The sequence below is a fragment of the Vigna unguiculata genome, chromosome 8, assembly GCF_037176805.1.
Source record: "Vigna unguiculata cultivar grain cowpea cultivar isolate G323 ecotype 2 chromosome 8, ASM3717680v1, whole genome shotgun sequence".
Classification (NCBI taxonomy): domain Eukaryota; kingdom Viridiplantae; phylum Streptophyta; class Magnoliopsida; order Fabales; family Fabaceae; genus Vigna; species Vigna unguiculata.
The window spans coordinates 8,714,063-8,771,935 of NC_140799.1; the positions used below are offsets into that span (position 1 = coordinate 8,714,063).

Genomic DNA, 57,873 nt, shown 5'->3' on the forward strand with positions numbered 1-57,873 from the left:
TTAGTATTACTCAAGATGAGATGTTCTTGAGTTACTTTGTTGGCCATGAGCTCATTTATCTTGACTAGTCACTACAAAATTAATCAATATCTTTATAAAGTATGATAAAATTCAGTTTTATGGATTTAGGAGAATTTTCATTTCATTTCATTTTATTATGATATGTTGTATTTTTTTGTGATATTTGTCTCACTTCCCCATTTTTTATTGTGTGTGAAAAACAAAATTTTATAACCTTATCATAGATGGTTGCTCCCAACATGCCTGATCCCTTCTTCATTGACGTTATGGCTGTTTTCCCGAGAAATGCATGACAAACCAACGCAGTAAATAATTTTGTAACATTTCAGGGAACAAGAAACTGTACCATTACTTTTCTCTCTACTCCAAACGCGTCGATTGTCATCGAAGGACAAATCGGAATTACCTTTTATTTACCTCCAACAGTCCAAGTGAATCCTATCCATAACCTCTTCCCTCCACCTGTTTGATAAACCGTATATGAGGGGGAAACTGTAAATAAATAACACTTCTTCCTCTTCTAGTGTAGGAAATATAAAATGTACTAAACAATGTAGATATAGGATGCATACAGTATTGTAAATACACACACACACACATGTATATATATATATATATATATATATATATATATATATATATATATATATATATGAGAATACTTTAAGTATGATTTTGCCTTTAAATTTTATAAGTGTATTGTAAGAAATAATAATAATAATTAAATAAATAGAAAATTTAATTTTTTTAACGTCACATTAGATGGTATCAGAGCGACGTTTCATGCAAGATCTGTGAAATTCTCTAACTCATACAATTCCAGATGGCAAACATTAGGAGGAACAATGAATTAACTGAAGCAATGCAAGCTATCCGAGACATGGCTGCTACTCTAATGAGGAATCAAAGACCTGAAGGAAACCCTGAATCACAAGGTTTTGCTGAATTTAGGAGAAACAAACCCCCACCATTTTTTGGAGGATATGATCTAGAAAAAGCTGAGTTATGGATTAAGGAGATAGAAAAAATATTTCGAGTTATGAACTGTGCTGACAACCAAAAGGTGAATTGTGTTGTATTTATGTTAATAGGAGAAGCTGAATATTGGTGGGATGGTACTAGGAGATTACTTAAAGGAGGAAGAATAGTTATTACCCGGGATATATTTAGAACAAAGCTTTTAGAAAAATATTTCCCTAATGATGTGAGGAGAGCAAAAGAAATAAAATTTATGCAGTTGAAGCAAGGAAGTATGACAGTAGGGGAATATGCTTCCAAGTTTGAAGAGTTAGGAAAATACTCTACTTTCTTTTATCACCCAGAGGAAAGGATGAAGTGTATAAAATTTGAAAATGGACTTAGAGATGAATTGAGAAAAGCAGTAGGAATACTAGAAATTGCTGATTTTCCTACGCTTATTCACAAGTGTAGATTTTTGGAAGATTTTGAGAACAACCAAAATATCAAACCAAAGTATTTTGGACCCCAAACAAATAAAAATAAACGCAATGAGGGAAAACCTTACAATCGCCCACAATGGAGGACCCAATCCAACCAATCTTCATCAGGAAATTCTAATAGACCTGTATATGATCATATTAGATGCTTTAAATGCGGACAAGGTCATCATGCTAAAGATTGTTACCTTAAGGGACCAATCTGTTTCAAGTGTGGGAAACCTGGTCACCTATTCTCTGAGTGTGGATAACAAAAGTCACATTTCAATCCAAGTGCAACCAAGACAAGACCTACCACAACAGGAAGAGTATACACCATGACAAGAGCTGAAGCTGCTGAAAACCATGATCTAATTCAAGGTATGTGTTTTATTAAAGGAAAAACTTTAAATGTATTGTATGACTCAGGTGCAACTCACTCATTCATTTCCAATTATTGTGTTCAACATCTTATTATGTCGACCTCCTTTCTAAAAACTAGTTTAGTCATTTCAACTCCCACAAATGACTCGGTAATTACCAATAAAGTTTGTTTAGATTGTCCACTGTTCATTGAGGATAGAAAATTCCTTGTAAATTTAATATTTCTACCTTTATCTCAATTAGATGTAATCTTAGGTATGGAATGGTTATCTTCCAATCAAGTCCTTTTGAATTGTGCTAAGAAATCAGTGATATTTCCAAACTCTGAGAATCTTCTAAAATCACCTACCAATTCAAAAAGTGAGCCTTTAAGAAATGAAATTCAAAGGTACTTGTTATTATCTTCTATGGAAATAAAAGAGGAAGTTGAGTTGAAAAATATAGCAGTTGTTCAAAATTTTCCTGAAGTCTTTCCCAATGATATTCCTGGTTTACCACCTAACAGAGAAATTGAATTTTCCATAGATCTGATGCCTGGAGTTGGACCAATCTCTATGGCACTATATAGGATGTCACCCTTTGAATTAGCATAATTGAAGAAATAATTAGAAGAGTTACTTGAAAAACAGTTCATTCATCCTAGTGTGTCACCTTGGGGAGCTCCGATTTTGTTAGTTAAAAAGAAATATGGAAGTTTTAGGTTGTGCGTAGATTACCGTCAATTAAATAAATTCACCATAGAGAATAAATATCCTCTTCCTAGAATATATGACTTGATGGACCAATTGAGAGGAGCCTCTGTATTTTCTATGATAGATTTAAGGTCAGGATATCATTAAATTAGAGTAAAAGTAGAAGACATACAAAAAACTACTTTCAGAACTAGGTATAAATATCAAGTGATGCCTTTTGGTGTGACCAATGCTCTTGCAATATTTATGGATTATATGAATAGGATTTTTCATCCCTTTTTAGATCAATTTGTGGTTGTTTTTATAGATAACATTCTTATTTATTCTAAGACTCTTGAGGAACATGAGGAACACCTTCGGATTGTCTTGCAAATCTTGAGAGAAAAGGAATTGTATGCTAAATTGTCTAAGTGTGAATTCTGGTTAGAGAAAGTAAAATTCTTAGGACATGTGATTTCCAACAAGGGAGTGTTAGTGGATCCGACCAAAGTAGAAGTAATTTTACAATGGGAACCACCAAAAACAATGACCGAGATTCGCAGTTTTCTCGGTTTAGCAGGATATTATAGAAGATTCATTGAGGGATTTTCTAAAATAGCTACGCCTTTAACCCAACTCACCAAAAAAGGCCAAGCTTTTGTGTGGACAGAAAAATGTGAAAATAGTTTTCAAGAACTCAAGAAAAGATTAACCACTTCTCCTGTTTTAGCATTACCTGATCCTACTGGACACTTTGTTATATTTTGTGATGCTTCCAAAATGGGATTAGGTTGTGTTCTTATGCAAGATAGAAGGGTAGTGGCATATAGTTTTAGGCAACTAAGAACACATGAGAAAAATTACCCAACCCATGATCTAGAACTAGCTGCCATTGTTTTTGCACTTAAGATATGGGGACATTATGTTTATGGTGGTAAGTTTGAAATTTTTAGTGATCATAAGAGTCTCAAATACTTGTTTGACCAAAAGGAATTAAATATGAGACAAAGGAGATGGATGGAATTTCTAAAAGACTATGATTTTGAATTACATTACCATCCAGGAAAGGCAAATGTAGTGGCAGATGCTTTAAGCAGAAAATCTTTACATGTCTCTTCACTAATGATTCATGAAATGAATTTGTTAGAAAAATTTAGAGACATGAATTTTTCGGTCACCCTAAGCCATGATAAAATGCAATTAAACTCCATTTAGATCACTAACAATTTACAAAAGCAAATCCACGAGGCACAAGAAAGAGATGAGTTCATTAATAAGAAAAAGAAATTGATAGGTCAAAGGGGTGGGGAGAATTTTGGCATAGATAAAACCGGAATTTTGAGATTTAAGGACAGGATGTGTGTACCCAATAATGAGGAAATTAAGGAAATGATTCTAGAAGAAGCACATAAAAACAAATTAAGCATACATCTGAACACAACAAAAATGTATCAAGATCTCAAGAAAATGTTTTGGTGGCCCAAAATGAAAAAGGAAGTGGCACAATATGTAGCAAAATGTCTAGTTTGTCAAAAAGCTAAAATAGAACACCAAAAGCCAGCAGGAATGTTACAATCCTTAGATATACCTGAATGGAAATAGGATAGTATAGCAATTGATTTTGTAGTTGGCCTCCCACGAACCATTCAAAAATTTGATTTCATATGGGTTATCGTGGATAGGTTAACAAAGTCTGCTCATTTCTTACCCATTAACATTAGGTATTCATTGGAAAAATTGACTGAATTGTACATAAAAGAAATTGTCAAGTTACATGGATTGCCAACAAGTATTGTGTCTGATAGGGATCCCAGATTTACTTCTAAGTTTTGGGGAAGCATACATCAGGCCTTGGGGACTAAACTCCATTTTAGCTCAGCATATCATCCCCAAACTGATGGACAATCAGAAAGGACAATCTAATCTTTGGAAGATTTATTGAGAGCTTGTGTATTAGAAGATTCTGGTAGTTGGGATCGATGTCTGCCTTTGATTGAGTTCACTTATAACAATAGCTTCCATTCTAGCATAGGTATGTCACCCTATGAGGCATTATATGGAAGGAAATGTAGAACACCTTTGTGTTGGTTTGAGACCGGTGAGAATTCAATATTAGGTCCTGACATGATTCAACATACAACCGAGAAAATCAAAATGATTAGGGAAAAATTGAGAACAACTCAGAGTAGACAAAAAAGTTATGTTGACAAGAAAAGACGACCTCTTGAATTTCAAGAAGGTGATCATGTATTCTTGAAAGTAACACCAATCACTGGAATTGGAAGAGTGATGAAATCAAAGAAACTCACTCCCCGGTTTATTGGCCCTTACCAAATTCTTAGAAAAATAGGTCATGTTGCTTATCAAATTTGCTTACCTTCGTTCCTTTCCAACCTTCATAATGTCTTTCATGTGTCTCAATTAAGAAAATATATTTCTGATCCAACTCATGTGATAAGACCTGATACAGTACAATTAAAGAATAACCTTACATTTGACGCAATGCCTATACAGATTTTGGATAAGAAGGTTAAGGAACTCAGAGGCAGACAAATTCCTCTAGTATAAGTCATTTGGAATCAAACTACTGGAGATACCACATGGGAATTGGAAGAAAAAATAAGAGAAATTTATCCTTATTTGTTTTAGTAAATAAAAAGCTAAATTTCAAGGACGAAATTTATGTATCTGGGAAGAAAATGTAACATCTCAAGATTTATACCACAATGTTTTTAGTATGAAAAAAAATGGTTAAATAGTTATAATAATTTTTCAGTCATAAATATATATATATATATATATATATATATATATATATATATATATATATATATATATATATATATCAATCAGATAAACATTATAATAGAATTATGTTTACAAGTATAATACAAGTTTATCTTGGAATAAATGGTGCAAGTACATTGTTCAGAAAGAGATAGAGTTTCAATTAATGATATTTCATTCTTGTAGTGCAAATCTCTACAAAGATTAGATGAATTTAATGTTCAAGCCTCTATATATATAGAGTTGGTTCGCTGAAAGCCATATGAAGCAAAGGAAGGAGAAAAAAAAAAGAGATCTGAGAGTTAGAGAGGCAAATCAGAAAAAGGGAAACGAAACAGTGAGACTCCAAGGAGAAATAAGAGTTGAATCGTGCATTTATTCAGAATTTTTTCAATCTCTAAGGTAAGGAAATGAGACATTTATCATTCTAACCTTTGACTTTTAATTTTTCTTATCTCCTCATAATTTTATTTTATTTCTACCTTTAAGTGAGGTGCTCCTAACCTCATTCTAATTTATATTTAGTTCTCGTTCCTATTTATTTATTTAATTATATTCATCTTCAGTTATACACTAGTCCTATTTATTCAATTTATATTTATTCTCATTTACTTATTTATATTTATCTCCAGTTCTGTACTGGTCCTTTCTATTTATTTATATTTATTTTAACTCTTCATTGATTCTATCTATTTATTTATATAATTATATGGTTTAATATTCAAATAAAATTTATGATAAATAAAGATTTGACTATTGTAGTTGGAGGTATGACCTTGGGGATTTAAACGAGTTAATATTACTCAAGATGAGATGTTCTTGAGTTACTTTGTTGGCCATGAGCTCATTTATCCTGACTAGTCACTACAAAATTAATCAATATCTTTATAAAGTATGATAAAATTCAATTTTTGTGGATTTGGGAGAATTTTCATTTCATTTTATTTTATTATGATATGTTGTATTTTTTATGTGATAGTTGTCTCACTTCCCCATTTTTTATTGTGTGTGAAAAACAAAATTTTATAACCTTATCATAGATGGCTGCTCCCAACATGCCTGATCCCTTCTTCGTTGACATTGTGGTTGTTTTCTCGGGAAATGCATGGCAAACCAACACAGTAAATAATTCTGTAACATTTCAGGGAACGGGAAACTCTACCATTACTTTTCTCTCTGCTCCAAATGCACCGATTGTCATCGAAGGACAAATCGGAGTTACCTTTTATTTACCCCCAACAGTCCAAGTGAATCCTATCCATAACCTTTTCCCTCCACCTGTTCGATAAACCATATATGAGGGGGGAAACTGTAAATAAATAACACTTCTTCCTCTTTTAGTGTAGGAAATATAAAATGTACTAAACAATGTAGATATAGGATGTATACAGTATTGTAACTATATATATATATATATATATATATATATGAGAATATTTTAAGTATGATTTTGCCTTTAAATTTTATAAATATATTGTAAGAAATAATAATAATAATTAAATAAATAGAAAATTTAATTTTTTTTAACGTCACAAAAAGTGTTAGCAAAAGAAGAAAAAGTTATAAAACTAAAGTCTAAGAGAATAATATATACATATACACACACATATATATATATATATATATACATTTATATTCATACATATAAAGTTACCTAATAAATTGTGGGTACTTTAGTAAGTTAAACAAGGACATGGTTAGCTATTAGGACATATATAGGGTCATGGATTGAGTGGATATATAGATATCCATCCTTGTCCTCACACCCTATTGAAAAAATCAAGTATTGCCCATATTCATACTCGTATCGAGTCAATGCGGAGATTATCTATTAAAATGGGAACAAATTTGAACAATACTCATGACAACAAATTTATTTGTCATCCCTAGTTCTTGGTAAGCTTTGAGAGGTGAAAATTCAAAAGATGGCATCAAGAACATAAAATATATTCAAGAAATGGAATGTAAATTGACAATAGATGATAATGAACATGAGAAAAGTAAATGAAAAATGGGTAAGATAGTGTCTTGAGTATCTTACCAAATGTATACAATCTAAAAGGTTGAAAAGACCTTGAAGTCTCTTGACGCACTCTCTTAGATGACCAAGAAACATAAAGAGAATGAGACACTTAGGAAAACTTGAACTACACAAGTAAACTCTCACACAAAGAACATACAAAAGGTTTTTCAAGCTCTTAAATGTATATTTAGCTCTTAGGTGATTTCACAAGACATGGATAATCTTCTTTTGTAGCAAAAGAAGGCATATTCTATCTACTCTAAATTAGAGTCGTCAAAGTGGGTCAGAACCCGTGGGCCAACCTGGCTCACCATGGGTTGGGGTTGGGTTGGGTTGAATTTTTTTTACAAATGTCAATACGAGTCAATTTTTGATTCGGCCCACCAAGAACTCTGCTCACCCGGGTTGAACCCGTGATGAGCCGGGTTAGCCCACCAACCCGTATGGTCACACACATTATGTTGAGCTTTGCAATGTTGGCTGTTTTTTTAACCAAACACATTAGTGGGTTGAAAAATGGAAACCTAACTTCAACTCCAAATAGATGGGGATAAAGAATATGCTTCAAGAGATTAAAATATTGTGGATTTATCCATTCAAGATTCTAATATTATAGATGGATAAGTGACAAGAATGTTTTGATCTTAAATAGTATTTTTTTTTTTAAATTTTGGTTTGTATTGGAGTTTAACATCATTTTGGATTGTATTTAGATTGTATTGAAGTTTATTTAAACTTTAATCCGAATTATAATTTATGACTTAAAAAAAATTATATTTTATTTTAATTAAGTGGGTTAGTGAGCCAACCTGTTTAACCCACCAATCCGTGGTGGGCCGAGTCGGGTTTGAAGTTTTTAGATTCGCTTATAAGTGACCCGGGTTGGGTTGGTCCACCAAGTGGCCAACCCGTGGTGGATCGGGTCGGGCTGGGCGGCCCATTTTGACAGCTCTACTCTAAATGGAGGTATGAGACTTTATTTTGTAGATATTCATCTAGGGTTATCTATTCTAATTTGGGTTAGCATTATTCAAACATTCAAATAAGTTGTTCTAACATGTCTTTTCCAAGCTATTTTTGTTTTCATATGAAAGACTTTGTTATATAGTTTTTTACATTTTTATATTATTTGACTTGTCTTCTTAGAAAACCTTTTAAAACCATTTTTTTTATTATTTTAAAAGTCTATTCTTAGGATCATGTCAAATACAAGAAGGAAAAATCATTCAACTTTAAAGGTTAAAATGAGGTAGCTAGAATGTGGAGACATACTATAAGAATAGTAAGATCTCCTTACAAAATGTGAAGTTGAAGGTGTAGAACTCACTACAAAAATAATCATGAATGGCTTGAATCAAGACAATGGAATTTCATAACTATAGAAATTTAGAGTAACTTGCCCACGAAGTTACTAATATAAAACCACAACTTAAAGAGGAGAAGTTCCTACATTAAATTAATATCTCATTAGTGTCGCATGAAAAAAGAGGCAACCTCTTACTAAAGAATGATAAACATTCTTTCAAGATTTCTGGTTAATATCCTTCTTTTAAACCTTTCAATACCCATAACTCAACATCTTCTTCAACAAACTCCAAATCTCAAGAAAAGATAAGTGAGATAAAAAAAAAAAGTTAAATATTTAGATTCTAAAGACATCCTTTTCACTTTTCCAGACAAAAAAAAAAAAAACTATGTTAATGATGTTGAAAATTTCTCTTTATCTTCATCATCTTAAATTATTAGTAATATTGAGTTTGAATTAACTCTTATGAAAAATATTTTTTCATAGTGAGGTGTATGTTTGAGCTAATACAAATTTATTTGATGAAACTAAAAAGGAAAACATATTTGATATAAATACTAATTATTTATCATATATAATTTTATTAATTATTTCATCATTATATTAATGTTAAGGATAATTTAACCGTTGTTACAATTCCAAATATTAAACTAATGATTGAGAGTGAACTATGGTTAAATTATTTCTTAAATTTAATAAAATAACATACTATTTTGGCTTTTAAAATTATGTTGATAGGTTACGGCTTTTAAATTTATATTTTGTGGGACAAGTTAAAACAACATGTTTGAGGAATAATTTCAATAATTTGACTGTGACTGCAATCATGGCGAGGCCAATGTTACTAAATTATTGGATATTCATTGGATAAGAGTTAAAACAATGAAATAACTTGTCTTTTAAAAAATCTAAAAACATTGAAATTTCATTTATAACTGTCTTGATAGGTGTCCTGAATCATTAATTCTCTATCCTATTTTTCTTTATGAAAAAAAAAAAAACTTGTATTGTATGAGTATGACATTAGATGGAATTAACAAAAGGGTTCAGGGAATAATTTCTTTTCATCCGTACTCTTTGAATACTTTTATTATTAGTATGTGTTAGTGAGATATTTGAACTCAAAATTTATCTTTTTTTTTTTTAATTTACCAAACAAATTTTATATTTTTAAATTGTTATTCACTAAGATAAACTCATAATCTCTCATATTTTATTTTAATTTACTACAAGTGTGACAGTATTCTTTATTTTTAAGATACTAAGTACATCTATCTTTAATTCAATATTTTCTATATAAAATGGTTGAAAATTTTGTTACAGAAATATAACATTATTAATCTATTTAATTGTGCATTTGGAACATCATAAAGAAAAGGGAAAATGAACAAAAATTGAATTTTGAACTGGAAGAAAATAGAAAAATGTAAATAGTTTAATTTTAGAATTTAAAATTTCAGTATTTCCTTTTTCATTTTATACAATAATATATATATATATATATATATATATATATATATATATATATATATATATATATATATATATTTATCTATGTTTTCGTGCTTATGTTTATTATCTTTTGACATACAAAAGTATTGAGTTTACGACTTTAGACAAAGAAAAAAAACTAAAATGCCTAGAAAATTCTTATATAGGTTTTATCCGAAACTATTTAAAAATTAATGAAATAAAATATAATATAATTTTATTAAAAATAAGATCTAGAAAATTGCTCAAGAGTAAAAGTGGTATAATTGAGATAATAAATATTTTATTATTCTCCATCCAAAAAGAATATCATCTTTCTTAAGATTTTCACCTTCATTCATTTCTCTCTAAATTTATGAAGAATTTATTCATCCTTTCTTAAATCTAAAGTTTATGGTGAATAACATAAGTTTACCTTTTCAAAATTTATTTTGAAGTAAGTTCATTTTGACTCCTTTTTTTTAAATTGATTTTTGGTTTTTTGCTACATGTATAGTATTAGTGTTTGCATATAAAGTCTTTCGAGCAAAAATGAATATTTGTTAGTTTAAGATCGTTTAAGATCATAAGAGTATATTCAGATCATTGATCAGAATCATTTATGTACATGTTTAGCTTTCCTATGAGAATAACGAACTTAATAGTTTAAGTTGAGTTTGAGCAAAATCCAGCCTTAACAAGTAAGGAAAGCTATCTTTCGGATGTATAAAGATATGAGATTTTTATAGTATGATATAATTAATTGTTATATTGTAAAGGTTGTTAAAAGTGTTGAGTTAGGGATTGTTTGAAGCTTAAATAGTTATGAAGATTGTTGATCTAAGTTGATTGTTTAAGTTTGGCTTTGAGTTTGAAATTTTATTTGAAAGTTTTAGATATACACATTGACTTATGAATTCAATGAGAATGTATATTATTCTTTTAGTAATTTAGAACTATGTTGATGTTTTGAGTTGTTTTAAAGTGGAAAAACTTTGACACATTGATTTGGATAAAAACTTGAAAGTTAGTTAGGTCTTATAAGTGAGATTGATTTATGATAATTTTGCATAAGAGAAAATAGAACCACAATCGAGCCTTGTCTTTATTTTATTTTCACTCAATTGAAGGAATTTTCACTGAAGAGAAAACACTAATGTAGCTAAGTTTTTTGTTTCTACTAAATTTTCACTCAAATGGGGAATATTCCTCTCAAGCGTGGTAGTTTTAGCTCAAGCTGAAATAATTTATAAAAACAAAAACAAAATTTTTTTTTCTTCTTTTTTCTTTTTTTGTTATTTGTTTGTTGTTGGTTGTTTTAATTGATTTAAATATAAATTTTAACCATGCATACAAATGTTGATTTTAGGTATCTATGTGATAAGTCTCAAATGATGAATTGTAAACTTAGTTATTTTTAAGGAGAAAATATTACGTTGAGATGTTTAGGTTGTGTATTGAATTAGGGATTCGTAAGAAATATTTTGACTCTACTTTTATTGAAATCGCATACAAACAAAAATAGCATACAATGAGTTGAAAAAGGTTTCTATGACCTATTTTTTGTATAAAAAATAATTATGTTTGGTAGGTGATAAGGATTTAATTTATCACATGAGTGGAAAGATGTTCCAATTATGTAGCTTTGTTGTGATGATAATTAATGAAGATAGTATGACATGAGCATATCTTTGAGTCTAATTCAACGCACGTGTCTTCCGAAAATGTAGCCAAGTGTTTATGGTGGTTGATATCAGTAGTATTCCAACATGAGATGTATCTCGTAGGAAAATAGTTAGACACTTGATTTTGATGTTGATTAAATGAATGAATTGAAATCGAATCCATTTGAGTGTATAAATGAGATGTAAATAGAATATGTGCGTATGATTTAATTTGTAGACATGTATGAAAGTTCTTTTTCTTCTAAACTTTAACTTGTCTTATTTTTGTATGATTGTGTTGTTTATCAACTATAATGATTGTGTTTACAAGAAATCAAACGATGTTATAAGAAAACAGTCTTAGCATAAATAAGTTAAATATATATATATATATATATATATATATATATATATATATATATATATATATATTGATTTATTGTGTATGAGGGGTTTATTTTGTGAAAAACTTTAAAAGAAATAATATAAATATTATCTACTTGTTACTCAATAATAATATAATTGTTAGTGAGATGTTACAACTTCAAATAGAATTGATTGGTATTAATATATGTACTACACATGTTCGAGTACATCTTAGTCACGTGGATTGAAAGGTATTTGACCCAAGTGTACATGAATATAGCGACATTGTATTAACCTCTTCTTTAATATTGACAAAAATGAGATTAAGTTGAGGAAAATGCTAAAACATATTAGGAGAGTGTTAGACAAAGTTAATCAAAATAATTAAGCCATGTGGATTAAACTCATCCTCGTAAAAACCCATAAACATGAAATAAATAATCATGGTACACAAAGTAAATTAATTATGTTTTATTACTATTACATTTAATATTGTCTAACATAGGCTGACTTGGACGTCAAAGTGTTTTTAGCATGCACACCCATTTCTACTTTAGAGAATCAAGTACCTAGAAAAATGTGAAGTGGTAAATTGGAGTGTTTGCGAAGAGTTCAAGGATATCTTTCTGAAATATATTCGATTTTATAAGTAAAATATAAATAATTTTTTTATCTTTAGGATTTTTTTTGTCTATCATTTTTATATATAAAAAAACTAATTATTTATCTCTTAAAGTTGAGTAAATTATAAATTAAGCTAGTGTATATTACTTTTAAAAGTGTATATTTTTATTACTTTTAAATTTAGGAAAAATAAATCTAACTGTAAAGCCCACTTATTTTTACTCTACCCTAATTCTAAAGGGGTTGCCCCATATTTGTTGGGCCTAGGGTTGGCCCATAAGGAACCAAAGACCCTAATCCCAGCTAACACTCTCATTTTCTGCCACTCTACAAAAACACAGTTGCCTTGCTCTCCTAATTCCTTCGACAGTGCTCTACTAGGGTTTTGAGACCCATTCGATCCCAAGAGAGTTTGACTCTTTCCCTCATCCACCTCCTCGGATTTGTTCTCAAACTGTGGTACTCGTAGCTTAGGTGTCGAGGTTTTCCGCTAGCTCTTTCCAGGTAAGAGAAGCTAGGACTTTGTTGTTTCAAGTTTTATATGCCTGTTTGGTTGATTTTACGTACTGGGTGGTTGATATATATTATTGGTTGTGTGAAAATGTGTGGATTGTACTACTATGAAGATGCGAATCTGTTTCTACACGCGAGAGAGTAGTGAGCTCTGTTGAACTCGCCCAGGCGAGCGGGTTGGTCGCTCAAAACGAAAGCTCTCGCTTAAGCGAAGAGCTCTCACCTGAGCGAGTACAGCAGCAGCTCACCCCCCTCTCTGTTTCAAGGACTCGCCTAAGCGAAGGCCACTCGGCTGAGCGAGAGTAGTCTCGCCTGAGCGAGTTGGGCTAGCTTGAGCGAGACCTCGACGTGCTTCCTATTGCAGTCTCGCCCAGGCGAGAGCAGGTAGCTTGAGCGAGGGGTTCCTCTCGCCTGAGGGCTCTCTAGCTTGAGCAAGATTGGGCAAAGTTAAGTGTATAAATGTATGCTTCACATGATTGGTTGATGCGCACTTTAAACACTTCAAGTCATGATGCTATATGTACTCTATACGTTATATTGAGGCTGGAAGTTGATGTGTTTGGCATGAGCTTGGGGTGATATATGCTTGGTTAGTTGGGTATATATATACATATTGGCATGAGATTTATGTGTATGAGAACTCTATGAGTGGTTGGTAAAACATGGATAAGGTATGGGTAGGACGTAATCCCATGATCTTCATAGTGAGTATTCATGGTGGTGCCTCAGCGTAAGGACGTAATTCCACGAGGGTATCGTGGTGGTGCCTCAAGGCCAGGATGTAATTCTACGGAGGCCTCGTAGTGGTGCCTCATGTACGAACGTAATTCCACGAAGGCCTCGTGGTGGTGCCTCACTACTAGGACATAATTTCACGGACTCGTGGTGGTGCCTCGTTGTACGTATTCAGATGGTCAATTCTAAGAGTCTTAATTGTTTTGGTAACTCATGTGTGGATGTCTGTTGTTTATGCTTGATTGTGAAAGGTACATGTTGAGTGTCATGATATAAGAATCTCTTTCATTAGCTTACCCTTTACTTGTTTGATTGTTATGTGTGTGGTCTTTCTCCTTTGCGATGATCATCAATCTTTATTGATGTGAGCAGATGTGAGAATCCCTAGAAGTGGTAATAATAATAGGAATGCTACAACGGATGGAGTTTTATTAGATTAAGATTCTCTTGTTTTGGATTAGACTTTGTGCTACTTTTAACTATTGTACTTCGTTTAGGCCGTGTGTGACCTCTTTTCTTTTGGTATGGGTAGACATGGTGTGCTATATGCCTCCATATTCCAAACTTTGTATACTCTGAATATTTTAAGTATGCGACATTTTGTTAAATTGGATTTATCTTTCAGTGGAACGTTACACTATCAGGTGACACTAAAAGTTCTAATTATGCTAAGATTATTTTTAAAACTACAGCTTTTTAAATTTTTAAAATTTGAAGAATAAAATTACAATAGCAGTTATCACTATGAATAAATAAAAAAATGTCTAGTTTTTGCAACTCCAGTAGTATTAGTGCCAATTGGATAAAAATAACATTTTTAAATCAATTTTAGAAACTAAGAAATGAAATCTTAATTACAAAAAAAAATCAATCTCTTAAATAAATAAAAAAACTAAATCAATAATTTAACCTTTACAATATACTATAATCTAATTACAATATACTATAATCTAAGAAGATTAATAATCATAATATTATTGACCAACTCCAAAAGCAGTTTTGAAATAATCCAACAAATAGCCAAAATTAGATGCCGTTGTGTCAGAAGCACGGAAAGTTAGGGCGCGTGTAGCAGGTCAAAGGTTGGAAAAGTATATATGTAAATATTTTTATATTATATTTATTATTAGTAAAGCAATTTTATATTGACTAAAATAATTTTACATAATGCAAACTTTTAGTTCCTGCACAAAATAAATAACATTTGTGTTTTTTCAAAATGGATTTTCAAACAGACTATAAATTTTTTCACAGATACCGTGAAATTTAATGATTAAAAAATATTGATATAATGTAATAAATATTTTTGATAGTTTCAATGTAATAAAAGTATTTGTGACTTCAATTTTCATTTATATTTCTGAAAATTCAGTTCACCCAATTTATTTCTTTTAGATTTTTTTATTCATAATTTATTGTCAACATCAAATTGACTTCAAATATTGCTAAAATTTAATTTAAAAAAATAAAATAGAAGCTGACTACTGTTTTGTTTACTTGTTTGAGTTTTAATTAAATATTTTTAATGCTAAAACCGAAATAGTAGAAAAAAACTAAAATTTTTAAATTTATTTGAAATTAATTAACTTACTAAAAACCAATACATTCAAAAAATTAAACTAGTACGTAAAATTAATTTAATCGACATAAATAATTTAATGATTATAATATATTATATGTTTAAAATTTATTCATTTTGTCAAGTTTTATTTTGTAAAAGGACGTTACTTATTTTCGTTATTCAATGACAAACGGTCATGATAGGTTTATTAATTTTTTACAATTCAACTTTTTAAGTTTTAAGGTAAAGTTTTCTAATTCATTAAAATTAAAATAGGAACACACATTCACCATTTATGATATTTGAATTCTCAAGAACTTGTATAACGTTAACAAATATTTTTATTTTCATTAAAATTTTAATAGAAGTAGCTTAAGATAGAAAAATCACCAAACTCAAGCAACACCTAAAAAAACCTAACATTAACATTATATCAAAGAAAATAGTAGAATTAGATAAGATACAATGAGCCAATAAAAAAATTTATATAAAAAAAATTAAAACATCAACTATAATTTTAAAGTAAACATTTTTTTCTTATATTTTTTTTCTTTTTTATCTATTTCTACTTAATATAAAACTTCAAAAAAAAAAAAATACAAGATGATTCACCACCATCTTTTATATTGGGTATCAATTTTACAACTTTATAGATTAAATTCTGATTCTAATCCGTATCACAACATTCTCATAAAACATTTTTTCACATTCCCTTCTCAAGCATCTCATATTTCATTCCTATTTAACCACTGTTAGAACAATTAATCAAAAAAAAAAAATTTCTTTACTCAGAACAATGAATCTAAAAATCATCTGAATAATATATATAATGCTAAATATTTATGTAAACAGTACATTTTTTTTTTTCTAAACTTAAAATTTTTTTTTGAATAATTAAATTCTCTGTGATTAAAAAAAAAGAATTTAACTTATAGAAAACGAAATTTTGAACTAGAATTAACATAACACGATTTAAAATTCGATCTAAAAATCAAATTTTAACCTAAAAGAAGCTCTCTATTATCTATATAATTAATAAAATTTAGCAAAAACATGTTATATAAATCCGGAACATGATACTTTTGACAAATTATTTTTGATAATTTTGACAAAGTTTTCTTTTTAAATTAAACAAAACCTTTTTTTTTTTCCTTTTTCAAGTCGCACTGAATATTTCATTCATTGAGGTGTTGCCTCTTCAACGTTGTTAAAATTTTGTCAAAATATAAATTCTAAATACAAAGTATATCATTTGGATTTGAAAATCAACAAGCAAACAAAAAAACTACTCAAAAAAAATGATATTATATGAACTAAAAATAAAACTAATTTGCATATAAATGAATATAAATTTCATCTTACAGATCGATTATGTAAAATTGCTTCTTAAATGTATTGTTTCATTTAGGATTAGATATGTTTTTGGTCCCTTAGCTTTCAATGAAAATTGGAATTAGTCCCTCCTCAAAACATTGTTCCAATTTAGTTCCCCAACTTCAGAATTGTGTGAATTTAGTAAGCAAATTTTGTTAAGTTTATTTAAGGTTTTAAACGCATTTCATGATAACATTTGAGATGTTTACATCGTTTGACACATTTTTGCTTTAATATTAGCAAATAAACCATCATGAAACGCATCTGAAACATCAAATAAACTTAACAAAATTTGGTTAAAAAGACTAAATCCACACAATTTTGAAGTTGAGGGACAAAATTAGGCCAAAGTTTTAAAGATGGACTAATTTCAATCTCTACTAAAAGTTGAAGGACCAAAAACATATTTAATCCTTTCATGTGCATCATAATGTTATCTGATCACTGATTAATATCTGATTTCACACATCCACGTCGCGAAATAATAATAACTATTCATGTTATAATCCACCTCTTAACACATGACTAATTAATAAGAAGAGATTATATTTAAGAATTAACCCTAATTATTTTTTGTTAGAAGATTCCTCAATGGTGGAATGTGGATCCCACAACAGAAACAGGAGGCACCCATGCCTAACAAATTTTCTGAGTTTGTTTTAGTTTGGAAAATAATAAAATTGTAGTAGAGTGACAGAAAAGTTTTGTACTCTCTCTGTAGCCACACATGCTTCTGCTGCAGCTGATGTATTATATATAAATGAGAATTGAGAAAGGGAGCACCCAGAGAGGTTCACGGCTTCACTCATCTTCTTCACCTTCAATCTCTTTCCTTCTGCTTCCTTTTTCCCCTCTCTGCATTTATTTTCTTTTGGACTTTTCCACTCATTCACCTTCCATTCCCTCTATTTAACCCTCTCTTTCTCCTTCACTCTTCATCTCTCTCATCATAATCTTCTTCTTCTTCCTTCTTCCAAAACATGGGTGGCATCAGCCTCGAAGAGATCAAGAACGAAAACGTCGATCTGGTACTTCTTCTGTTACTTCTTCTTCTCAGATCTTTATCTACCCTTTTCTTTTTTCTGTCAAATTCTGTGTTCCCTTTTCTTCTTTTCATCTCCATATCTACTCTTACCCTTTTCATCATTTTTATCACCATTTTCTTCTTTTCTTTTCCTGCAAAATTTCAAAAGAAACACCCAATTACCAATTCATTTTTATTTAAATTAAAAAATACGATAAATATAATTAAAGAATTAGATTGTTTCCTTGTAAAATAAGTTTTTTTTTTCTTTCTGGAAAAATATAACTGCTCTTTTGTTATTTTTTTTTCGTCCTTTTCATTGTTAAGAAAATGGTAACAGGTTCAGAAAAGTACTCTTTATTTTAGAAACAATTATTCTTTTAACAGTTCGTCATGAATTGCCGATTGTGTAAAAACAAATATTTTCATAATTTTATATTATTTAACAATTCTTTTTTTACCGGAGTGACAAAATTTTCAGAGTATTAATTTTTCTTGCGGTGTTAACTAGTTTGTATGCTTTTTAATTTTTTTTTTCCTGGAAAATTCACGAGTTCTGAATGAAACTTTAACTTGCAGTGTTCCCCTCCAAACTCGATAAAAAAAAATTAAATAAAAAAACTTTTATGACAGTTATTTTTTGTGAGGTGGGTATATTCTTACAGTGTACTTGAAGAAGCTATAAATTCTCAGAACAAATAATTATTAATTATTTTTTACTAGGTAAGAATATCATTATTAACCTATGATATCTAACACCTAGATAATTCATTCGATATGTTTGCATATTATTATATTATTATTAATTAATCTTGTCTTCAATGATTCAGAAGATTCATATGTTATTGTTTGTTGTTCAAATATTTAGAATATACGTATTTGGTACGTATTTGAAAGAACACATGAAAGATGTGTGTTGAAATTTCTTAGGATATACGTAATTGGGTCGCTACCTACTTTTGGGAAATTGCTAATCTGTGATTACTCAAAACGCAATTTGGTAATTAAATGTGTGACCTTTTATGTGAAGTCAACAAAAATCTTTTTTTTTTTCTAGGTTCTTATCTTATCTTTGAATAACTTTCGTTCATGGTTGTTTCAAATTTCCACAAGTTATTAATAATGATCATTGTTCACGATTATTAACTATATAACCACCATTTCCTTACTTTTAATCGTAATTATTGATTACTAATAATATAAATTCTTTTTTTTTACTTTTTTTATTTTATATATTAAAAAAATTAATATATTTTAAGACGTAAAAACTAATATATATCGGTATAATTTTAAAGAATAATAGAAAGAAAACATGAAAAAATTAATACAAAGTTCTGATTTATTTTTGAAGATAGAATCCATAAATGTTTGATAGAGACCACAAAACTGGTAACCTTTAGTTATATTTTTCGAATTTGATTTTTTTTTTTTTAACTTTTGGTGTTATCTATCTTCAAAGTGTGATTATATAATATTTTAAAATTTTAGTGTATCAAAATTAATGTATTTTAAAAATATAACAAAAGTATATTAAAAAAATCAACCATATTTCTTATTTTAAAAATTTTAAATTTAAAAAGGGATTAAAAGTGTACGGATTTTGTATTTAAGAGTTTTTATTGATATTTTAAGTAGTCGTTAATATAGTTGAAATTGAAATATTAAAATCCTGTAGGAAGATTGAATTAAATGTAATGACAGGGAATAAGGTTGTTGTGAATATGTTTTCACTGTGGAAAGAAAAGAAAAAACATTTTGTATTTTGTAAGTTCCGAGAAATCTGCACCGTACGATGATGATCATCAGTGGCGGCTAATCAGAACTAAAAATAGTTGTTGTTTCTTCAGCCACGGCACGCTTCTCCGTTTTCCTTTACACACTATCCGATGAACATTCTGAGATTATTTTTCTTTTTTCTTTTTTACTTTTTCAAGTATGTGAAATGCCTTTTTGTTTTTTCGCAAAATTAACCGTGAATTTAAATTTTATGTGAAATAAAAATAAAAAAGCTAACTATTTTATCAAAAAAAACGTATATAAATTTTACTTCAGTTGTAGTGTTGTTGATTTTTATTTTTCTGTAGATTTTTTCTAGAAAGATAACAAGAAGAATCCTGACATATTTCATTTTATTTTAAAGTGGATAAAATTAGACGCTTTAATTGAAATTAAGGTTAGAAACATTTGCTTTAGACACTTTTTCTTTTTACTTTAGTGTGTCATTAGAGTCAACACTTTGATCCAAATTTTATGTACAATCTGATTTTTGCACTAAGAGTATAAAATATAATTATTTACTCACTTAATGTTTTTCTATATATTTTTCTTATATTTTAAATAATTGGGTCCTTTGACATTGTTTTTAAATAAAAATCAACTTCCTTTATAGTTTTAAGAAATAATTTTTACTGTTTATGTTTTGAATAACGTGGTTCAAACCTTTTTTATTTAATTTATAAAAATTATTTTTTATTTTTATTTTCAAGAATTTCTTAAATTTTTATATTGTAAAAATCGATTTTCACAATTTTTATATAAGTTTTGAATAATATGATACTTTTGAATAAAATACGTGAAGTAAACCATATTAAAAATATGAGAAATGTGAATTTATATATTAAAAATATAAATATTTATTTAAATATTAGAGAAATGAATGCCATTTTATTAATAACATGAAAACGGTTCGTATTTATTTTAAAACTAGAAAGAATATGAGTTTCATTTCAGTATAAGTTAAATAGAAGTAAATAAACTTTAATCTTATTTATATTGCTAAATCTAAATTGAGTCCAATAATCTTCTTCAAAATTTAGGAAAATTTTAATGTTTAGGTTGATTTTTTTTTGTCTATTTTTACTTTATGTGTGTTCTGGTTCTAATCGTTATTCATTTTTAGAAATCAGTAATTCTAATAATTTGATGTTTACTTTTATCGTATTTTTTTATTCTTAATTTGATTATTTTTCTCTCAGCTTATTTGAGTTTTTAATCTTTATAGCTTTTATTATCGGTTTTAAATAGTTTCCAATTATTACGGCTTTGGTTGAAAACGAACAAAAACCTTAATGAGCAAAATTATAAAAAGGCAATATTAAAATTGATACCTATGTTTTTGTTCTTATTGTTTCATCCATCTATAGTATTTCCATATTGTTTTATTTTACTTTTCAAGATTTCAAGGCAAAATGGAAAACGAAATATTCTTTGAGTGTGAAACTCTAAAGTCTGCATCTTTTTCAATTGATTTTTTAAATCTAACTCAATTACAGTTCAATTTGTCGATTGGATTCCATGAAAATGTCTTAAGTATTTTTTCTTCTCGGTTGAATAATTTTGCAATTAAATTTAACCAAGTCATTTTCCCAAGAATTTCAATCAAATGCATATTAAAAAAATAATTGTAAAGAAGTCAGGTTAAATTTATATCGACTTATATTATTATTTTTTAAAATATAATTTTAAGGAAAATTAAAATGATTTTTGAGCGATGTTACACAACGAAATTTGGGTACGTAAAAAACATTTTTTCCCAGTTAACACCATATTATTTTTTAGAGCTATATTTGATTTTATTTTAGAAACAAAATTCCATGCAATAGTTATTGAAATTTCAGCACAAGCTAAGTATTGCTTATATAGAGAAACTAATTCAAAACTGAGTAGGGCGAGTAAAATAAAAAATAAAAATAAAAGTATTCGTCTAGGAAGATAAATTAATGAAATATTAATTTTAATTTTCTTTGGTGTTATTTTACTCTATTTTTAATGATTAGTTTGTGGGGTGGACACTACTGTACCTAACTGATTGAAGAACTTTGATGTGAAGTTTCGCAGAATTTTGAGAAACTAAACTTTTGAAGGAATGAACAGCTTAACCACTATTAGTAGCAGTATATCTGAAAGAGCAAAATCAATGAGCTACATAAAATTTGTACACATTTTGTTCATGTTGTTGAGTATTTTGAGGAATAACAATCATTGAACATAACCTTGTTCCCAGGAACGGATTCCGATAGAGGAAGTGTTTGAGCAGCTGAAATGTTCAAGAGCAGGTCTAACATCAGACGAAGGGGCCAACAGGCTCCAAGTCTTTGGACCCAACAAATTGGAAGAGAAAAAGGTATGTTTTTTCCACAAAAATCTCACTGCAGTTTATGTTTTTTCCTTCATTCGATGATGTCTTGTTGGGTGATGTAACAGGAGAGCAAGTTTTTGAAGTTCTTGGGGTTTATGTGGAACCCTTTGTCATGGGTCATGGAAGCTGCTGCTATCATGGCCATTGCTTTGGCAAATGGAGGAGGAAGGCCACCAGATTGGCAAGATTTTGTGGGAATCATTGCTCTGCTGGTCATAAACTCCACAATCAGTTTTATTGAGGAAAACAATGCTGGAAATGCTGCTGCTGCTCTTATGGCTGGTTTAGCTCCCAAGACAAAGGTTTTCATTTTATCCTCAAACTTTTTAACAAAGCTAATGCACAATTCGGTCCTTGAAAGTTGCAACTGGTATTGTTTGGAAAGACTTGATAATGAGTTTAAGACAAAACTTTAGATGCAGTCTCTTAAGTGTTTTTGGTGTTGTTATGGTATAAAAACTGGTTTCACTTCAGATTTGTGTAAGCAAGGCTTGCATTAATTGTCTACGTAGAAACTCCACTCTTTGTTGATTCAAGTGTTTGCATTATTTATGCAACCATTTTTCTTTTATAAGTGTTTCTTGAAACTTCTGTCGAATTAATTTCAGGTATTAAGGGATGGCCGATGGAGTGAACAGGATGCTGCAATTTTAGTACCAGGAGACATAATCAGCATCAAGTTAGGAGATATCATTCCAGCTGATGCTCGTCTTCTTGAGGGTGATCCTCTGAGTGTTGATCAGTCTGCTTTGACTGGAGAATCTCTTCCAGTGACAAAGAGTTCCTCAGATGAAGTGTTTTCAGGATCAACTGTGAAGAAGGGAGAGATAGAAGCAGTTGTGATAGCCACTGGAGTGCACACCTTTTTTGGCAAAGCAGCACATCTAGTGGACAGCACCAACCAAGTTGGACACTTTCAGAAAGTACTCACAGCAATTGGTAACTTCTGCATTTGTTCAATTGCTGTTGGAATCGCCATCGAGCTCATAGTCATGTACCCAATTCAACACCGAAAGTACAGGGATGGAATTGACAATCTGTTGGTGCTCTTGATTGGAGGAATCCCCATTGCCATGCCTACTGTGTTGTCTGTCACCATGGCCATTGGTTCTCACAGGCTCTCTCAGCAGGGTGCCATAACAAAAAGAATGACAGCTATTGAGGAAATGGCAGGGATGGATGTCCTGTGCAGTGACAAAACTGGGACTCTCACTTTGAACAAGTTGAGTGTTGATAGAAACTTGATTGAGGTGTTTGCTAAGGGTGTTGAGAAAGAGTATGTTATCCTTCTAGCAGCTAGAGCTTCCAGGACTGAAAATCAGGATGCCATTGATGCTGCAATTGTTGGCATGCTTGCTGACCCAAAGGAGGTAATGTACCAAAGTCTAAATCTTTTGAACTTGAATTTTGGATATAAGTATAATTTTGATGTTTTGATTGATCAGGCACGTAGTGGTATCAGGGAGGTACATTTCCTTCCATTCAATCCTGTAGACAAGAGGACTGCACTTACCTACATTGATTCTGATGGAAACTGGCATAGAGCTAGCAAAGGGGCTCCTGAGCAGGTAAATATGAGTTTCATTGGTACAATCTTGTGATGTGTTTTTGAAGATGAAAAACAATGCTTTTCTCCCGCTTCAGATAATCACCCTTTGCAACTGCAAAGAGGATGTCAGAAAAAAGGTTCATGCAGTGATTGATAAGTTTGCTGAGCGTGGACTTCGGTCTTTAGGTGTTGCAAGACAAGTAAGCAAAGTTGTTAACCTTGTGTCTATTTCTATGTTTGATTAGAAACGAAAACCCTTTCTTTATTGAAGCTTCATATGATATGTGCAACAGGAAGTACCTGAAAAATCAAAAGATGCTGCTGGTGGACCATGGCAATTTGTTGGTCTGCTACCATTGTTTGATCCTCCCAGGCATGATAGTGCTGAAACCATTAGAAGAGCTCTTAACCTTGGTGTGAATGTTAAGATGATTACCGGTAGGATTTGAAATCATGATCTGTTGTAGCTTGAACTGTATAATGAAAGCCTATAGCTCTAAACTTGCTTTTGGCTCTGCCTTACTGTAGGAGATCAGCTTGCCATTGGAAAGGAAACGGGTCGAAGGCTCGGAATGGGAACAAACATGTATCCTTCATCTGCATTGCTTGGTCAAGACAAGGATGCCTCTATTTCAGCTCTTCCAGTAGATGAGTTGATTGAGAAGGCTGATGGATTTGCAGGAGTATTTCCTGGTAAGTCCTTTAGATTTATATATGTAACGAGTGTACCATATTTGACTCAAAGAGTTATATAATTCATTTCATTGTTTAGATGATGATAGTAATGATGACCAAATCATCAAATTCTTTCTTTCAACTATTTCAAACACCTTTTATTTTTCCATGGCTTCTTCTAAGTTCTATGCAACTATTGAAATTGCTATATATTTATCAGCAATGTAATTATGTTTCAAATTGAACAACATCTTAAATGTTTTAATCCTGTACTCTTTGTATGATATTGTAGAGCACAAATATGAAATTGTTAAACGGCTGCAAGAAAGGAAGCATATATGTGGAATGACTGGTGATGGTGTAAACGATGCCCCTGCATTAAAGAAAGCAGATATTGGAATTGCTGTTGCTGATGCCACAGATGCTGCTAGAAGTGCTTCTGATATTGTCCTTACTGAACCTGGTCTAAGTGTCATTATTAGTGCAGTGCTAACAAGCAGGGCAATTTTCCAGAGGATGAAGAACTATACTGTTAGTTTCCCTGCTTCCCTTAACTTTCTGGCTTTGTTTTAGCGTTTTTCGCTGTCTGATATCTAAAAATTCAATTGTGAAACAGATCTATGCTGTGTCAATCACCATCCGTATTGTGGTAAGTGTTGGAATTGGGTTGATAGATACAAAAACTTGTCAGTTTTTTTTCTATACATTTATGAAGTTGAATCATAAACTAATGTGGTTTATTTTTTATTTTGGTAGTTTGGTTTCTTGTTTATTGCGCTGATCTGGAAGTTTGACTTTGCACCCTTCATGGTTTTGATTATTGCCATACTAAATGATGGTAAGATAACATTTTCTTGATTTTTCATGTTGTTTGCTGTCATTTCTGCCAAAATGTTTAAACTGATGTGATTATACTACCATGTGTTTAGGTACCATTATGACTATATCAAAGGATAGAGTTAAACCATCTCCACTTCCTGATAGCTGGAAACTAAGGGAGATATTCGCTACTGGCGTTGTGCTAGGCAGCTACATGGCTCTAATGACAGTGATATTTTTCTGGGCCATGAAAGACACCAACTTCTTCTCGGTAAATAATTTGTACTCTTGTTTCCTTTTTACCCAGAATGATCTCCAACTTGTTGAAAACCAAGGTCTATGAGCATAACTTTCACTCTTGCAGAACAAGTTTGGTGTGAGGCCACTAAGAAACAGTCCTGATGAAATGATGGCAGCCTTATACCTACAAGTCAGTATAATAAGCCAGGCTCTAATCTTTGTCACAAGGTCTCGTAGTTGGTCATTTGTTGAAAGACCTGGTCTTCTCCTACTAGGAGCTTTTCTGATTGCTCAGTTGGTAAGATTCTTATTCTCCTATCAGCAGTGTTACATGAAATTGTTTTTCAGTTATCTGATTTCAGTATTTTTATTTGATCTGAGCCAACCTAAGACTTTGTTTTTGTTGCCATTGTTGTCTAATCTTAGTATTGTAGAAGCATCAGGAATCACTTAGTTTTTTGAGTTGTCCTTCTACTGAAATTTTAAACTATGTTGATGTTTGTATATTAAAACGGATTTTAATATATTTTAAAATATCAAAATCAATGTCTATCAGTATAATTTAAAGGTTCAATAGAGAGAGACAACGTAAAAAATTCAACAAAGAATCCAAATTCAAACATCATTTGTTATGTTTAGACATGTCTGATCATTAAGTTATGCATTTATTCCTCTCCAAAACAACCAAAAGAAAAAGAAAAAGATCTACTACTAAATGCAAACGATTGTTTAGTTTTCTTGGCTTTCTTTGGTGGTAACAATAACTTGTGGTGTAATTGACAGGTAGCAACTTTTATAGCAGTATATGCTAACTGGGGCTTTGCAAGAATACAAGGAATGGGATGGGGTTGGGCTGGTGTAATCTGGCTTTACAGTTTGGTAACCTATATCCCTCTTGATTTTCTCAAATTTGCAATCCGCTACATACTAAGTGGGAAGGCTTGGGACAATCTTTTGGAGAACAAGGTATGTTCTTTCCATTTTCTCTTATTTAACACTTGCTACATTCTTGATCTACTCAAAAGGTGCAAAGGTTCATATCATGTTCATGTTCATGTTTCCTGATCACAGACTGCTTTCACAACAAAGAAAGACTATGGAAAAGAAGAGAGGGAGGCTCAATGGGCGGCTGCGCAGAGAACACTTCATGGTCTTCAGCCACCAGAAACTTCCAACCTTTTCAATGACAAGAATAGCTACAGGGAGCTTTCAGAGATTGCAGAACAAGCCAAGAGAAGAGCTGAAGTTGCAAGGTAACTCATGAACTTATACCATTATACTTACTCTTTCACTGCATAATAAAAATTGTGTTGAGAAGAGTGCCTGAGAGTTGGTGTTGCTAGATTTTTCAATGTGTGATACTGAGGAAAAATGAATGAGATGTATGATGTTTGTCTAACAATAGTTGCAATTGTGTCACAGGCTTAGGGAGCTTCATACTCTAAAGGGACACGTTGAGTCAGTGGTGAAGCTGAAGGGGCTTGACATTGACACAATTCAGCAGCATTACACAGTTTAAGGAGCTTGGACAAGCTTCAAGAAGAATTGATTCAGTGCTTTTTTTGAGAACAAAAATCAGATATAATGACGAAGAAAGACTCAAAGGCCATGCTCAATCCATCTTTTAAGTTACATAAGAAAATGAGTCCTGTGAAAATTTGAATGGTCTCTCTCACTGTCTCCATCTTTTGTAGGAGATACTATTTTCTTTACGTATTAAATAACATAATTGGTAGGGTTTACTATCATCTTTTTATCTGGTGGTATGCTAGTGTTACTGTTTACTAATGTCATACTAAAAGCTCAATACATTGGTATTGATACCTTTGCTCAATAAGTCAATGTTAAACTCAATCTAAATTTATGTTTTCCTCTAGTTAACATAAATTTATGATACCTCTGTTACCCCTTTTTAGGATGTTATTTTTTTTAGTAGTTCTTGCTTCCTAAAAGTGTTTTAATTTGCAGTTGCAACTATGGTTAACTCTTACTTATATACTATAGTTTAGGTATATCTCTAGTCAACATGAGATCACTAATATACCCTCTAACATGGAGGATTGAACTTCTCATGGGAATAGGTATTTATAGGTAGTCTGATAGTAATTTAATTGTAGTTGATAAGATAGATCCAAAAAATATTTACAGGTGGTTCGATAGCAGTATGATTGCACATGAGATTATGGGTCCAATAAATCTTGTTAAAATAGATTTTGATACGATTTTGAAAAGTTTTAAGCTTACAAATTGGACTTGCAAAATAATATTTGCACTTATATACTGAAATTGAAACATATCTTTAGTTGATATGAGATTTTCAATGAACTAAAAGCATTATGAAGAGAAAAACATTACCCAGTCAAATGTTGGTTCCAAGCCATCCAACATTTTTTATTTCATTTACAAAAAAGATGTTTCATGGTTGTGAAGTTCAATTTATTACGTTGTGGACATATGCTAAAAACTGTTTGATGCTTGAATATACCACTTTCACAGATGATTGGATGTTTTTCATCTCATCACTAAGTACTATACCTATCTTAGCTTTCAAACTTACATTACATACACCAAGTCAATCATAACAAACATGATTCAATAATCAAACTCAGATTACCACAAGATCAACCATTCAACACGCAATTCAAATGAAAATAAATTACAATTAACTTCTCTTATCTTGTTTAAATTGTCTTTGCTCTTAAAGGTGCTCTTTAGAGCTCTAGTAACACAAGAATACTTAATTTAACATCAAAATCCCCAATTAGAAACCTAAGCACACCATCTTTATCATAGAGCAAAATAAATTGATCAAGAACTCTTTTGAGCTACATGCAAGGCCTAGGTCTTTGATACGCGTATAAAAATTGCAAGAGTAAAACTGAATGTATTTAACCACAATCAACAATGTAAAGTTCAATGTAATGAATCATTGAACAGAAAGGAAACAATCTTCAACAGAGCAACAGAACTCCTGATCTTGACAATAGCATCAGAATGGCAACAGATCAGGAACTATACGCATAACCCCTCTCAGAGCACATAATCTCTTAGAAATACATTATCTCTCCTCCGTCTCATACTTTTCCTGAGCCTCTGTCCACATGGATCTTTTGTAACGGTTTTGCTCTCTACATCCAACTCAACATCAATGTTATTGTCATTGCTTTTACACGTTACAAAGCTCCCTCCATTGCAAGCAACTTTGTCCTCAAGGTTGAATTCAAGAAAAGATTGTTGGATCTCCAAGACATCTTCCCATGTGGCTATAGCATTATCCAAGAAATCCCATTGAATTAAGACTTGAGCCACTAGATGAGATTGGCGCATAATAACTCTGGATTCTTACACTTTCAGCGGTTGCACAAAAGGACCTTGTTCAGTGCTGGTGAGAGGCAAAGGTAAATAAGTTTGGGAAGGACTACCTCTAAATGCCTTTAACAATGATATGTGGAAGACCGAATGCATTCTTGTAGTATTAGGCAACTTCAATTTATAAGAAACTTCTCCAATTCGTGCCTCAATTTCAAAGGGCCCAAAATATCACATGCTTAGTTTTTGTATTTTTCTTAAGGCAACCGAATGTTGTCTATAAGGCTGTAATTTTACCAACACTAAATCACCCACATTAAATTGAAAATCCCATCTTCTTTCATCCACTTGATGTTTCATGTATAGTTGAGCCTTAAACAAATTACCTTTTAACTGTTGCAGTATTGCATCCCAAGCCTGTAATATCTCTTGAACCGATATTGGATCACTAGGATCAGTCTCATATTTGATGACGGGGGATCTCTCCCATATATGCCTTAAAAGGGGACATTCCAATACTCTGGTGTAATGAAAAATTATACCAAAATTGAGCCCATGGAAGCATAGAATACCACCCTTTGGGGTTGTCAAAAACAAAGTAGTGAAGATACATTTCTAACATTTTATCCAAAACCTTTGTTTGACCATTTGATTGAGGATGGTATGAAGAACTCATGGCAAGGGTAGTACCTTGAGCCTTGAAAAGATGTTTCCCAAATGAGCTAATGAAGACTCTATCTCGGTCTGAAACAATGGAAAGAGGGACCTTGTACAGTTTAACTATGTTATTGATAAACGCTTCTACCACTACCTTACTAGTATATTCAACCTTAAGGGGAATGAAATGACCGAACTTCGAAAGCCTGTCCACCACTACTATAATTGTTGAATACCCCGAATACAATGGTAAGCATGTGATGAAGTCCATTGATATATCATTCCAAACATGTAAAGGAATTGGCAAGGGCTATAGTAATCTAGCTAGCAAGGATTATTGCACCTTAGCTTGTTGGCAGATTTGGCATTCTCGCACATGATGCATCCCAGACCAAGAGAATTGAGAACAAATGCGGGCTATGGTTTTTGCAACACCAACATGACCACCGACTTTCGATGAATGAAATTCAAACAACACTTGATTGATAAGGTTATCCTCTAAAGGCAACATGATACGACTTTTCCATAATAATACTCCATCCTTAATCAAGTACTCATGGTTTTATTGCGGCTTTGCAAGACATCTTTCATAAATTTCTTTCAACCTACCATTTGTTTGTGTTAATTCAACCACTTTTTTAAACAACAATTGTGTGGGCTCTAACAATGCCAACATAAAACTCCTTGATAACGCATCAGCTGGAATATTGTCTTTCCCTGGTTTATATTGAATTGTAAAATCAAAGCCCAAGAACTTTGGCAAAATCACTGTTGTTGTTTAGTTTGAAGACGTTGTTCCACTAACTCTTTTAATCTCCTTTGATTTGTTTTAATAATAAATTTATGGCCCAAAAGGTAGTGTTGAAATTTTTCCAAGGCCTCCGTAATAGCATAAAACTCTCGTGTATATGTAGGCTATTTTTGCATCCTCAACGACAACTTCTTAGAGAAATAAGCTATGGGATGATTGCCTTGGCTCAAAACTGCGCCCACACCTATACCCGAAGCATCTGTTTCGAGAACAAAAGGTACTGAAAAATTGGCAATAGCCAAAACTGGTGCAGTGGTAAGTGATTCCTTCAACTGTATGTAAGCGGTGCAAGCTGATTCAGACCATTTAAAGGCATCTTTCTGTAACAACTTTGTTAATGAAGCTGCTATTTGAGCACATCCTTTTACAAATCATCAGTAATAACTCGTAAGACCAAGAAACCCACGTAACCGTTTCAAATTCCCTAGACATGGCCAATCTTTTATCGTCTTCACTTTATTAGAATCCATAGCAACCCCTGCTCCTGACAGAGTGTGACCCAAATAATCAATTTCTCTTACTCCAAATGAACATTTGGAGACTTGTGCATACAAGTGATGTTGTTGCAAAATCTATAACACCACTTCTTAATGGTACACATGGTCCTTCAATGTAGTGCGATAAACTAGGATATCATCAAAAAAGACAAGAACAAACCTTCTCAATATACCTTGAAAAAGGTCATTCATTAAGCTTTGAAATGTCGTCGGGGCATTTGTTAACCCAAAAGGCATTACAAGCCACTCAAAATGCCCATGATGTATACAAAAAGCAGTTGTATAATGATCCGCGAAATTCAACAATATCTGATGGTATCCAGAACACAAGTCCAACTTCGAAAAATTGTGGCCCCAAATAGCTCATCAATCAATTCATCAACTATCGGTATTGGAAAATTGTCCTTAATAGTAAGAGCATTCAATGCGCGATAATCCGTACAAACTCACCAAGATCCATCCTTCTTTTTCACCAAAATAATGGGTGAAGAAAAAGGACTTTTACTTGGTTGAATAATGTCATCTTTAAGCATATCTGCAACAAGCTTTTCAATTGCCTCCTTTTAATTGTGAGGATGACGATAAGGCTTTACCTTCACTGGATTAGATCCTTCCAATAGGGGAATAGAATGGTCATGCCCCCGATGTGGAGGCAACCATATAGGTGCAGAAAATACTGACGCATAAGTGTGCAGTAATAACACCAATTCTGGTTCTATATTAGCTGGCAACTCTAAGGATGGAAAAGACTGCGCATTAGAATCAACAATTTTCATACTATAAACCTCTGCAATGGAGTTAGTATTGACCATTCTGCGTATATGTTGCATGGGTCCATGATTTATATCTCCTTGTAATGTTACAAATTTCCCATCATACAAGAACTTGAGATTCAAGGATTCATAATCAGCAACATGAGGACCAATAGTTTTTAACCAATTAGCCCCCAAAATAAGGTCTACACCTGAAATGTGAAGTAAATAAACAAGAATTTGAAACAAATTCTCCTAAGCGTGTATGACCAATTTCTGAATAAAACCTTCTGTTGTCATGTAATTTCCATTTCCCACCATGACTTTGAACATAGGTGTTGGTTCTATCGGTAACTTCAAAAACTTGGCAAGACGTGGCTACACAAAATTATCCGAGATTCCTCCATCTACCAACACTGTCACCGCTAATTTATCAATATGCGCCAAGAATTGAATGGTACCAACACCAAAAACTCCTTTGAGAGCATTTAATGATAGATGAGGATCTACACTTCCACTTGCTACAACACTAACAGACTACTCCACATTAGGTGGTGGTTCGCCCTTAAGATCCAATGAGTCCTCCTCCAATTGCAAAAATAGATATTGCCTATTAGGACACTTGTGATTGAAAGTGAATTTGTCATCACAAAAATAACATAGCCCCTTCTCTCAACAAAGTTGCATTTCAGCGGGACTGGTCATTTTAGCATTACTATTGGTCAATGGTGGAGTCGTAGGTGTCGGTAATAAAGGAGGAAGAGATGATTTAAATCCAGCTTTGGGTTATTGTGTTGAAGGATACAAATTTGTGGATGCTACTGGTGAATAACGTTGAATAGGTGGAGAGTTATATTTTGGAGTGGGTGTATATCTATCTCCAAATAATTTTTCCAAAGCTACTACTTTCATCATTGAAGTATGGGCTTGAACAACCACATCTCTTTTAATTTCCGTATGAAGACCATTCAAAAAACAATTTAATAAAGCTTCATCAGATAATCCCATTGATCTGTTTGCCAATGACATAAATTTTAGGTAATAATCTGAAACGGTACTTGTTTGTTGCAATTTAAACAACTCTGCCATGGGGCAATCCAACGCACGAGTTAAATCATGCCATGAACGGGTTGTAGAAAGACGTTGCAACATTTGAAACCATGGCACAACTTCTTTTTCAAAATGCATCGCAGCTATTTCGACTCTCTCTGCATCTGGTGTGTGATGATAGTTAAAAAACTTTTCTGCCTTGAATATCCACTCCAACAGATGATTAACCATCAAAATGTGGAAATCTGAGTGCTATATCTTTAACCTGAAAAGGACCTTGTATTTTTGTTTCCCCCACTGCGGCACCATGAAGCTGAGATTGGGATTATACAATTAACTCCAAGGATTGTTGTAATTGATCCATTCTAGCCTTCATCTTTGCCTGAACAGATTGAATATGCGTGCGTTGTTCACGATCTCGAAGTTCTAATGGACCCATTAATTTGTGTAGTTCATCAGAATGACCACGTACTTCAGTCTGTAATTCTTTCAAATGTGTGTTCTCATCTATGGCATCAATGAAAGCACCAATTGACATGCGTATAAAATTTGCAAGAGTAAAATTAAATGTATTGAACGACAATCAACAATGTAAAGTTCAATGTAATGAATCATTGAACAGAAAAGGAAACAATCTTCAACAGAGCAACATAACTCCTGATCTTGACAATAGCATCAGAATGGCAACAAATCCAGAACCATACGCATAACCCCCTCAGAGCACATAATCTATTAGAAATACATTATCTCTCCTCTGTCTCATGCTTTTCTTGGGCCTTTGTCCACATAGACCTTTTGTAACGGTTTTGCCCTTCGCATCCAGCTCAACATCAATGCTATTGTCATAGCTTTTACACGTTATAGTCTCACATGCATCTCAATAGAAAGAAAGTATCTCAAAAAGGGCAAAAAAGAAAAATTTACTTTGTTTGACTTTTTGATCGGATGATTGTGTAGAATTCTTCACCACACGATTCTACGGTCTCTGATTTACAAAAAGATGAAGACTCAATATCCTAAAGAGAAGAGAAAACTAAGAGATATATTTTCTAGAAATATAGTGATTTTATAATAATGAACTTAAGTTATTATAAATCTATTTTATTATTTGAATATTTGAATATTAAAATATTATAGAGTCATTATTTAAAAACCTCTTCTACTCTATAAATTCTTTGATTGAATTTTTGGAAATAACCTATATGAAATGTGTTCCGAAAAAACGTGAAATATTTTCTGAAAAAAAACTTTGAAGAATGAGTTCTTTTAGCATTCTCTGTTCTACTTCCTTTGTAGCAGTGGTCCGGTGGTGGTGACGGTAATGACAGAAATGGTAGTAGTCATGTGACACAATGATGAAGGACATTTGAATTTTTTTTTTCTTATATTGTGAGTGTAGGAAGAAATTTGATGAGAATACAATAAATAATTGCCTGAAAGAAGGTCTAGAAACCCACTCAAGACCCAAACACAAGCTTTGATTCTACATTTTCTCAAAACTATACAAATTCACTCAACAAATATATAAGTTGTTGATCCAATTACTCTTCTTCTAAAAAATTCACTAAGCAACAACAAATATTGATAATTAATTCTATTATTTGTGAATCTCTATTTTAGAGAACATTTGTTTGAAGAATCCTCTTTTTGCTGGTTTTGTATTTTCTTTTTCTCTTAAGTATTTAGATTAGTGTTTATTCTTAAATTACATCTTAAAATGAGAATCATATAAACATAACAAGATTCTAATTTGTATGAATTATATATATATATATATATATATATATATATATATATATATATATATATATATATATATATATATATTTCGTGTACAAAATTATTTTCTAACTTTACCTTTTAATATCTGACATTTTTTAAATTAAAATAATTATTTAATTCATTTTAATTATTTTTAAGTTAAAATAATTTTTTATAATAAAATACTACTAACCAAAATAAACAGAAACTATTTATCATAAAATTATAAAAATTACTTATGTTTATTTTTATAATTATGACTTTATTAAATTTTGTCATTATAAAATAAAACACGTATATATATATATATATATATAATAATTTTTTGTATACTAAATAATAAATACATTACTTAATTAAATTATGTTTTAAGACATTTAATAATTTTAATTTTGAATATTGTTTTATTTAATTATCTGAATATTTTTCTGTTTCTAATATTAAACTCTATATTAGACCTTTTTTTAAAAGGATTTGCAGAAGTCATATTTAAACCATAATTTTTGTTTTATGGAAATCATAATTACACTTAGTTGAAACTGTGGATTTTAAGCTAAAAATTTGAAATTTGAAAAATTTATTTCTTTTTGACTAGTGAAAACATATATATATATATATATATATATATATATACTTTTTTTAAGTTATTAAAAAATAATAAAATTATTATTATTATAAATAAATATAAATAATTTTTACAATTTTATTATAATATTTATTTTAATTTTAAAAATAATAAAAAGTAGTAAAATTTAAAAAAAGGATCAGTAGTTATAGAATAAAATAGATAAATATTATTTTTAATTTAAAAGAAATAATTATTTAAAGGGTAAAAGTAAAATAAGAATTGTGTACATAAGCTTATATGATAGTATATATTTTAAAAATGCATTTTTTGTTTTAAATTCCCACCCAATTTTCATTATATAACAGACAAACCTTTCCTCAGATCACAAGTTACTGATTCAAGAGCAGAAGGTTTCTTGTTCATAGGGTTTACACTCAAACCTAGTTCGTGAGTATTATTTTTTTTTCACTGTAAAATTAGTTTATTTTTCTTATGAATTCATCAAATGGATCTTCGAAATAATTGCAGATTCAGGTTTATCCATGGCCACTGAACCAAAAGCAGCCACCGAGGACGTCAAGATCGACCTCTTCGAAGACGATGATGAGTTTGAAGAGTTTGAAATCAACGAAGGTAATCAATCATAGCAATCTCACTATCTTTCTATTTTCAATGCAAATCTCGTTTACCTTGTTTAGGATTTTGATTGTTTTTTCTAGAATGTTTTACATTTGGAATCACCTATTTGACGTCGTTTTGATCCATAAAGAATCAAAAATTTAATGCTTAACAAGCGTGATTTGTTAGTTAGTTTACTTCATCCAAAGACAGGCGATGCAATGGAATGATACATAGACAAATAATTCTCTGAATTTCGGTTACTTCTTTCTTTAATTAATTAATTAATTTTAGGAGATTCGGCATTTAAAAGAAAAACCAATAAGAACAAAAATATATCTTTTAGGGATTTCTGAACTTTCTCACAAATTTTATGTTAGCATTGATGGTACATTTTGTTATTTGCTATATGATTGGATATTTGTGTAGTTTACTATTGTGTATGGTTTTTTATTTGTGTAGTCTACAATTGTGAACAAAGAATCTATAGCTTGCTTCCACCATTGTGGTTCATCTCTATAGCTTGCGCTCAACCTTGCTTGTCTGTTCCTTTTTTGCAGTTCTCCTTGCTTCTCTGTTCTGTTGTTCTGGTTCCTCGTCTACTCTGTGCAATATGAAACTCCTCTTTTTTTTTACCCTCTACTTTGATTTGTTGCGATTATAAATCAGACTCTTTGACTTTGATTTGTTTATTTCTTTTAAAACCTACGTTTATTATTTTCTGTCTTTTGGTTAATTGGTTGAATAGTCTTTCTAGTCCTTGAAAGTATTTGTCATCTTCTTGTCAATCCTTAAAAGTCTCTAAATTAAAAATTAGTACTCTAAAGTAAGATTTGTCTTTCCCGTTAGTCCTTTGTAATGAAGTTAGTTTTCTATTGTGACATGTTAAGTGACACATCAGCTCTACTTGTCATGCCAAGTTGAGAACAAGGTGGCAACTGACATATCACTTAATGTGTCTTGTTAGCAAACCAACTCTAGTATGAAGAGTCTTCGCTCTAACATACTAAGTTTTAATTTTTGCTGCTTTTAGGGACTGACTAGAGGACAGCATAGACTTTTACGGATCCAAAAAAACTATACAGCCTTGTTTTTTTCTTCCTAAATCTCCTATTTTGCAGAATGTTTGATTTAGATTTTTTTTATTTCTTTTCTAAGGAGCTAGGTTAGGTGATTGTGAGTTAATTATGTTCTGTATGTTGTCTGACTGATTCCTTGTTGTCTTACATCTATTAGTTGTGATGTATAAATATATGGATTTGAACTTTTAGTTTAAATTTAGTTCATTGTTATCATTAACAAGATATTTTTCCTACCCTGTCATTTTTATCACATGTATATCTTTGTGTATAGTTTTGTGTCTTTTGGGAGGATCTTACAATCTGTATTACGATCTTGATTTTCACAACATTGATGTGTGCCATGTGTGTGTTGATACAGTGGTCTCAGTAGAGAGATTATATTTAAAAAAGTTGGCTCTATATCATCAAAACCTATAAATGCAAGCAGTTTTCCTCTTATAAGATAACTATGATATATTTTTTTTTTAAATTGGCTCTGTGTCATCAAAATCCTCTAAATTCAGGCAGTTTTCCTTTTCTATACAAAAAATATGGGGCTATTTTTGGTTGGCTACTTAAAGAATCATCTGCAATACTTGGTTATTTCACACAGAAAAATTAAACCACTTAAGATTGGTTGATGTTCATTTTATTTTATGTATGGTTATGTGGATTTTATGGTGTAAATTTTGGGCTCAAGAAAATTTCTTTTGATTGAGATGTATATATGGACCACTTAAGCCAGGCTATTGAACCTTGTGGTATTGTTTTGGTGCTAAAATTTCCTTTCCTTATTAGATGTAATGGTGGTGAGCTTTGTAGTCAAGCAATGTGGGATACATGGACAGGGTGAAAGGACTTCATGCAATTTCACAATTAAAAGTTAATAATTGTAATATCCCACGCCCTACAGTAACAGTTAAAATTTTTGGATGTACGTGTGCAGTACGCTCTACATAGAAGCAAAACACACTATGTTCCCCCCCCTCTTTTTTATTTTTATTTTTATAAACTGTGCTTGATATGAACTAGAACTCATGCCTGTGCATATTCAATTCTACTTTAACATTTTCAGCCATACACATTGGATTTGAGATAAGGCTTTGGTCTGTGATGAGTTAGCTTTTCATGCTGTTGATCCTGGTTCTCGTTAGCAATAACACTTTTAGTGTGCAGATATTAGGATTCATATAATTGCTTGAATTATTTTATTTTCTTTCATTTCTGGTGATGGTATTTGGATTTCTGGTGACTGCATATTCAACTTGATTTGTTGGGGGTGTCATTCTAATGTTTCTTCTTATTTCAGAGTGGGATGACAAGGAGGAAGGAAAGGAAGTGACTCAACAGTGGGAGGATGATTGGGATGATGATGATGTCGGTGATGATTTCTCTTTCCAGTTGAGAAGGGAACTGGAGAGCAACACTGAGAAAAATTAAACACTGATGTAACTGAAAACTATGCCTTGTTAGGAAGGAAATGTAAGACAGCAAGAACAGAATAGGAACATAATATTCCTGTTTTCGAATATCTGTGTAGAAGTTATTGAGTATTTGTACTTAAATTGAATTCTGCATAATTTGGTGAAGACTGGCTTTAAGATTTTATCTACAAAACCTCAAATAATTCGCTTATTTTCATTTTGGGGTTGGGTATGTGCTTGTTTGTAAAACGTTCTGGCCAAACTTGTTTTCCCCACTAATTCCAAAGAGGGTTTTCGTATACAAGAATCAACGTAAACAGAAAAGCCTGAAAAAAATTTAACCAAGGCAGCATTTGGTAAATGACTTAATACCCGTTATGCTAAAAAAAAATTGGGTATAATAATTCTTTCAATAAGCTCTAGTTATTTTCAAACGCTCCCAAGTTTGACACTTCTTTTGGGATAAAAGTATATCTGTTTGATTCAGTTTTAGTTATCATTAAGGAAACTGAATCAATCTATAAGGAACTTTCATTATTGTGTATGTTTTAGACGGACTAGCTGTACATGATTTGGTTTGAGATTATAGCTTTTTTTCTCATAGAAGTTTTATTAAAAAGAAAGTGTTTGATAAAAGTGCACTGGATTGAATCAAACCAAACTGATGTATATAGAAATGCATTTATAGCAAAAACAGATAAAAATGAAATAAATGTTTGATTTCTTCAATTAGATTGCATCGAAAGCGCCCAAAAACTGAAATCATGACTAGTCTCTTTTGAAACAACTGCAGAATCAGAATTCTACTAAACTGACTTTACTGTAATTTTAGCATTTATAACCCAAACAAACAGATAGAAGAAATCAATAAGATTATTTAACAATCATCTGAAAATGGTCTCAATTAGTAGCTCAGTTAACCATTGAGCAATCACGCCGGATTTCACCCTGGTGTCCTGTTTTAATACCTATTCGTCCTAACTTTGTTATGGCACTTACAAAAGACGTTTCAAAGACTGTGTTGTTGGATGCAAATAAGTTCACTAGCTCTCTTGTTCTTTTATGAGTAAACAAAGCTTGATCAGAAGAAAGAAGCCCTTTTCCTTGCTGAAGATTCTTGTAGTATTGATTATCAAATATCTTTGGTGTTACTGGGTCCATTTGAACCGCTGCTTCGGGCTCTGCATTTTTTGGACACTTTTGTTGGAGCTCTTTTGCATACGCAGGATTAAGTGTATGATCAATGCTTTTATTGCCTTTGAAGTTGTAAATACGTTTGGAGAACTGGTTGCAATGAGAGAATCCAACAGTATGTGCTCCTGCAACCACTCATTTCAATCTACATTATGAAACTGTTATGTTAAAAGTAAGATTGATGCAAAACACAGTACTTGCTCTGCTCATACTTGATTTTGGAGTTAAAATGTAGTTTGAAAATTGATTAAAACCAAAAAGTTGAACACTGATTAAAACTACCATCCTTCTGAAAAAGATATGTTTGAGTCATCCCAATGTATATAAAGAAATCAAGTTCAGACTCATGGATAGCAAACAAGTATTTAGTTCATTATGATTGAAATACCTGATAGAGCAACTAGATCAGTTAGGGTTAGTCCATGTGAAGCAAACATTTGGTTCAGTTTTTCTAGTTTGAAATCAGGAAGAGGTATATGGTTTCTAACACTGCCTTTTGTTGACACTCTCCCATCTAGCCTTCCCAACTCTACTGCATAAGATGGTCCTCCTGCCTGAAACCACTGACTATTAACAAAGTACAAACAACTAACATTTATCCATAAAAAAAAAAACATGAATGTTCATTTGATGTTCACAAGGAATAAAATGTCAAACATCTGTTTCCACATAACCACAAAAGATGTATTAAAACAAATCAAAAGAAATTGATACTCTATGGATTATGCAGAGATCCAAATCAAAAGAATTATTATTACCAATGCTATGACATCCCTAGTTGCCATGGCCAATATGTCAGCACATGAAACCTTATTCTGGCAGCCAGGTACACTGTCAACTGCAGCCTTGGCTTTGATCACAGTGTCAAAACCATCACCAGCCAGTGAAAGATCTATAGGACTATCCTTCTCAGATGTGTGGTTTGTTGAAGCTAGCATCACAGAAGCATCACACCCCTGTTCAACACGCACAAAATAGAATCAAGTCTTAGTATAAAATCAAAAGTGGTGCATGCAAAGGAAAAATAAGAGAGAGAGAATGAGTTATAACAGTTCTGACCCTAACAAAACAATCATGGAAGAACAGCCTAAGTGTAGCAGGAACTGTCACATCTGTCTGCTGAAATTTCACCTCAACTGCTCTCCGAACAATCGATTCAACATTTGGACATGTGTTTCTGTAGTAGTCAACTCCAAGTTGAGCATGACAACCAGCTATAAACACAAGAAGAAACACAATAGCATGCAAAATGAGGCTCAGAGAAGTCATTTTCACTTTGTTGCAGTTCTAGTGTCTGGGATATTATTACATTTGGTTCAGTTCTTGCATCCTTAAATACTGAAAGGAGAAACAACTCTCTCTCTTTGAAGAATCCAATGTGTTAAATTTTGAAAGAAACAGAACAAGAGCTACACACCAAGAAGAAGTACTTTTGGAAAAGTGTTGAGTGATTTTAGAATATCTGAGATTATAATTGAAGAGGTTGCATGTAGGAGTGGTGAAACAAGTTGTTTATTAAAAGTGCTCCTAGTAAGTAACAAAAAGTTAACTGGTCCCTCACATAATGTTTTGATGCTTTTCTATATTTTACTTGTGAAGTTTGATTCCTGCAAGAAGTGAGGTGGTGGCTCTATGCACAGAAATCTCAAATGTTGGCATTTGGCCAATGATTTACGTAAATCCGTTTGTATTGTTGTTTTCTGGTGTATAGAGCATATGATATCCACTTCAGGTATTTACTTTATTAGGGTATTTACAGCACCAACTCACTTCAAAATGAATGGAAGAATATCACGCTGTACTTAGCCATGTGTTCCCCACCATCTTCTGCTTTTATTTTCTTTCGGTGACTCTTCAGGATTTTATTCTATAGAGTTAGCTGTTCTCTACATACTCGGAGACAAAAATTACGCACAGCTTTTGCTCCTTGCGGGGGATCGAACCCCGTGCCTCTCGCATGCAAAGCGAGCACTCTACCATTTAAGCTACATCCCTGATTGAAAACTAAAAACACATAGGTTGATTTAGTAAAGTTAAATTATACTTCTGGTTCCTATTTTTATTTGAAAATATCGATTTGGTCCCTCTCAATTAGGTCCTTATTTTTGAAAAATGATATCAATCATGTCATTTCTATTAAATTAGATTAAACAACGGTAATAGAACAATGAGTAGGTGTGATTGTGTCTGCATAAACAATGACTAGACAAATAAAATATTGACGTGGATTATTTTGTTATAACGGTTAAATGTATATTACAAATTAGAGTTTTTGTAACAAGAGACATCCGGGATTATGCAAAATTGAGGTTTTCTATTTGAAGGGAATTAGGATTGAAGAGTGATAGAAGATTAAGGTGTAATAGAAGATTGAGGTGTTCGATGAAGCTGATCATCTTTTGCATAAACCTGCCACAAGAAGACCTTTGGATCACACAACAGGTGTGACAGGTATTTGAGGTGAAAAATTCAACTCATCAAAAAGGCTATGAAGATGCTAAACTTTGGAAAAGGAGGGATGAACTCCATAATTCAGGTTTTTTATTTGAAGAACACAACGATGCAAGGAACCAAGGAGTTCAATTCTCTGATTTTGGTTCAAAATTACTATCTTGAGATCATTCACAAACATGTGAGTCCATAAAAGTATGATGCATAAGAAGTGGAGTGATCTATATTTGGCTCATTTTATTTTTTATTTGATTTGTAGATCATAGTATATACTCCATTTTGGTGCTACACGTCTCGAGTTATATTCTCAAGATTCATGAACCACAAAAATAAAAAGAAGTGAGTGTGCCTAACAATTTCTCTTGTATATCTTATTTAACCACATTTTTTTAACATTGTGATTTGTAAAGGTTCATAGTCCCATAACATCTTCCATGTGAGTATGGTGGTTTGAGGAGAAATAACTCTTCAATCCCCATTTTCCTTCGAATAAAAAACCCCAATTTGGCAAAAGAATCCTCTTCATTACAAAAATCTTAATTTGTAATATACGTTTAATTATTATAAAACAATAATTCACGTAACTATTTTATTTGTCTACTTACTGTTTAAGCATCCATAACCATGCTCACTCACTGTTCCGTTAATGTCGTTTAATCCAATTTAATAGAGAAGATATGATTGATACTATTTCTCAAAAATAGAAACATAATTGAGATTTATAAAAATAGAGGAAACAAATCGATATTTTTGAATCAAAATGAAGATCAATGACATAATTTAACCTTTTAGTAATTTCTAAAAATTATAAATATTGAAATATTTTGTATCAAAAAAATATTTTGTAACACATGCATGGTATTTTATTTATAATGAACTTTTTTATTTTAAAATATCTTTTTGTAAAATCTAACTTTAATTAAGTTTTATAATTTTTTTCTATTATTTAATTGTATATAAATAGCAAAATTAATATGTTGCATTGTTAGGTTAATTCGGTTTCATTCCAATTATCTAATCAATTTTTTGTGAGATGAAAACAATAACGATTTCAACCCTTGTTTATCCATAAAAGAAAATTTAGTTTGATAAAACTTGTAGAATTAGGCACAATAGTAAAAATAGTAAAATGACAGCAGATATTTTGTCTCCCAAATTCATACGAAATCTTTTAATAATCATATATATTATGGATACAAATCTTTAATACTAACAAAGAAAGAAATAAAATATTATAGAAATGCGGACAACATGTGATTGAGAAAACAAAATATTACCGTAGAAAAAGTTGAGGATACTTAATGTAGATAATCAAGTGATGAATAACATTTTTCTTTGTTTTTGATTCTAGTTTATTTTTGTAGTGATTAGTTTGATTTTGTAATGGTTAATTATTGATATTTTTTTTTTCAAGTGAATTAATTTTCATTTGATAAGGTTTTAAAGTTTATGTTCATATTAAAAAAAAAGTTAAATTTGTTTGTAATTCTTAAATGTTGACTTAAAATTGGAATTCATCCCTATCTTAAATATTGACAGAGTTTGGTCTCCAAACTTTAAAAATGAATAGATATAGTTATCATAACCCAATTGTGTAATTTTTTTACGTGCCAAATGCGTTTCAGGTTGTTTATATTGTTTTGAGATATTCCAAATGAAATGTCATTGTAGAACACAATTTAACAAGTCCAAAAAAATTAATGTCATTAGGTTAAAATGACTATATTCATTCATTTTTAAAGTTTGAGGACCAACATATACATCTTGAAACAATGACTAATTCCAATTTCGCATCTAAATATAAGGACTAAAAATATATTTAACTCAAAAAGAAATTAGTGACTTATTGATCACAATTCAAGTTTTAATGTGTAAGAGAATTTATGTTTTATCAACTCTTGTTGAAAACATACAATAAAACAAAAGTAATCAAAATCAATAATAACAAAGATAGAAAGAGTTTACAAATCACAATGGAAGTACACAAGAACTTAAAATTTTGATACAACCTTTAAAAGTTCAAGTTCTGAAAGCACTCCAAAAAAATTCATGTTAATAACTTAGAAAACCTAAGTTAGAAATAGGAGTTGGTGCTTGGTTTGAAGGTAGAAAACAAAAACATATTCAAAGAGTATTCACAAAAAGAACTTATATTTTGAAAAATTATGAGTGGGGGCTCAAACACATGCAACTTGTGGTCCATCATAGTAAGTTGTCATTCACTGCTATTAGTTGTAGTCAGCCACCATTGTAGTTCTTGTGGAAAACCTTCAAATCTAGAATGTTTTTCCAGGTGACGGCTAACCGTATTGGTCTTAGAAGTTGGTTTAGCTCCATGTGCCTCCAAGCGCTCAATCTTTGTCCACTAATGCTAGGTGCGTGTCACCCATGCACCACTTTCCTCTCACTGGACCATTGTCACGTCTCTCTCACAGAGCCTACTGAACCTCCTCGTCTCTATTATGACTATTGATACATCATTTTAGCGTGGTTGAAGGTCACCCTAAGATTCTCATTTTGTCTTTTTTGGTTGTCTTCTCTGTCAATGAAAATGTTGAGACATGTTGTCTCCTACGAAACTTTTAATATTACTTTTGAAAAACTAAATGAAAAATAAATTATATATATATATATATATATATATCTTGGTCAACCTTAGTTGAACTTTGTTTCCTTAAGGTTTCCACGATCACCTTAAATGATAAACACATATAAAACTGAAGTGTGATGACTAATTTTAGATTATATTTATCATCATTTATTTGTATTCAAATATTTTTAAAAAAAACTATCAAATGTTAATAATGTTATTAGGTTCTATGTATAAACAAACCTTGTCTTAATCAAAAGTGATTATTTGTTAAACAATACTTAGTGGGTTACTATGGAGTGACTACGTTCTAAATTAATTTCTGACCTTTTGAACAAAAATGACTATGTGATTAAAGAATACTTGACGGGTTAGTTAAAAGTGACTATGCTCTGAAAAAAAAAATATTTGTATAGATTATTTAAATATGACTACAAGTTGAAATAATATTTGTGTTGTAACTTGCACATTAATTCACATACTAGAACTCAATTTGTTGATTGAAGACTGAATGTAGTTCTTCATACAAAACCCAGATTCTCTTTATAGTCAAATTTTTGAAGAAAAATAGATTTTTGTATTGAATACATTGTTATATATTATTATTGTTATTTTGTTAAAAGCTTTATTTACTAGACAATAAACAATAAAAATGGACCTAAAAGCTCTTAGAGATGTTTGGTGGAGAAACTAAGTTATCTTGGGTTGATTTGGAAGTTAGCCTATTTTTTTGATAAACATGATTTATAGTTTTGGTGTAAAGATTCATGAAATTTTGGAAGTTAATAATTTTTTAACCTTATTGATAGACAAACATTATTAATGGACCTAAAAACTTATTTGAAAACTGTGAGAACCTAGAAATTTATATTTTAGGAGTGACAATGTTTTAAAATGATGAGACCTTATTATTTTAATAAGAAAAACACTTAAGTATAAATAGAAATTTCATAAAGAGATCTCATTACTTAAAAACACTTTATCTCTATAATAACTTTTCTATAAGAGTGTTCTTCCCTTTCTCCAAGTTATCTGACTCCTTGTTCATATGATTGAAGATTGGAGACCACTATGATGATTCTCTTGGTGAGTTCTTCCCTTCTATCCGATTAGTTTCTTCAAACCATGTAAGTGGTTTTTTGTTCGTTGTCTTTGGATCTCTTTGTTCTAGGTTGCATGTGACCCTCTCTTGGTCGCATGTGGGGCTTTAGTCTTCTTTATGAGTATTTTTTGATTAGTGATCATGATGGTATGGTTTGATCATGTTTGTGATGGTTTCTATGTGTAGATAGAGCATCTTGTGAGTTGAAAGGTGTGGTTGTTGTCCTAGAGCTTTGAGGTTGATCAATCAAGGTAAGGGAAGCTAGTTGATATTAGTGTGTGCGAGTTTGATAATATGTTATATTTTGCATGTTAGTGGTTGATTGTGATTTGGTAATGAAATTGAGTTGTGTGGTGGATTTTGCTAGTATGTATGAATTGTGGTATTTTAGATGGATTGATCAAGTATTGCATGTTGTTTGATCTTGTGATAATTAGGAGAAAGATGAATGTGAGTCATTGATCAAATTGGTACCAATCACTATGTTTTAAAAACTATTTTTTGACTAATACCTAAAAGAGGAGTACCAATTTGAATTATAAACTAAGTCCAAATTGCGCATAAACAACAAAATGCATTTGTTGTCATCTGATGTGGTGTTCAGCGATAGTTTTCACTGTTGAATGCCACTTTTAACGAGTTGATGGACGTTGTGTAATATCTCAAGATTATAATATGCTATTTTTAGTATTGTAAGACCAAAATTTCTACTATACCATAATCTTCATCTATAAAAATCATATTATAAGTTCTCTGTTTAAAAAAAAGAAATATATACATAAATTAGTTAATGCTTTTTTTCACTAAAAAATAATAGTAATATTACTATATATAAAAAAAACTTTATGAAGTATATAATTAAGAAATTAGCGTTAACAATTAAAATAATAGTAATACTAGTGTGATGAAATAATATTTATTTTATAATACTAGCAGTTATTGCAAAAGTTTTGAACGTTGCCTCCAACATTTATTTTTTCGCTACAGCAGTTTTGCTTGTGGTGCAAAGATTCTTCAGTTTTGATTCCATAATTATTGCAATGATTATGATTCATTTTACCCATGTACGTTGCAAATATGCTTTTGAACGTTAGGTGAGCAATATGGATTTTCAGCCCATTCCATTCAATCCTTCACACCTATAAATAGGTGACTTTGGTGCTCTCCAAAACACACCATCTCTCATTCTTCTGCTTCATTCTTCAAGCTCTCTTCTCTCTCATATTTCTTTCTTCTACTATCTAGGTTAAATACTCTTACAAGAGAGTACTTTCTTGCTAGTTCTGAGATCCTCAGAAGATCCGAGAAGTTCCTGTTGTATCCTGGGGGGCTTGTGCAACACACCGCGGATAAGTCCTTAAGGACAATGATTTTACACGCCTCATGAAGTACCTTTTGTTCGTGATTTGTCAGTTATTTACATCAATCTTAAGGACTTATGGTTGACAACAACAACTCTACTACTTTGGAGAATCAAAATAGTTCCGGAACTCCGACCGTCTTTGCGAAACCATTTCTGGATGTATCAAAAATTGAGGTATTCTCTGGGCAGAACTTCCGACGCTAGCAAGAACGTGTGTCTACTCTTTTAGACATGTATGGAGTGGCTATGGCTCTCTCAACTTCGACACCTAGAGATGTCAACGGGGCGGGTAGGGTACGGGTAGTAGCTCCCCCGTACCCTACCCGCTAGATAAATATCTACCCCGTACTCGTACCCGTACCCATATCCGTCGGGTATCCGTTATGCGGGTACCCGTCTATTTTTTTCATACCCGCGGATATCCACGGGTACCCACGGGTATTTACAAAATTATTTAAAAAATAAATATTTAATCATAAATTCAAATAAAATAAAATAAAATACATCATTGTCATAAATTTTAAATAAATTTTAAACTAACTCAAGTCCAAATAATTATAAAAATAAATATAAAATGACATTCAACATGATGGAAATTCTTTAATTAGTGTTTTGATCAACAAGTCCAATTTCTCCGATTGATTCCTGAAAAATAATCAAATAATAAACCTCAACTGTCACGTGCCAAATATTCTTATTTTGATTCCATCATTTGACAACAAGCATACCATAAACGTCACTATCTATATATGGTTTGATGTATATGCCCAATTTTAAAGAAGGAGAAGAGAAAAATGTTAAGGGATGTACTTGAAAGAAGACAACGTACTAATACTTGAAGTTGGAAGAATGAAGACAGAAGACAAGATATGCAACTTATAAAAAATTAGGACAAAATGTTTTTTACTAATATGTATATATATATATATATATATATATATATATATATATATATATATATATAAGGGTATTTTTGTGAATTAAAGTTTAGCGGGTACGGGTATCCACGGATACGGATACTATGATACTCGTACCCGCCCCGTTAACATGCGGGTATCAAAAATATCCGTCCCCGCGGGTAGCGGGTATCCATTTTTAATATCCATTTCTTATCCATTGCAGGTTTTATCCGCGGATACCCACGGGTACGGATATTTTTGACATCCCTATCGACACCTGACGAACCTACTGCCAAACAAGTTGAAGATTGAACTTATGCAAACAAGGTGTGCTGACACACCTTACTTAGCGCCTTGTTTAATGATTTGTTCGATGTGTATTGCTCATATAAGGAAGCGAAAGAAATTTTGGATTCGTTGATTCTCAAATATACTGTTGAAGACGTCACCCGACAAAGGTTCGTCATAGGAAATTACTACCATTGGGAGATGATCGAAGATAAAGACATAAAGATTCAAATCAACGAATATCACAAGTTATTTGAAAATATCAAAGCAAGGAACATACTTCTGCTTGATGAATGCCACTTTTAACGAGTTGATGGACGTTGTGTAACATCTCAAGATTATAATATGCTATTTTTAGTATTGTAAGACCAAAATTTCTACTATACCATAATCTTCATGTGTAAAAATCATATTATAAGTTCTTTGTTTAAAAAAATATATATACATAAATTAGTTAATGCTTTTTTTCACTAAAAAATAATAGTAATATTACTATATATAAAAAAAACTTTATGAAGTATATATTTAAGAAATTAGCGTTAACAATTAAAATAATAGTAATACTAGTATGAGGAAATAATATTTATGTTATAATACTAGCAGTTATTGCAAAAGTTTTGAACGTTGCCTCCACCATTTATTTTTCCACTGCAGCAATTTTGCTTGTGGTGCAAAGATTCTTCAGTTTTGATTCCATAATTATTGCAATGATTATGATTCATTTTACCGTACATTGCAAATATGCTTTTGAACGTTAGGTGAGCAATATGGATTTTCAGCCCATTCCATTCAATCCTTCACACCTATAAATAGGTGACTTTGGTGCTATCCAAAACACACCATCTCTCATTCTTCTCCTTCATTCTTCAAGCTCTCTTCTCTCTCATATTTCTTTCTTCTACTATCTAGGTTAAATACTCTTTCAAGAGAGTACTTTCTTACTAGTTCTGAGATCCTCGGAAGATCCGAGAAGTTCTTGTTGTATCTTGGGGGACTTACGCAACACACCGTGAATAAATCCTTAAGGCTAGTGATTTTACACGTCTCAAGAAGTACCTTTTGTTCGTAACTTGTCAGTTATTTACAACTATTTATATATTATAATATATGTATTATAGATATGTATATTAGTCATAAGTAAATCTATATACTATATAATTACAATATTATTATTAAAATAAAATAAATAGGAGATACTTACGAAACAATCTGAGATATTAAAAGTAATAGACAAGGTTGTAGCATGGTCTTATCCATCTGTCAATCAATAAAAAAAATCTAGAATGAGAAGTTTATTATGAATGTAATTAGAACAATGTTCGGTAAAATCTAGTTAAAACTAAACTAATGGTAATCATTACAATGAGTGTTATAAATATGGGTAAAGGAGTTAAGGTATGGGGTGGAAAAAAATAGAGAGAGAGGATTAGTGCATCCAGTATAAGATAATAGATAAAAATAAAAAAGATGATAGGTGGTGTGAGTTCAAGATAACAACGAAGAAAGAAAAAAAAATATCATCAAAGTTTTAATACAATCATGATATATCTTTTACAATAACTAAGGTAGGGAAAGAGACATTTACCATCCTTATATTATATGTGAGGTGTTACAAATCCCATTTTATTTCTTTACTTACTATTTTCAAGTCATTTTCTTGTGTAGACCCGTAATAAATAGAAAAGGATTTTTTTCAATCACATCATTTGGGTTCCTAGAATATGGTGTCCTTGGGGCTTTCTATTTGATTGTATTGAAAGGCCCAATAATTTGAGATTTCCCTATTGGATCAAGTCATTTCGGAACAAGTGGATCATTTATGATTTAAGAGGATGAGTTTCAAGAAAATGATTCAGAGTTCTTATAGGGTGAAACCATGCAGTACTGGACACAAAATAGATCTTCTAAAGAAGAGGACTTTTTTCGAATAAGCCAATTCATTTGGGACCTTGTGGATCCACTCTTTTTCCTATTCAAAGATCATCCTTTTGTCTATGTGTTTTCACATCGACAATTCTTGTCACCAAACCTATCTTCTTAAAATTATTACATAATATCTCTTATATATATATATATATATATATATATATATATATATTTTGACATATATGCATTTATATATCTCTACGGTGCTTCACATATATTATTCATGCATATAACTATCATTCACATCCTTATAATAACAATAATATTTATTTATTTATATATACATTTATAAGTAATATTACTTATAACTACATAATATATATATATATATATATATATATATATATATATTATTTAAAAAGAATTGAAAAATAAAATAATGATAGATTAGAAACAAGATATATGGATAAAAGAGATGATCAAGTCAAATTGTTCTCATAACAAACAATAACAATATAAGATAATGTAAATGAGGAAATGATGGAGAAAGTATGGGTTGAGGTACGCAAAGCACTATCTTTAGAGAGAAAATGCCTCCACTGCACAGGACAATACTCAATATTATGCGTTCCTCCTCTAAGATACAACACCCGTCAGATTGATCGAGTGCAGCAAAGGATCTCTGAACCTTATGAACACTATTGCTTTTAAGAGATAATATAGAGAAGAAAAAGAAGAACACTTTTGAGAGGGAGAACTCTAGTGTTTGATGTGTGTCTTTTCCTCATGCAACTAGGTGGTATTTATAGGTGAAAAAAGGAGACACAAGAGTAAATGACCATGAACACTTTTTCAGTTTCATTTTAGTTAAATTATAAGAGTTTTATTGAATGAAAATTAAATATTAATCGGGCATTGTTACATATATATTTTTTTATATATGATTCCAAAAACTAGTTGTTATATTTTCTCAAGGTTAAATTAATTTATAGTTGGAGGTTTTACCTTAGAGATTTAAATGAATAAATTTTATTCCAGAAAGATATTCTTGAATTATTATTACTAGCCATGTGAAGCTCATTAATCAAGACTAGTCACTACAAGAATAATTTATACTTGCTCTAAAAAAAATGTATGTATTATATGTTGAACTTTATTTCATATTATCCTTATCGTGTTTGACTCACTTTCCTGTTTTTATGATTGTGTATGAAATACAATTTTTATCACTACAAGAAATCTGTTAATTACCGATGGACTAATACCGACGGATAAATAGTCGTCGGTAACTATGATTTACTGACGGATTTAACGACGAATCTAGACCGGGAAAAATACTGACGGAAATATCTGTCGATAATAACACAACAAACATCTGGCGATGAACATATCCGTTGGTAATATCACAAGGGAGATTTGGCGAGGGATTTATCCGTCAGTAAGGTGACGAGACAATTATCGACGGGTGGCCGACGGATAGATCCGTCAGTAAGTTCGCGGATTAAACTTAAAAAAAATTCCTTTCCCCCCATCACGAAAATCCGTTGCTGCTGCCACTACCTCGCCACTCCAGTCGTCACCGTGCCGGCCTCCTTCCAGTAGCGTTGTCACTGGCCTCCCCCATTTCAAAACGCATGTCTTTTCCTCCTAGGGCATCACCGTAGTCGCCACCATTGTCGCCACCTGTTGCTGCTGCCACTTCCGCTATCGTGCCACTTCAATCGGCATCATGACGGTCTCCTTCCAGTAACGCTGTCGCGTGCCTCTTTCCATTGCGAAACTCAAAACCAAGTTTTCGGTAACGCTGTTCAGGTAAGGGTTTTGTTGTTCGAGCAATCATCCAACCTTTTAATTCATCCTTACCAATCATTTTTGTACTGATAATTGCTTCCATTTTTGTAGTGAGAGGAATTTGAATTGGGCTTCCGCGTGAGTGGGGGGTTTCTGCGAAGAAGGGGTTACTGTGGAAGGAGGGTGTTGTGTTTGGAGCTGCTCCAGCCGTTGAGGCACTTCGGTCGTCGAGGCGCTCTAACCATGGGGGTTTGGTGTTGTTGGGCTGTCGTGGAGGCACCCGTTTTCCTTTAATTTTTCTTACTACTACTTGCATCTTTAATTAGGGTGTCTTGAACACTTAGTTCCTTAAAATTAGGTCAAAATCAATTTCAAGGAGCATACAACAACACAAGGCATAGATCTCATGCAATAGTTCAAAAACTTAGAAACAAGAACAAGAAAATTCAAAGAAGCATATGACAAGAGACTCAAGCAAAAGTTAGACACATTTAAAGACTCAACATGACATACACAAAGACACAAACATGTAGCTATCATGCATTTAAACTCATGGATTTGAGGCTCAAAGACTAAGCATCAAAAGACATGTTATCCAACCACATTTAGGAGTAAGAAGAGTAACAAAAACAGTAGCCAAAACTGCCCAACATAACCTGAAAAACGTTGATTCGCGGTGATCTCGGCAGCTCTGACCTTTGCTCACTATTTCAATCATAACTCTCTCCACAGAACTCCAAATGCATTGGTTCTTTTTTTGTTAAAAACTAGACTCACAGAGCTTTCTTTTGACATCCAGAACGTAATTTTTGGACCACTGAGCAGGTGCAGTTTAATCTTTTAAAATCGTGAACAGTTTCTGCCAACATTGTTTTTATGTGGACCATTCAAAGATAGCTACACAAGACAAGGTTAGAACATGAAAACACCATATTCAAGGACAACCAAAGCTCTAGATACCAAATGATGAAGGATTATGTTGTTCCTTTTTAATATTATTGAATATGGTGTGAGTTGATTAAGAAAGCTAAGCGAAATCCCCACTGGACATTAAGATAGCAAGCTATCTAGATGTGAAGGTTCCTTTCACAAAGCTCAAGAGAAGAAGATGATGGATTGATTCAAAACAAAAAGGAAATGGAATGCAAATAAACCATAGAAAACAAAGAACAATTAAAGGAAGAAGAAAACATAAAATGGAAAGGAAAGAAATGGTAAAAATGTGAGAAGCACGCCACTACAAGGCTAGGCTAGAAGCCATGGCAACCTTGAAGATGAGTGGATGTGTGCCGCCACTTGCTATGCAAGATAAGGCTTAAAAGTATTCACTCCCAAGGGAGGAAACTCTCACAAATGGTTGAGACACAAGAGTGTTTTTACTTCAAAATGTTCAACCCTTTTACATGTCTAGGAGCACCCCTTATATAGAAGAGTTTAGGGGCCTCTAAGCAAATAAAAGATACCTAAGGATGTCTCTACAAAAACCTAACCCTAGCTTCTAGAAACTAGGTCAAATAAGGTTACAAAAATGAGAGATAAAAGAGCTAACTATGGTGTGTGCAAGGCTAATTTCGTTCTAGCACAAAAGGAGACAAAGAATGTGTCTCATATGTCTCCAAAAAGTGGTCAAAGTGTGCTAAAAACAAAGGAGACCAAAGGTACATAGGTACACTTGCTTCATGCCTTTTACTTTATGCTTTATGCCTTTGCTTTACTCTCTCCTCCACATCATTTATGCTCCCCAATCACCATGCGCCACCTAGCATTGCTTTCTTACTCCTAATTAACCTACAAAGCAAATAAACATAGATTAGCATGTTGGCTTAAGTCAAGTCAACTATAGTGAACAAGTCAAACCTAGTCAAAGGTCAACAAGTCAACTAAAGTTTATTCAACTAAGTCAACTTAGGGAATCAAAAATAACAAACACAAATGAAAGGGATGAAGGATTAGTGAACTTCCTTTTTAAACATGCTTAGTCTTCTTAAGCATGTACCTTCATCCTTGGTTGGGGTCAATCCTTCATCAGATATGCATATGAATTGAATGTGATTTGAACCATCTCTGAATTAAATCGAATGTGATTGAGCATGTTGATGTTGTGATTTGAAGCATCTGAATTGAATTGAATGTGATAGAGCATGTTGCTGTGATTAGAAGCTTAGTTTTATGATAATTATTTGTACTTGACTTGGAGACGCCAACTTTGGCTTGTTTTCATTATTGCTGCATTAGCCTAATAAGGTTTAACTCTTATTATGGCATGTGGTTGATTTGGACAGAAAGATCACTTTCCAGTGTTTTGAGTTTTGGTTTTTATTTTTTGCACACACCCATAATAATTTGCTGCAGAAAACAACCTATGCAGTTTCCATATTTGATTTTAGTCGTATATAGGATTCTCATGTCTTGTGTTTATGTGGAACTTTTAATTGGTGGCCCCACCCACTCTTTCTTATCCATAATCACTCTTATTCACCTTCACCCTTTTGTTTTCCCAACAAAACAACCATGTCCATTTTCACAACTCACAAACCAATGCTGATATGTTCACATTTACTTGCCTTCACTACCCCACATGAGTTAGTGGAACAATTTGAAAAGCAACATGATCTCTATATAGATGCATGTATTCTAGCCTAGTTTGAGTTTTAGGTAGGATTTCAATTTTGAGTTATTTCTTAGGTTCGTTTTGTCATTTTAAGTTTCTTGAGTAGGTTCTTTGTGCTGATTTTACTAGTTTTCATAGATATCATATTAGAGCAAAAATGCAAAAAGTCAAGTCATGGTCAACTTAAATTTTCATCCAATTTAGTGCTTGTTTTGGCCACTGTTTCAGTTGCATTTTCTGCCATGGCATCACTGTTTCTGCATCAAACTAAGCCACAAAGTTAGTCACTCTAATTCAATGAGAAAAACATTAACTAAGTTGTGAGTGGTATACTACTTATGCATAAACTCAGACACAAAAGTTAGTCTCCACATACGAATTTTCGTTTTCCATGTTATTCCTCACTTTGGCCTTAGTTTTCATCATTCTTATACTAATTAGATTGTGTTTGCATCATTGCTTAACAATTCCTTTACTAATTTGGTAGTCTTAGCTCATTTTGGTCAATTTCTAGTTCATTTTTTGGGTTTTGACTAGGCAAACTCGAATTACCTTGTTAATTATGAGTTGTGATCTTTTCTCCACCTTTATTTTGTTAATTAGAACTTTTCCAAGTAGTTTTATAAGAGTTATATGCACTAGTGTACTTAATTTCTTAATTTTCGCAATTTTAGCATAGTTTAGTGGTAGTTTTAGGTCTTAAGGACTTAGATTTTGAGTTGTTGTTATTTTTAGTCGTGTGAGCTGTTTTGTAGTCATATTTTGGCATTAGAAACTTGTGTGGATAGTTAGATTAAAGTTGCATAGGTTAGGGTAGTACATGCACATAGAAGAGACTTAATTTAGTAGAGTAGTCTTGGTTTTAGGTAGTGATTTTGTGTAAATCTTTTAGGAGACAATTTGTGAGTTAGGATTAGTTTTCTTAAGTCATTTTAACCTTGTCTAGATAGTTTCTATCCACTTCTACCCATGATTTAGCAAAACCATAGTTTTTAGCCTAGTTTTAGTGTGTTTTTAGAGGTTTTAGGTAGTGAAAGTTTGAGTTTTAGGTAGGATTTCAGTTTTCAATTATTTCTTAGGTTCCGATTGTCATTTTAAGTTTGTTGAGTAGGTTCTTTGTGCTGTTTTTACCAGTTTGCATAGATTTCATATTAGAGCAAAAATGCAAAATGTCAACTCATGGTCAACTTAGCAACTTTTCATCCAATTTAGTGCTTATTTTGGCCACTGTTTCAGATGCATTTTCTGCCATGGCATCACTATTTCTGCATCAAACTAAGCCATAAAGTTAGTCATTCTAATTCAATGAGAAAAACATTAACTAATTTATGAGTGGTAGACTACTTATGCATAAACTAAGTCACACAAGTTAGCCTCCACATATGAATTTTCGTGTTCCATGTTATTCCTCACTTTGGCCTTAGTTTTCATCATTCTTATACTAATTAGATTGTGTTTGCATCATTGCTTAACAATTCCTTTACTAATTTGGTAGTCTTAGCTCATTTTGGCCAATTTCTAGTTCATTTTTTGGGTTTTGACTAGGCAAACTCAAATTACCTTGCTAATTATGAGTTGTGATCTTTTCTCCACCTTTCCTTTGTGAATTAGAATACGTGTATTAAAGCACCCTAAACATTCTCCATTAGTTTGCACTTGCATTTAAGGTTCAAATAAAAAAGTCAAAGTTTAGTCAACTTTCTAAATGGCTTCTTGTTTTGCAAGTACAAATGATATCTTCTTTTTGTGTAGTTCCTTCTTCTTTGACTCAACCGCAACCCTTCTCTGCTGTTTTTGGTATGTAGCTTTCATTGTAATTTGTTTTTGTTGTTTGAATATATATGATTGAAGTATGATTTTAGCAAATACCAATTGCTTTAATTGCTACCTTGAAATCAAGTAAACTACCTTGAAATCAAATGCCTTCTACATGCATGGGCTTAAGTAGTAATAGGTTTATTACTTAAGTCCAATGTTTGATAATTGTCCTTTGTTGCACTTATGCAGTGTAACATAACATTTTCCTCCTTTGGTTTGTCCTAGGACATGGCCAAATTTCCCATCCAATTGCTTTATATAATTGGTACCTTGATCATGATTTGTATGTGAATTGCTATTGGACTAAAATAATACTATAAATTTGGTCCAAAAAATCAAGTTAACTAGAGGTGTGCTAGAATGAAGAAATTATTCATGCACCCTCTATCTTTGCCTTCTACATGCATGGGCTTAAGTAGTAATAGGTTTATTACTTAAGTCCCATGTTTGATAATTGTACTTTGTTGCACTAGCATAGTGTAACATAACATTTTCCTTCCCAGGACATGGCTGAAGTTCCCATCCACCGTGGTTGGATGTATGACCGTTGTTATCCTGGAAGAAGAGGTTTGAAGGAAGATTTTCTCATAGGAGTTGAAGACTTTGTTCGGACAGCTCGACAATATAAATATTATGCTCTTGATGGAGGGATTAGATGCCCATGCTTAAAGTGCCAATGCACTAAAATTTTGAAAGACGAGGTAGTTAAAGTTCTTCTATACCAAAAAGGATTCATGCCAAATTACAAGATTTGGACATTTCATGGTGAAGAAAAGCCCTCTGTTGATTTGACTGCATAAGAAAATTGCCTTCATAGTTCAAGTACTGGTGCACACACCTCTAAGATGGATCAATTTATGTATATGTAAGAAATGGTGAATGATGCTCTTAATCGACATGCTTCATTTGAACAACAAGACAATAGTCGTTTAGAAGAGTCTCCAAATGAAGCCACTCAGAGGTTTTACAATTTGTTGGCAGAGGCAAATCAACCTGTATTTGAAGGGGTAACAGAGTCAAAATTGTCAATATGCTTAGACTTTTGGCTTGCAAATCTAATTGGAACATTCCCATCCAAGCATTAGACAATATGACAAAAATCTATTTAGATCTAACACCACCAAATAATTCTTTGCCAAAGAATTATTATGAAGCCAAAAGATTAGTTTCAAAGTTGGGATTAGAGTCTAAGAAGATTGATTGTTGTGTTAATGGGTGTATGCTTTTTTATGAGGGCGGCTTTGATGTGGACTATTAATGACTTCCCTGCATATGGAATGTTATCTGGTTGGAGCACACATGGTAGATTAGCTTGTCCGTGGAGCACACTAAGACATTCACATTGAATTATGGTCGGAAAAGTTGTTGGTTTGACTTCCATAGGAGGTTCTTGGCCACTGATCATCCATTTAGGAGAAACAAAAAAGCATTTCGCAAAGGAGAAGTTGAAATGGATAGGCCACCTCCTAGGTTGACCCCATCACAAGTTTGGAGAAGACTCAAAGATTATCCAAAAGTGACTAAAAATGGTGTGACAAGGATAGATGGGTATGGAGAGTGGCATAATTGCATCAAAAGAAGCATATTTTGGGATCTTCCACACTGGAAAGATAACTTGCTAAGACATAATCTTGATGTCATGCATATAGAAAAAAAAAATTCTTTGACAACATCTTCAACACTGTGATGAATGTTAGTGGCAAGACCAAAGATAATGACAAGGCAAGAAAAGATTTATCTTTATATTGTGGTCGAAAAGACTTGCAGTTGAATCCACAATCTAATGGGCGGTTGCTCAAACCAAAAGCGAATTACACCTTCACAAAAGATGAATCTAAAATAGTTTGTCGTTGGATCAAGGAACTAAGAATGCCAGATGGTTATTCTTCAAACTTGGCAAGATGTGCTAATATCGAAAATGGTAGTATTCACGGCATGAAAAGTCATGATTGCCATGTCTTCATGGATACATTACTCTCTGTTGCATTCAGCTCATTGCCAATGCACGTGTT

At 31.9% G+C, this 57,873-nt stretch overlaps 3 protein-coding genes and 2 pseudogenes across 3 annotated transcripts; 3 read left to right on the forward strand and 2 right to left on the reverse strand.

Moving 5' to 3' along the window:
• Window positions 1-1,252: 1,252 nt before the first annotated feature.
• On the forward strand, window positions 1,253-2,434 carry LOC146884105 (uncharacterized; annotated as a pseudogene).
• Window positions 2,435-17,681: 15,247 nt separating this feature from the next.
• LOC114193839 (plasma membrane ATPase 4-like) lies at window positions 17,682-27,315 on the forward strand. Its single transcript, XM_028083785.2, has 16 exons — window positions 17,682-17,963; window positions 21,963-22,082; window positions 22,163-22,399; window positions 22,706-23,467; window positions 23,543-23,665; window positions 23,742-23,846; window positions 23,940-24,084; window positions 24,175-24,339; window positions 24,614-24,852; window positions 24,938-24,970; window positions 25,078-25,159; window positions 25,251-25,411; window positions 25,505-25,678; window positions 26,164-26,346; window positions 26,452-26,633; window positions 26,803-27,315. Exons 1-16 carry the CDS (start codon window positions 17,916-17,918, stop codon window positions 26,897-26,899), a joined length of 2,856 nt encoding a protein of 951 aa, XP_027939586.1. The 5' UTR covers window positions 17,682-17,915; the 3' UTR covers window positions 26,900-27,315.
• A 2,946-nt stretch (window positions 27,316-30,261) lies between these two features.
• LOC146884106 (uncharacterized) lies at window positions 30,262-32,093 on the reverse strand (annotated as a pseudogene).
• Window positions 32,094-35,076: 2,983 nt separating this feature from the next.
• On the forward strand, window positions 35,077-38,053 carry LOC114193788 (protein DELETION OF SUV3 SUPPRESSOR 1(I)-like). The gene is made up of 3 exons (XM_028083723.2): window positions 35,077-35,232; window positions 35,314-35,418; window positions 37,774-38,053. The coding sequence occupies exons 2-3, from the start codon at window positions 35,328-35,330 to the stop codon at window positions 37,902-37,904; spliced, it is 222 nt and encodes a 73-aa protein (XP_027939524.1). The 5' UTR covers window positions 35,077-35,232; window positions 35,314-35,327; the 3' UTR covers window positions 37,905-38,053.
• Window positions 38,054-38,743: 690 nt separating this feature from the next.
• Window positions 38,744-40,500, reverse strand: LOC114193823 (peroxidase 16-like). Its single transcript, XM_028083767.2, has 4 exons — window positions 40,142-40,500; window positions 39,841-40,038; window positions 39,471-39,636; window positions 38,744-39,207 (listed from the first exon to the last, which is right to left on the reverse strand). The coding sequence occupies exons 1-4, from the start codon at window positions 40,349-40,351 to the stop codon at window positions 38,801-38,803; spliced, it is 981 nt and encodes a 326-aa protein (XP_027939568.1). The 5' UTR covers window positions 40,352-40,500; the 3' UTR covers window positions 38,744-38,800.
• Window positions 40,501-57,873: the final 17,373 nt, after the last annotated feature.

Bases quoted from the DNA above. Each gene is read 5' to 3' on its own strand.
- LOC114193788 (XM_028083723.2), top strand. From the start codon at position 35,328: ATGGCCACTGAACCAAAAGCAGCCACCGAGGACGTCAAGATCGACCTC. The intron at 35,419-37,773 runs GTAATCAATCAT...TTCTTATTTCAG, and splicing joins AGAGTTTGAAATCAACGAAG to AGTGGGATGACAAGGAGGAA.
- LOC114193823 (XM_028083767.2), bottom strand. From the start codon at position 40,351: ATGACTTCTCTGAGCCTCATTTTGCATGCTATTGTGTTTCTTCTTGTG. The intron at 40,039-40,141 runs GTCAGAACTGTT...CGTGTTGAACAG, and splicing joins TCCATGATTGTTTTGTTAGG to GGGTGTGATGCTTCTGTGAT. The intron at 39,637-39,840 runs GTAATAATAATT...CAGTGGTTTCAG, and splicing joins CTAGGGATGTCATAGCATTG to GCAGGAGGACCATCTTATGC.
- LOC114193839 (XM_028083785.2), top strand. From the start codon at position 17,916: ATGGGTGGCATCAGCCTCGAAGAGATCAAGAACGAAAACGTCGATCTG. The intron at 25,679-26,163 runs GTAAGATTCTTA...TGTAATTGACAG, and splicing joins CTTTTCTGATTGCTCAGTTG to GTAGCAACTTTTATAGCAGT. The intron at 26,347-26,451 runs GTATGTTCTTTC...TCCTGATCACAG, and splicing joins ACAATCTTTTGGAGAACAAG to ACTGCTTTCACAACAAAGAA.